The following is a 72,089-nucleotide window of genomic DNA, read 5'->3' as shown; positions in this document are numbered from 1 at the left end:
ACAGTGTATTAAAACTATGTTATCCCAGTTTACCCCATATTTTATTTCAATTAAGTGTACAATACCTATATACTCGTATTACAACACCTCTAAGCAGCAATTTAGATCAAAACATCACTGTGATGTAGAATGAGTTATATATAAACTTTGATAAATAGATAATGTCATAGCTGTGACGTTTATGTACTCGTATTGACACATACCATCATGTCATCATAAAACACCTTATTACTCAAGACGCTTCCTCCAATAATACCATGCTAAGTGCGCCGTTATATATTTATAATTTTTTCCTGAGGTTAAACTAATAATATTTTGTCAATACATTTGTTATAATTATTTGTTGTTTGCAAATATAATTCTGGCTTTTCAGATAGAACTTTCTGGCGAGAGTTCTTTTAACAATAACTAGAAATACATATGTGTATTGTACCTGTGAAACTGTGAGATATATTTAATTACTTTTTACAGTTTCTACTATTTAATACTGAAAACAGTACAAACATATATATGTAATTGTTATCGTTGGCACAGTATACATTTACTTATTTTTATCATTGTACTTTGATTTTATGACAAAGTATTTTTTGGGTATACTACCCAGGTTTTATCACTTGCTGTAGTGGTTCTGAAGTTTCTCAGTATTTTGCTGTAGTTATATATATTCCTGAAGATTAAATACACTTCTTCAATCAGATTTAAAATTACCTTTTTACACAAAATAAGACGTTTCTTAATATGGTCTTGAATTTCCTTGTGTTTATAGATATCGTTTGAAAAGTAATTTAGTGTCTACTGAACGATTATTAGTTTTAAATCTGCATTGCAGCCAGCGTTTTTCTCTTATAGTTAAACTTCATTATAATATTTATATTATATGTATTGTTCAAAACGTACATTAAAACTAATTACCACATAAAATATTATTTCAAATTAGTTAACACACTCAATGTTAATTTATAGATAATTTTTTTTTACTATAAATAAATTTATGTAAGAATAAATACAGCATACGTTTCGGGTTGATGCCAGACGATGGTTGTGGAACATTTTGAACACTTACTTTGATCACAGGTACTTAAAAATTGGCGTTTACTTGTAATACTTAATAATTTACATTGTTCAATTGTTTTAAAATTCAAATAGCTATAACTACTGAATGAATCCACCTTTTGAAATCCGGTTTGCGGCATTATACTCTGCTAAGTAAGACCTTTAATTTGATATCAAACTTGACCTATGCTGCTATTTAAGAATTTTGTCTGACTCCTTGTGGACCGTCCCCCAAAGGGATTATCTGGTCGGTAATTGGGCAGATATGTGCGTTACTATCACCAATAAGCACGTGTGTACTTTGGTATTTTTTTTTTTATATTGTGGTTTAAAAATTAAAAAAGAGGTTCCAGACTTAATTGACACCCTGTATATATATATATATATATATATATATATATATATATATATATATATATATATATATATATATATATATATATATATATATATTAAATAAGGCTATTGCCATTTATACAATTTGATGTAAATAAAAGTCGTATGACAGGTATTTGGTCTTCGGATCATATGTTAGTTGGCTTATAGATATATATATAATGCTGAATAAGAATATCCATCTCTATTGGTCGCATTGATAACGCAATGTAAAAGTTGCGTTAAAAGTTAAACGTTATAAATATCCTGCAAGTTTTATTATTTTTCTGGAACAGACGTTTTGTAAAACTCTCTTAGCTGTGTTACGCCGGCCGTTTCAAGTAATATAACCGGATATATGAATAATGAATAAATATATATTCCTGAAAGTTTCATGCTGCAAGGTTTATTAGTATAGGATGATGGTGGATGTCACAAAAGATAATTTTGATATGTGTTAGAGAAGCCAACAACTCGTAGATTTATCATGTTATTGAATTTATCTTTAGACATCAAATTTTGCAACAGCGTTTATTTCTATATGAGGAATATTGATTTTGATGATTGTGAATATTCGAAAATGGGATTTTTATGAACTTAATGGAAGTCTACCTCTCATATTTTTATATTGGTAACGAATTTAGCTATAAATAAATTTTGTATGAAACATATTTACATAGCAAGGTCGAAGTGAACGTCGCTTCATGTATAATACCTCATGTTATCCTCAGAAAAGCCTGTTGCGAGATACGTGGTCTGGTGCAGTACTTATTTGTAACTGTCTTCTTGGTTAGTCTATAGAACATAAATAGTGCCTTTGAACTAGAAATATGATACTGGACGTAACTAGGATGGATATGCAAATTTAATGTGAATATATGTCCTAAAATCTGTATGTAACTGCAATAGATGGAATCCACAAAGTTTAGATTACACGAAACACTGCATATAACAAACAAACTCACAGCTAATGACAAGTGGCACACATGGAGTGACAAGTTGTCAGTCAAACGTTACATTACTGTCACAGACGGTCTGACAACCTCTGTTGTTGTTATACGATTATAACTGTAACGTTCAATGTATTTTCTTTATGAAGTTTATTATGCGTACTGGGCCTTAAAACGATTAACTACACTTGTTTTTAACTTTTGCAGTTTCCAAAAGACGATTTTAAGGGAGACTTCTGCCAGTCTAGATAAGACAACTTGTTTTATTACAAAAGGCTTAATATTGGTCTAAATGTTGTAAATCGATGTATTACTAGAATAGTTACTTTTATTTGTAAAATTTTCAAGGTCAGCGACCTATCCTGGGTAAATCATAGTGTTCATGCCAACATGTTTTAATTCCAATGTACTCTCAAAAAACTTGTAATGGGGGATAATTCTGTCTCTTTAAGGACTAATAACGGACGTTATGTTTACTTTACAACTTGCCCTCCTTTTTTTCTCCAAAACGCATTCAGTTTAAATATTGGCGTAGATTATTTCACGTATTCGGGACCACTAGCAGTATGTCTAGTAAGACTCATCACTAGTTGTCCTTCTTGAAAGTTGATCTTGTTTTTCCTCTCAAAAGGTAACCTTTCTCAGTCTTGTTTTTTCTTGTAATTATTTCTTATGACGTATTTTTCTATTAGCAAAATTTTGCTTACTATAAAAATATATACATCATCCCGTATCTTGAAAAATTGAGTTCCAACTGATACCAGTTTTCATTCGTTTATAGTTTCAACCATTAAATTATAAATCTATATTAAATATAATATATATTTAATAAATTTAATAGATTATTAATAGATTTAATAGATTTTAAATATCTATTTAATAGATATTTAATAGAAATGCTCTCTAATTAAATTATAAAACTTCAAAACGTTTTCTTTTACATTCAGGTAATATTATATTTAAAGGCCTGATAAAACGTTTGCATTTAAATTTTTTTCAGTGTAAAATAAACTTGTAAATTATCCCCAAATGATCCGTGAAATGTATTACTCCTAAAACAAATAAATCAAAGGAAGTGAGATTTAACCACTTAGTTTTCTTCTAACTTGTATACGCTTGAATTATTTTTAAAGGGGTTAGTAGAGAAGTAGTTAATTGAAAATAGTACTAGATGCGTGGAATTAATTTAATCAAATTAATCGAAGCATTTGTATTTATTTTTATTTACATTGAAAATAAAAAAGATATTTGTACTCATCCTATCATCCTAAATTTGAAAAATAACAAAATTTGGTATTGAAAAAATCATAATTTTTACTGTCAAGGAGAGATTATTCAATTTTTAATGAGCCAATCATTTAAATTCAACTTGTGCTATAGTTCTAGTGTGTACCATCTTAGCATCCTTTATTTATCATGTTAAAATATTGTAAAAAATATAATATATAGTTTATAGGACATATTAGCAAAGAAACATATGGGAGAAAAGCGAACGTGTCTATTTGAGTATTTTTTAAATGATATATTTAACGTAGTATTAACAAATATCCATATCTTTTTGTATATTAACCACTGAATAGAATGTGAGCCTACAACAACACATATCGTGATGTTTCTTGTAGTGAAAGCCCTAAAGACTGCATCCCACAACATACCCATATAATATTAAGTTTTAACATTGTTATTTTATAACAAATTTAAATCGTGGTGATATATTCTGTGGTTCGTGTGTGCCCATTACATTTCTATATAAATCTGATATCATTATTTTGAGATGAATAATTTATCTTCAATTTATCCGAATAAAGGTATGTATACGTTCCAAATACACTTCACATATTGGAATATTTACGCCTCCTTCATTACTTTTAAACTAAACAATCAAATAAAATATTTTAAAATTATTTGTAAGCCTTTTACTTTCAATTTTTTATTAGAAGCAAATACTGAATAAAACGTTTCTAAAAGGGATGAAACGTTTTGTTAGGGATTATGTGGTATAGTAATTATTTTAAAATAAAGTGGTCATGTAACACCTTTTTAGTGGATGGTGAATATTCTTGTTGTTGCTGTTATAGGAGGACCTTGAAGAGAGAGGCCTGGATGGGAGCATAATGTACTGGAATATCTACCAATATTTATAGATGTCTAGAATATCACAACGCTTCAAGAAAGAGTGAAAATCTGTACAAATAAAATGTAATTACTTTATTGCATTCTTTAGTTTGGAATTAAAAACAAAATAAAGGAGAAGATGAGAAAGTTTGAATAGTTCATAAAGAAGAAGATATAAATATTTGCAATTCCTTGAAAAATAAAAGCCAGTCTAACTCACACTCTATCAGTAAAATATCTTGGAACTGCAATCGTGAAGTGGAACGGACGAGTGTAAATAAAACTGTTTGCATCAGTATTGCCAAGAGTGGGAACATGCGATTTGGTTTTATTTCGAAGCATCAATAACTTTAGAGAAGGCCACATAAGTTTTATTTCACAGGATTTCATATTCAGCTAAATTTAAATGTTAATTTTACGATTTTAGCCTTGGTTTATCATATGTAATTTACGGCTTTGTTTAAAGCTTATGCTTTAAACGTTTCACTCTATTCAATGTGATAGACTCTACAATAACCAATGTTAGGGTTCATATAAGATTTAGATAAGAAAATATTCTAGTGAAATTATATAACATAGTGTGACTGTTCTTTTAGGACATTCTCTAGATATTCATGTAAATCATAACGACTATTTTGTTTTAAGTTATTATACTTTTAGATATAAAACCTAAAACAACATTTATACTTAAACCTACTAACGTTTTCAAAAATTTAGTTTGACGATTCTTTGTTCTGAGTAGTTCTACCTGAAAGGTTCTGACCTGCAATCGGATTAAACTCTTTAAATTTCAGCAAAGTAACAGCCCTCTCCTGAGGTGTGAGAATGTCGCCCTCAATCACACAGAGGGAGGGACAAACCTCTTTATGACTGATGGTTAGACTCCTTCCTTATGTCATCTGTTCTCCCACTTCAAATGTAGACTCAGTAGTAAATATCGATTCATCACCTTAAAAATCGTCTTTATTAACTGCGAAATTAAAATAATACAAAACAGAATAATCAAATTTAAAATGCTTAATATTAAGTTAATTTTCTTAATACTTGTACCCATGTAACTGAGTGCACTGCGTGTCATAGAAAGTCCAGAATTTCTAACTTTAAAGTTACAATATTCAATTACGATAGAGTTCTCTATGGTACTTTGACAAATTATTAAACTTAATTATTAATTATTGAAAACATTATATTAATGACAACAAGATTTAAAATTAGTATACGTACATGAATATAAACAAAAGGAGCTTGGGTTTTGTAGACTAATGTCAAGTCAATAAATAACATTTATCTCCAGTCACAGAGATAATTCCAACATAAGAGTAAAAATATTGTCAGAAGAAACTTTGGTTTAGGCACTGTTGTAAAATAACAAACTGAAACAAACAGTCAAAGTAGTCTGTAATGTTTATATAAATTAACTTAAATCCTAGAAAAATCACAATGAAATTTACAATAAATATAGAGTCTTTAAAATTTTCTTTATTTATCTGTTTTAAAGTTTGAAATGGAGGAGGTACCAGTACTGAAAAAATAAAATATTTGTCTTCCATAAAATAATTGAATATATTATTACGAAATATTTATCTATTTGTTTAAGCTATAGCCGATGTGGGGTATAATTTTAAAGTTTTATCCGAAATAACTTAGTTTAAATACATTTTATTTTGAACCAAACAGTCTCGAGTACCTGCTTTCCTTACCTAGTTATATTTTTATCCCAAAAACTGTGTAGTTCTTTTTTATACAAATAAATTGATGTTTTTAAAGAAACAAAATGTGATTTTCCTTAAGCATGTAGCTATAGCATATTTTTATCGAGAACTATGGAACTTGAATTATTATGGTACTATATTCAGTTGTTTTACTATTATGCTAAAATTGTATTGGATTGGATTTAGGTTTAAAACAAACCATAATTTTACTATTAAAATCCTGGTTATAGTTTGAGTATATATACTTGAAAGTATGAATTCTATAAACTCATTTTTGCGTATAAAAGATTGAATTACAAAACCGGTAATTTTAAATCGAATGAAATATTTTTAAACATGTGTAACTTACTCTGATTCTAATCTAAGAGATTTTTATAAAGAGGACATTTAAAATTACATTTCACCTGACTACGATATGGTTCCGAGTATGAAATTTCTAAAGTAGTAAGAATTTTACTAAATGAAACTCGAGGATTATATACTGGCTTAAATACATTTTTGTTACAAATACTATAAGTAACTTGCAGTGTATAGAAAGATAAAATTAACTTCAAAAAGTGTGGTACATTCAAACACTACCACACTGAAGAGTGTTTTTTTGCTGACCTATTTCCCTTATTTGTTAAAAATTTAGGCTTTAATTGTTAATTTATCTCCAGTCACAAAACTGTGTCCAATCTATGTAAAGCTTTTGAATAAACAAATATACTTATTCTAACCAAATAGGTGTTTCACGGGATACTCATTCAAGGAGAAAAGCATTATTATTGGCCATTACACAATTGCAGGACTAACCTTCAGTCTCTTACTATTTCAATTTCCAGTAATTGCATTGATGTATATCATTGGGCTTGCGGAGAATTTAGCTTATAGATTTATTCTATGCGATAGTTTTCTGTGTCAATTCTTAAAAATTATTGTTCTAACTGATTTGTGAATATCTAATTTTAACTCAAATTAAAGTCATTAAATGTCTACCAGAACTTGGTTCAAATACTGACATTTACGGTACTACAGTAACCTACCCGGATGGACGAAATTATAAAATATGAGTATTAGAATAGCCTGCATGCGCTCTACTACGAGAGTTTATATTTCTTTGTTCGAAGAGTCAATGCACATAAGTGTGCTACTTATCGTACAAATCGCTCTTTTTCAACATCAAAGGTGGAAACAGCAGGTTGCTGTAGGTTGGGATTAATTTAGTAATCCGTTGGTGTCCCTCAGGGTAGTTGTCTGGGGCCAATACTGTTTCTTGTATACACCGCAGATTAAAAATATCAGTTGGAGCTCTGTTCTCTTCACTCTTATGCAGATGAATCAGGACTGTTGGTGTCTTATAACCCATTAGAGAGAGCTGAGGCTGTGCGAAACATCAATTCAGACCTGGAGAGGGTGAAGTCATGGTCGGATGACCATGGGCTTCTGCTTAACTCGGACAAATGTTCTGTTTTGCAGGTCAACGGTTCATCTTTGAATTGTCAATCACGTGTTGATTTCATTGATCCGTTCGTCACTTTAGATAGCAAACCCTTAGTTATGGACAGTGTTCTAAAAATCCTTGGAGTCACTTTGTATTCCAATCTTGATTTTACAAGTCATGTAAAATATATATGTAAAAGCGTCGTGATCAAGTTAAAGACGCTATATAGATGTGTAAAGATACTGCCAGTGTCTGCTAAGTTGGAAATTGTCCGCTTAACAAGTTTTCCTACTATATACTATGCTCTTTCATCTTTCGACCGTTGCCTTACTCGGGAAAATGTAATGGTTCTCACTATATTGCAAAACAGAGCCCTGAGATTTATCTATCGCCTCAAACATTTTGATCACATCAGTTATTAGAATCAGAATTTAGGTTAAGATCTAAGGTGTTATCAATTAAAGATTGCTGTGACTTGCAAACTGTTCAACTTATTTAAAAAGTTATTCAGACTGGCAAGCCTGAATATCTCAGGAAAAAACTTATTTTCAGGCATGAAATAAACACAGACAGTACTCGACAGGACGGCCTACTTCATTTGCCAAGGGTCCGTCTAGAAATAGGCAAGAAACTTTTAGATACTTTGGACCAAAAATATACAATACTTTGCCCCCTGCTTTGAAGAGCCTTAGTTACCGTTCATTTAAAAACCATGTCAAAAAGATTTGTATGTAATTTTATTAAGTTTTAGATATTAATGATTATTTATTTGTATGCTATGACAAGAGTTGTCTTGTAAATCAGAGTGTGTAACTTTGAAGAACGCTTGCTGAATAAAGACGTTATTTATTTATTTTATTTATAAGGAAATATTTCTAGTTCCACCTTATCGTTTTGAATTAAAATTTAAAATGATTTAATGAATTACCATACCAAATATTAATAAAACTAATGCAGTTTTTAATGAACTAGTAATTAAATGTGTTACAATATTAAACAATCCTAAATACTGTATAATTTATTGTATTTTAACAGTCAAGAACAAATGTATCAAGATTTAAAATTACAAAAAAGGTGGATCATAAAGTTTTGGAATAAAGATATAAAGGAAGGAGCCCTGGTTAATCTATTAACCTAATTCCCTCTATTTTCTCTCTAAGAGAATACATCATTTGGTTCAATCTGAGTTGTGCAGACGCTCAACAAACATGAATGTTTCCAGTGAACTTAAATCAGAATAATGCGGTGTCTTTTTACACGTTTATGTAAAGAGGCAGTTCTGCGTAGAAAATTTACAAAATAATGGTAAATTCCTTTCTGTGTATGGTCACTGTACTTCTTTTTCTACAATACCTTGGTAGCTCAATGAGTTTAACGTTGACGCGAAACCATGAAATACAACACACGATCAGGAAGACCTGACACCTAGCCTGTCCCAGATCATGTTGCCCGTGCTGAAACCTCACTTATGGAAAATCGGCGGATAGGGGCTTTGAATTTGCTACTAAGCTAAATTTACCCTATGGTAGTGCATTAAAGATAATTCATGATGTTATGGGCATGTTCACAGTCTCAGACTGATATCTCGAAACCTCTCCATTCATCATCGTCATTATCGTGTGACTTCCTCTTGAGAGTTTGACCCAGAAGACTTAATGGTCCGACTAAACAGTCTGGGTGGAAAACTCTATAATTTTTAAAAATGGTTTTACTATTTAAGATTAAATGTATAGAAGTTGAAAAGCTTAGCTATATTTAAAATAATACTGTTGTGTATGTATTGTGTGTATTGTGTAAATGTTAATTATTAAAAATAAAATTTGTTATCAAAAATGATTGAACTAAAACAGTTTTCTTTTTTACTTAGATTTAACCAATATAATACCATATAGCCTTTTTTATTAAACATCACACGAAAAACTGTACTAAGCAATTTTATTTTAAAAAAGAACCATAAAGTATTAAGGAAGAATTAAAAACTAGTTTCAATTAAAGAAAGGGATGGATTCAAAAATTGTTTTAATAGATTTACATAACATATCCTATTTTTAACAATAATTTGTTAAGGGCAGGAAAATTTATTAGAAAACTCAATAACGTGAGGGACGTTATATTGAAATCCATTGAGAAGTGTGAAATCCTTTCATTGTTTAGAAAGGCCTCTAAATAATGGGGAACGAGGCAACCAGAGGCTGGAGATCCTCCCACATTAATTTCCCACAGGTACGATTATGTAAACAACAGATTTAGTGAGATTGTGTATTGGGCAGAAAATACCTATGCAGTGTATAGCGTATTTCCGGATAAGAGGCACCGCAATGGTAAAGGGAGAGAGGGAGTCATGAATTGCTTACAATAATAATTATGTAAATTGTAAATTTAATAGTATGATCGCATAATGCTTAGCAGACCTCTGTCTAGTACATATCGCAGTATGATAATCGGATTAGAAGTACAGGGATGAAAATTCATTAGTTCATGAATATTCACTGTAATAATTACCTAAAGAGCAGATGTAATGACACCGCTTACCAAATCTTTGTACGTTAGAAGATTCATTATCACTTATTTATTAGTGTCACTCAAATACTAAGTAATGCTCCATTATATCGCATAATGTTTTGCGTTAAATCTTTCTTTCAGCGCAACGATTTATCAGTAATATACATTTCTTCTGTATAGTTTATACTTCCTCGCTTAGATTTTCGATGCACACTTAAGCATACATGTTTTTCTATAATCCTTCAAATCAGGCCACTAGGCAGCCTGGCAGGCTTGGATGATGTATACTGATGTTACGCATCTTCTCTGAAGCAAGGCTTGAATATGTTGTTTCAAGTCCTGGTGGGGAATATTGGTACCATGTAATACAACAGTTTAAATTTAGATTTATGTCTTAAAGTTGGTGTGATCGTTACTTTTTGTGTTCCAGGACGGATCAGTGGAAGTCAGAACAATCAAGCTGGTGTGTGTGTGTGTGTGTGTGTGTGTGTGTGTGTGTGTGTGTGTGTGTGTGTGTGTGTGTGTGTGTGTGTGTGTGTGTGTGTGTGTGTGTGTGTGTGTGTGTGTGTGTGTGTGTGTGTGTGTGTGTGTGTGTGTGTGTGTGGTGTGTGTTAGGTGATTACAGGTAGTCGTGCAGTATGACCTCCATGCAAGGAAACTTCCAGGAGGGGATGCTTTCTTTGGTAGCGCAGTCCTGATTGTTTTCGCACTGTACTCTGTTGACGCGGCGTACATAGCCCTAGCCAGGATCCTTATGAATTCTGGCACGGTGGAAATTCCTGCAGATCATAAGGTGACTGAGTTTCTGACATACCAGGAAATTTCCATAGTTGTCAGATTGTCGTTTTTGAAAACCCTCCAGTTTCTTCTTCTCGGGATACCAGGCAGGCATCATACGTTACAATAGAGTGGATATTATCCTTTAGATCAGCAGCTTTGTGTCGGTGAGCATCATGACCACTGCTCTTCTCTGACGGTTGCCATACCAAGCAGGATTCTGTTGTTGACGGACTTTCCTTTGGTGAGGGTCTTATTTACGACCACTCCAAGGTATTTGGTATATTTGATCCAGCAAAGTACGCCACCTTGCAGGCAGATCCTCTTGCATTGGACGAGATATTTGGAGTGCTTGGTGAAGCGGATGGCCTCGTTCTTTAGTGTATTCACCTTCACCTTCCACTTTTTTAGCCACGGGTAGAGAATTCCCGTATGTCGTCCCATATATATACGCAGGACTGGTGGATTTTATCTGACCGGACGTAAAACACCTCATCATCGGCGTAGAGGGCAAGTGACATATTGGATGCTAACGGGATGTTGTTACTGTTACCACAGGTAGAAAACCATAATAGGCCAACATTGTGATTTTTGAATTTATAAATCTGTCAACAAACTAAAAAAAGGAAATCTTTCCTTGTAAAAGACATTTACATATACGGATTTAAAAAGTTTAAACGGGGCCCTTCGCTGCAACCTTACGTTTTATAGAATATTTTGTATTTTATTATTACTTTCTATAACAATAGGAATTTACAGATTTGTTCTTGGAATCTTTTCATATATCCTGTAATGATGGACGTTTGAGAGTTATTTCAGATTCGTTTTGGTTTTTCACATTCAGAAAACAGTTTTTAAATGTGCATCTGAATACTTTAAAATGTGAAACAGCGATCTAATATTTTTCCCTTAGTTTCTAACTTATTTATTAATATGTTAGTGGGAAACAAAATTATGACTGCTACTCAGAGCCATGAAAAACTTTTATCTTGACCATCTTCCAACATAGACCTAAAACTATACATTATAAAATATATTAATTAACTAGTTAACTATTGAGTACTTTTATTCTTTCACAGTTTTCAATCACTCTTAATGTTTAATGACGACGGTCATCATTATTTGGAAAGGAATAATTATATCTCTATTAAAATTGTAATCAAGAGCGAAACAAAACATGCTTATAGAATTCTCAGGTCATTTAAAATAATGTTTGTTCATTTACGAATCTCGTAAGGGTTCCTAATATTAACGGGTGTACAAATTTTTAAGTCGTATACAACTTTACGGGAATCGTTCTGAGCACTAAAACTACCGTAGCTCTTAATTTAATTAGACTAAAATTGGTATAGATACAATATCTTGACCGGTTAAGACCAATGAAGTATTTCAATCAAGATTCATGTATGTAGTAAATTTTACTATAAACGATTTTATTTAAATGTTCCCCTTCTATATACCAGAAGTAATACACAAGCGCTGGAAGCAGATGTATTTTTACCAAAGAAGTCTTTTAAAATTTACGTATTTATATATTATTTATATCATCGGGTAAGTAAGCAATATCAATATTATAGCAACAGAAATAACGTAGATCGAAAGGAGTAGCGTTTAAATCAAAATTGGTTTCTGAGAGAACGCATATCAATATATTTTCTTTGTTCGGGCAAAAATTTAAACTGGAGCTATGGAACAGTAAATAAATTAAACTGGAAGTGAGTATAAACTGTCAAAATGAACACTTTTAGACGGCAGTAAGTTTTTAGTCGCTCGAAAGCATATGCGACTCCTTAATCTGGAAGAATGGTCCTAAATCTTCTAGTAGATTACAAATACCGCAATGAGAGGTTTCTAGACAGAATCAGTACTTAAAAACCATTATATATACATGTTTTCTTGTCTTTAGCCGCTAAGCAAACTTCAATGTGACACCGTAAATACATTAGATCGGAAGGGAGTAGAAGACTTTAGACCGTATATATAAAGGCCCTAGGTGAAGGGTTTTTCAGACCTCAGTATGCACATTTTTTCGTGAGGGCAAGAATTGAAATACGTTAGACCGAAGACGAATTTAAATTGCCAAAATTTCTTTTTACCGAAATGGGTTTCTGAAAATTGTATGTGTACGTATACGTTTTCTTTACGGGGAATCATAAGAGGTAAACCGAACTGTAGCCTCACAATTGTATCTGGTTTAAAACGGAAATACATACTTCTATACATTCAAAATAATGATATGTGTCTACACCTGTTCAAAAATATCATACGATTCCAAATGCTGGTCAGACTTATTTCCACTTACCTTGGATGAATTCATTAGCTATTTTTCATTTGCAACATTATGATTTTTGAGTCATATGTATTTGAGTAAACCATTTCGGGTTTTTTGGACAAAAACCAAAATTTTAATTCATCATAAAATTTTTTAGCAAATCCAAGCAGCGTTAGTCGTTAATTATGTTTTGGTAACTCTTAAAGTTTCAAGCATGTACCCGTTCTAACTTACATATTGTTAAAATTGAACCGTCATAAGTAAATATGCTTAAACATAATTTTGGGATTAACTGTAAATAAATCAAGTTCACATTATTAGTATATAATAAAATGTATATATGTATCATGATTTTTGGCTTATCAAATACATATGACTCAAAAATCATAATGTTGCAAATGAAAAATAGCTAATGATCAATATTATGGAGTTTATAGACTTTTAAAAGTTTAAGATTATACGAACATGTCATCATTCAGAGTTTTTTGTTGCACCAGTGATGTGCATTTTGATATGGCAATGACATGTGAAATATACCATTATTACCATTGGGCCGAAATGGAAATTTCTTGCTCAATGTGTATAAATAGAATATGACACTGTGCTAAAATAATTAACTTTAAATCATTACAGTTACTAAGAAGGCTTGTAAAAACCAATAACATTTTGAATACACATTTACAAAAACTCACGCCGTGATGCATAATATTTAAAATTTGAATATTATATATATATATATATATATATATATATATAATATTCTAATTTATAATGTTATGCATATATATACATAAACGTACTAATAATAATCTTTGATTATGTAGCAGATTTTTGTAAAATGTATCTCATCAAATGTTGAAATCTGTTGCCACTTTGAAACATTCTCGTAGTGTGCTTTACACATGTAATACAAGTAAAAAAATTTCAAAGCATATTAATAAAAGTGTTAATCACATTGTAGTCAGTAATCTCTGATAATAAAAACAATCTCAACATTTCAGATTTAAAATAATCGAAATAGGGTTATTCAAAATTAAAAGATTAAAAAGACGTAGCATTTTGTGCTATCTACAAATTGCGCATAGGACTGCCAAACTTACTTCACAACATTACCTTGTCATATAGACAGAAAGTTTTAATATTGAAGTTGCCAGTATTGTGAGCGATAGCTATGACATTTATTCATAAAAAAGAAACGAACTTTGATAGTGTACAAGGTGGTGCGAACAGGCAGTCTAAGAGCCCCTACAACCAATCTTAATAAAACGTTCATTAAATTGTTAGTGAATTATCACTAACAATTTACTTTATTTCATTATAAAATCTCATTATTACGATTTTATACAAATTACATGTTATATTCATTGTAAATGTACACATACATCTCAATTAAAAAAATAAATACAGACATAGCCTATACCATCAAACAGAAAACATAATTTTTCATTTCTTCCCATTGAAGATAATAAATAATCAATGAAAATTAGAGGAATTTTTTATATACATATTCTGTATTAGTAATTTATACATTGAGCAACAAATATAAATTTCTTAACGTTATGGTATTATTAATGTATTAAGTTTTGTATTATAGTTATGTATTAAGGTATTAAGTTTAAGCAGAGTCAATAGCGAAGGTTTTAATGTATTCAAAAATCTACTAATTAAATGTAAATTAAAATGGAACTAATATTATGTTCATTATAGAAGTTACCTATTTCCTATACTGCGGACCTTTATATCACGTCCACCATTTCTCTTTACAAACGTGTTTAACCTACATTAGTAGCGAACAAAACAGTTCATCTGTACACGGATATAATTACATGGTTATGCATTGGAAACCAAATAGTTTTACTGATTATTATTTTTCATACAAGAATTGAAACTTTAATTAACTAATACAAATAAATATTATTTTTAATATTTTAAATGTTACATTATTTTTGTATTATATACTATTTACTCCACATGAAAGTTATTCTTTTCCACGTGGTAAGGATCAATGTGATTATATAAAATACAAACGTTGCTACAGCAAAACAAAAAGCACTAAACAAAAATATTTAAGCACGTGGATATTGTGTTATACCCAATAGAAACAGTTATATAAAGAAATAAATTGTAATGGATCGCAGCGGCTAGACAGTTTATTACACCAACGTGTAATTAGTTTTATTATTTAATCATGAAATAAACCCAACAAATCAGTTGAAATAATGGATTTTCGCATATACATAAGGTATAAAATAGAGTAGTTACAGTTTATTACGTATAAAATATTGAATTTTATTATTTATTAACGATTGTACCACAATAATGCTCCAAACACATTTTAATTAAACTATTAATAGGTATTTTCTGCAAAAAACTGTACTGAGATCAGTAGTGCGGTTCATTTACCTACGAAGGCAGTTGATGAGATGTTGTTTGTATACAACAGGGTTGTCTGCAACACAGCTGTTTGTATAGAGCATCGTTTATACAGAGCTGCTGTTTATGTATAATAGCTGTTTGTACAGAACCACTTCGTGTACAAGGCTGCTTTTGTATAATAACGCAATTTATAGACCTTTAATAAGTTCCATGTGTTAAGCCTTAGGCCTTTGTCTTTTCAGTGGAGTATCCCTTAATCAAAGGCACTTTTAACACACAATCAGAATACCTGCTTCCAACGCTCGTAATTTAAAAGGCACTGATTGGCTTTCTATAGTGACATAATTATTCACTCTGTCCCTTACCTAACAAGTTGCAATTCATCTTTTTGTCAAGGAACGCTGTAGGCAAAACATTTGAAACGGACTCGAAGTATTCGTGGTATCATCAATATACTAGAAGTTTAACTTGAGATTCATTCTTGTTTTTTAAATAATTCTAAAATTTAATAGCTAAGGAGGGAGACCTGAAGTCAAAGTTTATGATACAGGTAGATAGCTAAAGTCAAAGAGCAAAGAGTTTCACCCTAATAAACTACGTAACATGAGTTACGTAAGTGAGTTTTTTATACTGAACCTTAAAACCGATAAATGTAGTTCTACAGTTTTATATGATTAATACATGTGCAAATTTTCTTGGTTTTTATTTCAGCATTGTTTCGATGTGTGTTATAGAAATGTGTGAAGTTAACGACGTAGCTTAATATTTATATTACCAGGTTTTAAAATTCCTTGTTATCTACTTGTAGTCTAACATGGACCCTTTGCTCCTAATTTCAATCATCAGTGCCCGTTATTTACGGAGGTCTTGCTATAAGTCAATAAGCGAGCTTAATTACGAAGCTTCTGTAATTTTAGTACTCGAGTTTGAAATTAAACTGAGAAATAAATCTGCAGAACTTACGTGAGGCACTAAGGATATTTTTAATCTCTATGACTTGTTATACATGTGTGAAAAATTGTCGTTGATTGTTATTAATGATATTTCTAGTTTTATGTGGCCACACTGTAATATAAAACAGATTAATTATCAGAGATAACTTTTTTACTTAATGGTTGACTATGTTTAATTTGTTTATTTTCTTTACTACATTTTTAGCACGCAATACCCTTGAACTTGTTATAAAAAGTCAATATATCAATGATATTGTGTTTTTTCACGAGCTCCACATCCTATTAAAAATTATTGCATAGAATATTAAAAGTATCGAACTAAATCACCACTTTATTAAACTAAAATATTTATAGGCCTCTCAGATTGCGAAAGAGATAATCTGATCAGTAGACAAAATATCTAACCAAAAAAGATTTTACTACTTCTGGATCGTTCAAAAGTACATACAATAATGAAACTTTATAAATAATAAGTTTCATAACAATATCCAGTAGTAAATTTTATACGTAAAAAGTGAGCAAATGTTATAAAGTCTTTTACTACAACATCAAAAACTAATAATTTAAAAGCGAAACTTTTATTAAACACAATATTATGTATACAAGTAAAGCTAAGACCAACTACTGAACATTTAATATAATTGTCCACCTTGCAGCTTAAGTTGACCTAATAAAATTAAGTTGTTGTATTATTAGTAATTTTAGCTTATAACGGGAATACTAAATTCCAGCTTACAGTTAAGGAGTAACCACTATAATCTGTTCTAACCAACACATTGGTATGTTTTAAATCCACTTTTAAAATATAAACAAGACAATAGATAAGTTAGAATAACAAACGCGAAGAACGAAATGTAGTGAGGACGTGTGAGTATCGAAACAAGCAACTTATTGACTGTTGTTAAGAAGTTTGTTCGGAAAGTTTTAAGTATCCTCTGATAAAGATTTTCTCACTTCTGCAAGTATCAAATAAACAAGGTAGAAGAACGCTACAGGCATGACAGGTTTGGATGGGGCTTAATGAAACATTGTAAGTCTAAAGCGCATTTAAAATTTGACAGACTGTCAGACAATGATACTGAAAAGAAATCTTTACATTCTCCTACAAGCAAAAGAGGAATTGTTTCAGCCTATTGAGTCATTGGCTTCAATGACACTCAGGCAATTTCCATGATTTTAAATGCATCGTAACAGAACTCATTCCTCCTATGTTGAAATGGAGTTTCAGTCAAATTTTCAAGTCTACAGATGAAATATTTCTTGATATATCTTGCTACATGATACATTTAACAAGTTACCATGAAAATTTTTATAAGTTTGGATAGCTATGGTACATGTGTTAATATTTCAATTTTTCTCTTATGAATGTACTAAGTTTGTTTAGACATTTATTTATATTGCTATTTTCCTTTTGCCATCATAGTTGTACATAAGACCAATTAAAACATCGCTGTACTTTGCCAATTCCGTAGATTGACGCTTAATGTCATCCAACTAGGTATTTCTTATATATAAATGAAGCCACATGCAAAATTTAAAGTGTGCGGGTTATTGTGAGAACAGACGAAGAGATAAAACAAACATACAAACTGACGGACATAATTGTTCAAGCCCCCCGAGAGATGCAATTAAATTATAATAATATGTTTGCCAATTTTAGGTGTCAACTATATTTAAATTGTTTGCACGTGTAAATTAAACCAAAGAGCACATTTGTTGGGACATCGCGGAAATACTTACGGACACCTTGCGAGCTACTTAAACTTAACCCCATACAGTCCTGTTTCAAGCAATCACCAATTTTAACTACTTTTATTTCAGTAATAAGACTTTAAATTGCCACGATAAGCAAGCTATAATTTTCCATCTTGCTTCCTTCATCTTAAGATGAATGGCATCGTCCGTTTATTAAATCACGTTAATTAAAATAAAGCACCACTGTATGTCTCATTAGGTCTGAAATACTCAGCAAAGTACAGCTATACAACTTTAGAGGAGCTCCCGGTAACAACTATATTTGGATCACAATAATAATTGAAAATCTTGATCATAACTTAAAATGGCTTCAAATAAGTTCATATATAATACTACTAAGCAGCCAATGATTAATACTCAATTCCATGTATCTGAACTTTTTAACCTCATTTTCTTTCTTTTATAATTGTGAACTGAATATACCTATGTAATCCATTTATTTTTTACTAATCACCGGCTAGCTGTTTCTTATCAAAAGTTTGCTTTTATTTGTACGCAATATGTTGCCATAATTGTGTTTTATATTCTGGTACATCTGATAGACAAGACCAGCAGAGAACGGCTAAACTTCAGTCTCGCTATGTTGTAGCGTGCGTATTTTAATTAACCGTAGTAGTTACTCCTGACGATGTAAGTTCCTGATAAAACCAATAGACAAGATCAGCAGAGAACGGCTCAACTTCAGTCTCGCTATGTTGTGGCGTGCGGGTTTACTATACAATACTATTTATATTGGTGACATCAATCTAGATATTTTAAAAGACTCGGTGAACTCCCTTGCATATAAGAATACAATGGTTAGTAATGGTTTTGTCTCACTTATAAACGTGCCTACAATATTAGTATCCAATAGCCGTATTGATCATATTTTTATTAGGAATCGTAAAATTAAGCATTTCGTAAGCTCTATTTTTGATATTGATCTGACGGATCATTGTGTATTAGGTCTATGTTTTTGAAGCTGACACTAGGTCAGATGTTATTAGTAAGAGAGCTAGTGAAATAGAAGACAAGTACTTTGTAGACGCCGAAATGGTGAAAATGCGTTAAAAATGAACTTTGGATGAATTGTTTTACATGTAATAACGTCAATGAATGCTATGAAAAATTCCATAATATTTTGTTATACATTGTAAGTAGCTGTTAGAAAAAAGTCGATATTACATCAAAATACGAGAAATCCAGGTTAATTAGCCCTTGGATAACAAATATAATTGTAAGGATAATTGACAAAAGAAAAAAGCTCTAAAGGAAGTATAAGAGAAAACCATATGATAACAATGTTAAAGACTACTATAAAAAAATTAAATTGACCAAGCTAAACACCAATATTACGCTAGCAAAATCGGGAACTGTAAAGGTGATCCTACACAGCAATGGAAAGTTATTAATAGTATTACTGGTACCAGTACTAAGAAAGGTGTGGATAAGATTGAGATGGATGACGGTGAGATAATTGAGGAACCGAGTATTGTTGCGCAAGAGATAATAAATAAATATCTTATCGCTGTGCAGTGTAGTGTCCAGGCAGTAGACCAAGGTCAATGCCAGGTGCACGCGCATGACGGTAACAGCTGTCGACCTGCCTCATGGGCATTAGCTAGTGTTCGTTCATTTTTTATATTGCCGGTCACAGAAAGTGAAGTAATTGATACTATCGTACACCTAAAAAACAAAAGATCTTCCGGGTTTGACTCTTTTACTGTTGCACTGATTAAGAAGATTTCTGTTAATATTGCTCCAATTCTTACTTATAAATTTAATTTAAGTTTTAATTCTGGCGTTTTTACAGAAAAATTAAAATTAAGTACGGTTGTTCCAATATATAAAAACAAAGGTTCTATAAAACTAGACAGTCTCAGACCTATAAGTTTATTATCTGTGTTTTCTAAAATTTTTGAAAAACTAATGAAAAAAATGCTTACTAATTATCTAGAAAATATGAACTTTTTTAACGAGAGCCAGTACGGTTTTAGGACAAATAAATCCACTGAAGAAGCCATTACTAATATAACAGATCGTATTTACAGTAGTGTTAATGAAAATCAGAAAACAACAGTATTATTTATTGCTTTTAGAAAAGCATGTGATGTAGTTAACCATACTAAATGAGAAAAGGTAGAGTTAGAGGTGTGGCGTTAAACTGGTTTGAAAGTTTTCTGGTGAACAGAATACAGCTAGTACGTATTAAAGACTGTCTAAGCTCCCCTCTGACCGTGAAGTCGGGAGTACCGCAATGATCGGTTTTGTCAGCAACCCTATTTTTGGTCTTTATAAATGATTTATTAGAAAGTAAATTTTTCGGTAAAGTAAGTGCTTTTGCGGATCATGTTGCTTTGTCATATTCTCAAGCGGAGACTGCAGCATTATACGATCAGATAAGTTGTGACCTAAATCTCTAAAATTGGTGGTTTAAAAATGATATGCAGGTTAACGTTACAAAAACCAAATATATCAATTTTGGATTTAGAGATTTTGATTTCCCATTACAAATTAAAATACCACAGGATAAATTGTATCCCAGATCTGTGTAGCTATCCATATGTAGAGAAAGTAAACATTTTTAAATATCTTGGCGTTACCATGGATAATAAATTATTTTGGGAAAATCGTATCACGGAGTTGCATAGCAAATCAATGATTAGAACTTGTTATCTTCTCAGAAATTTTTGTGATACGAACTTGATGCGAACATTATACTTTGCCCTAATACAATGAAGATTGCAGTATGCTGTACATTGCTGGGGAGGTACATACAAGTATTTAATCAATAAATTAAAAACAACAAAAAACTACTTGATTCGTATGATATTGAACAAAAATAGAAGAGAAAGTGCTTTCCCACTGTATGTTCAGTTAAAAAATCTTACCGGTAGAACATTTGTATGTATATAAAGTAATACGAATTGTTTATTGGCGCAGTGGAAATGTTGGAACAAATTATTTGTTGCACAGGACTAGAAGTATCGATAACAGAAATTTCAGAATACCGAAAGTAAACAAAGAACCTTTTAGGAAATCCATTCAGTATATAGGTCCGAAGCTTTTTAATCAGATTCCAAGCGAAATAAAATCATGTTATATCTTGAACTGTTTTTCTAAAATGCTGAAAGCTTGGCTTTTGACACATCTTAATTTTGGAGATTTAACAAATGATTTGAGTTGAATATTAAATTTTCAATTTTTTCAAATAGTACACTAAATTCTTAATTTATTTTATTTTACCATTATTACAACTTTTTGTTTTTTTTCCTTGTAGTTGGTATTAGCCAAACTTTTAATTAATATATCAGATTTATTGTGAATATAGGTTAGTGAATGGCAACTTTGTCTATTGTATTGTATATTTATGTATACTATATGTATGTGTGTATAAATGTGTACTGTTTCTCATTATATGCCTCTGGACGTTTTAATCAGATGCAGACGTCATGGAGAGCAGCTTGTTGGCTGGAATATTGTTTTTATTAGGAAAGGACTCTTTTATTTTATTTTTATAAATTGTTTTGTTTTTGTTACGCTGACCAGCTACTGGTTTTTGGTCAGTGTATTTCCAAAGAATATATATTGTTTTGTATTTGTTTGTAAATGGTGGAAAATAAAGTATTATTATTATATTATTATTATTAGTTACCCGTGATAAAACCAATAGACAAGATCAGCAGAGAACGGCTCAATTTTAGTCTCGCTATGTTGTAGCGTGCGGGTTTTAATTATCCGAAGTAGTTACCCCTGACAATGTAAGTTCCTGATAAAACCAATAAACACGATCAGCAGAGAACGGCTCAACTTTAGTCTCGCTATGTTGTGGCGTGCGGGTTATAATTACCCGTAGTAGTTACCCCTGACAATGTAAGTTTCCTGATAAAACCAATAAACATGATCAACAGAGAACGGCTCAACTTTAGTCTCACTACGTTGTGGCGTGCGGGTTATAATTACCCGTAGTAGTTACCCCTGACAATGTAAGTTCCTGATAAAACCAAGAGACATGATCAACAGAGAACGGCTCAACTTCAGTCTTGTTATGTTGTTGCGTGCGGGTTTTAATTATCCGAAGTAGTTACCCCTGACAATGTAAGTTCCTGATAGAAACCAATAAACAGGATCAGCAGACAACGGCTCATCTTCAATCTCGCTATGTTGTGGCGTGCGTGTTTTAAATATCCGTATTAGTTACCCATGACGATGTAAGTTCATGATAAAACCAATAGACAAGACCAGCAAAGAACGGCACAACCACAACCTTACTGTGTTGTGGCGAGTTATTTGAAGTTCCTGATAGAGACAATAGAGAGGATTAGCAGATAACAGCCCCCACATCAGCCTAGTTGTGATCTGGCTTGCGGTTGTGTGTTGTAGTTTCACTCATGAGAATGTAAAGATCATTTATTCTTTATGATAAAGGATGTTTGAAAATTTTGCTAATGTTCCGTTTAGAGAAGTTATTTCTATAATGGTAACTGAACTTAACGGGATTGTAAATATTTCATCCCTTCTGAACTATTTTGTGGGAGAAAAATACGAAATTGTAACTGTACTACTCCTTAAAAGTCAGCTTGTAATACGAATAGAGAAATGGTTATCTATACTCATAACAGATGTGCACTAAAGAAGCATAAATACGGAGGTTTAGAACTATCCGGAATCTGGTCTGACGGATTTCGACGGACCCATATGGTTGGGTTAAGGTAAACTTAACGAGTATTTACATATTTCCTGCTAATCGATCATGTAGCTGTGCTATTGAAAACTAAATGTTATATTTCCTAATGTCTATAAATCGTTTATGTACTTAATGAAACCTGTATGCATTCGTGATGTGCCAACAATTGTGTACTTTGTTATCATTTACAAATTTATTCAATTTAAATATAGTTGAAACCTAGAACTGGCCAAAGTTTTATCATAATTTAATTAGCTGAGCGGTAGAAAAGCCAAGTTTTCGAGGAGCTGGAACAAATTGTATGTCCAGCCGTCTGTACTTTTTTTATCTTCTGTCTGCTCACACAATATCCCGCAAACGAACTGACCTAAAAACTTGGAATTTTACATATGGCTTCATTTCTATATAAGTTGTACTAAGTTGGATTATGGCAAATGTCAATGCATGGGATTGGTGAAGTGCAGATATTGTTTAATTGCTCTTATGTACAACCATAAGGTCAGGAATCTAATGGGGCGAAATCTCATGACATATGTGATTGGCCCAGTTTCTCCATAATATCTTTTGAGATGGTTCTGAAGTCACTGATATGTATGTGAGATCTGCCTACTTGTATGCACCTCAAAGAGCATATAACATGACCGAAGTAATCTTTAAACAAATTATATTTACTGGAAACCCTAACATAAAAGATAATTTTTTCCAAGGATCCCAGATGTAAATTATACACTCAGTGCGGAACAGTTTCTATCTCAAGATATACCCGGATACCCCTGTTGTATTTCTCCGATAAAATAAGCACAAATTCACACAAGGTCAACGTAATAATTCATCCAGCTAATTACTCAACTCGAATTATTCCTTATACCAGTAATGGGCATGAGGTTTAATAATATATGTTCACTACTAACTTAAACTAAATTAAATCAGGTTATACAAATATTCATGAAATGAAAACTTATCGTTTATTAAAGGTAGAAGCAAAAGACCTCCATTTTCTAATCGATTGGCTTTATAATTGTCACTTATTTATGAAGTAACAGTTTATTATAGTCAAACATAATATAGTTTTAGTTCTAACTGAATGTACGATATATAACGGTACAATGTAACTGTATGATAGATAAAACTCTTCAATACGTAGATTACACATGACTTTACAAAGAAAATGGATAAAAGGTAATAAACATCTCAGAATTTCATAGTTCAGAATAGACAAAATTAAAATATAAGTCAAATTAATTGCAATTTTATTTTTATTTTAGTATTATTCATATTAAATAGAAAATAATCTTCTCTGACTAGTATATTTTACTTCAAATCAAAGCTTTATAAAACGATTTTTCCAAAAATCGTAGAACAAATACTTTTTGTGGATTTAAATATGTAATTTGGGTTGTAATGTGTAACAGTACGTAACACCTAAATTCACATACACACACACACACACACACACACACACAAAATGTGATACGACCTTCATTTCAATAATTTTAACAAAACAGTAGAGATATGTGTTTCTGAAATTACGTTCGGGGTTATTGGATGATTGATTTTTTTAAGAGTCCATTGTTGTTAGATAAGATTAATATTACTGAACTACAATTCTCAAGCAATATAATCATTTCAATAAGAACATCTTTTCAGAATCTTTCACAATACATTAAGTTGTGTGAGTCAAATAAAATTTATTCCACACTAACTAAGATCCCATAATAAATTATCACATTGGCTATAAAAAATATGCACCACCTTGGATAGCATCCGACTTGTTGTGTATTTGGTTGCCGTAACAACAAATAGACTAGTTATTAAATAATGCTGCCTATAAATAGAAACTTATTGCTATTTTACATTATAATCATTATTGATGAATACTGTTCTCGCATAGTTAATATTAAAACCTACTTTGAATTCCTATTTTGTTTATTTAGATTCAAGTTACAATTCTTTGATTGGAACCTAACTTTAGGCCATATAATGATGATATAACTTCTCTACGTATATTTAAAGTTAAACGAACGTATATTTGAGCTGAAAATTGAAAGCTAAGGTTAAAGTTATTTCAGGTCTAGATATGAGTTTATTGAAGGATTCTAGTGTAATTGAAACTATCTATTAATATTTATTTTATTATAATATTGTGTGAATAAGATGATATTTATACTAATCTGAAATATTTACTAACATATTAACCATATTGTGCTAATAACCTCTTTAGTTAACGATGAGTCATCTCATTTCAAACACACTTTGGATATTGCACCATATACACAAGCATGAATTATAGCACTTTCTTGAATAGTATAGCTATTCCACGGTTCACAGGAATAGTAGACAGAGATACAGCTTGATTGGCAAATTAGAGATTTTAATAATTATACATAAATTAGTTTTATTTATTGTCCTTTATTTCAATTAAAATGTGATATTACTGACATTATAACAAAATTGTTACTATTTTTATCGCTTGCCAAATGTCGTAAAAAGTATTGCTATGTTCTTTGAGTATTATTTTTCTTTTATACTATATTTTAAAGTAAAATTTTAAAAGTACGAATAATTCATTATTATTTCATATTTAACAATTTGTACAAATATAGGTACAATACATTTAGGGTTGTTTTTATTTATTAAACGAGAGATGAGTGGTTTCTATACATTCCTTTTAATTGTAATTACCTGTAAGGAGCAGTTAGGTGAGCTAAGATAAAGTAATATGTTCTACAAATAAGCTGATTTGTTAAAATGTATCCCTCCTTCTACTAATTGTCAATCAGAGCCTAGGAACATCAACTGTCACTAATACACATTATTAGTGTATAATGTTCCAAAATAATACATTATTCATCTGTTCCTTTTGACTTTCTGAAGTTAGATACATGTACAAACCACATACCGATCATATAAAGTTTCATATCTAAGCACACTAAATTAATATTTATCCTCTAAAGTTCGCATTCTTGTATCATATAAAATATCTAAAAACATCTTGCCTTTTATTTTGTTTATTATTTTAGAAAAATATTAAATACTAAAACGTAAATTAATTTACAGCATGTGTCCACCGCTATCCTAAAAGCTTCAATGACTTATTTTAAATTTTAAATAATACTCAAATACTAGTCACCGTTTAGAAGTCTAGTTTTGACGTCATTATACTACTCCGTTTAGTAAGCTGTTAGAGATAGGTACATATATTGTGATGTAGAATTACTGTACATAAATGCACATAAACCATTGCAATACCACATGAGACAATGTTGTATATTGTGGAGTGAGTTATGGCGCTTATTGTTAGGTAAGCAGTACATTGTATCGCTTGTCATAATTTATGGTAATTGTACAGAGTCTGATATTCTTGTAACGTATGTGACGAAAAGCGTGATAGCAAAAGTTACATAGTAATTTCTGTTCAAGACATTTTTTTATTTGTTTTGAATAATCGTTGTTCATAAACATAAATGTTGTCAGACAGCTGAATGGAATTTAATTGAACTTATTTATTACCTTTTTTCTAATGCATTTGATTTGTTTTGTTTTAGGATTCCTTCCAATATTAATTTAAAACTGAATGTCAAATAATATTATGAGATAATGTTAAATTATTCCCCAGCTTTATGTTTGTGGGGAGTGGTAACATGTCTGGACTTTAAGTTAGGGCCGAAAAATTCGGGTTAATACATGTACTATAAGAAGTAAAGATGTATTATTTTACAAGGTGAAATTTGGACTTGGGAGCCTTCTCTAATACAACCTGGGAACCAACGGTTTAAAGGTGACTTCTGAACCACCACCAACGGCCGGGTAGGTGGGCTGCTTGTAAGGACAGAGGATCGCTCAGCGGTCATACACCCAAGCAGCCACGCTCGATATTGTTTGATCGAGTGATCTTGTGATAACCGTTGAACGTGTAGGATCTTGTTGTAGTAGGAAGTCTTGTATCTCAACTTTTGTACTGCGCCATTGGCAGCATTATAGTGACTGGATAACGAATGCTCCTTTAAAATAAAATAATCTTGAGAAGTTTGCACATTTTCAAATTTATTTTGGGACAGTGCCTTATTTATTGTATTTGCTGGATTAACAGTTAATATTGATCAATTTCCGATCGGCTATATATGGAGACGTATAAGGATGCACCTTCGTGTTATATATTCGCTAACGTGTACGAGCGCGACGTTTAATATATTTTTTTTTTTCAAATAAAAAGGTACTTTTATTACTTGGTGTACTTTAATTAACATTAAAACGTTAATCTTATACCACGTAATCTTATAATATGCCGTCTTATTTATTCAACATCGTTAATGAACCTGGAGGATTTGAAATATGTCGTATTTTTCTTCAGTTTCTGAAATGTATTATTTTGTCAACAAAAAGCCTATTGTAGTAAAACATTAGAGTAATGTATCTAATACAATTTGTTTTTAAAATGGATAGGGTATTAAATAGCAACGAGATTAAATGAAAATACAATTATATCATAATAAAATTATGTTACTATTTATATCCTTGTGGTTTTGTAGTCTTTGTAGACATAAGGATTAATTAAAGATTTTGCAAAAATACACAACATCCCAATTCACTTTGGATATATTTCTTTATTTATGTATTTCTTTATAGATAACAGCAGTGTCAATATATAAATAATATACAATTATACGACCATTAAATAATATTAACTCCTACTACATTCAGTAAAGAGTAACAAATAACATTAAATAGTGATATATATAATATAATATATAACAATACATTAACGACAGCTATATAGTTAGTACAAATATACCATACCCTACCACAGGGATAATAACAGAACAATACATTTTTATATCAATACAACAACGAAATAGAACAAAAATTTAAACATAACATAACTCATAACATAAAAATTTAATTTTACTGTTGAGAAAATCAAAACATATGTATATGGATAATACTAAGTGGAATTATATATGTGGGTTTGTTTGAGGGTGGGGAGACGGGGGTGGTGCGTGTGAAATTGAATAAACAAAGATATATAATTTAGTTCGAACCGGTAAGTGATTAATAAATGAGAAGCCAGAGCATTGTGTTATGTAATTGGGGTTATGTAATTATCTAAAACTAACATTCAATCAAGAACTTGTTAAGGTTTAAATTAATTTGTGCTCATTTAATTTGCATACCATCAACAAGGAATGGATTGAGGGGCAAAGTGAAGTTGGAATTGGAAAAGGTGACTAGCACAGATAAAGTATTATTAAAAGTTATAAATTGCATCCCTTACAACATTACAAATTACAACAAAATTTTCATACTTATATTCTTTGTAAAGAAAATTGGATCAAAAAACAATTTAAATAGAGTAGGATTTAATTTGCCTATAAATATTATTTGGCATTATAGGAATAAGCTCCGTAATTCTCAAGACAGGAACTGAAAGACTCGCCAGACAGTAGTCGCCATACCTTAGAAGACGTGCATCTAATCCATTGACAGCTCGGGTCTGTAGTTGCCAACCTCTGTGGGATATCAACCTCAACTATGGTGGTCGCTAGTCAGACAGGTAAACGAATCGTAGGTCCACGTCTGAAAACTGTCGGAACCATTTCTTATCTAACAGTAGATAATTCTTTCGGTTTATTGTACTTGATCAAGTTCATATTTTAAACCACCAAAGAAAAGTTAGACAACAAACTATAAGGTCAAAATATTAAAATTATAAGAAAAACAATAAAAAACTATCCTTGTATTAAATTTTACTTAGTAAAATAAACTTATATTCCAGTTAACCTTATACGACAACCATTGTAAAATTAAGTTTAAACACTAACATCAGCGTGGTGTAAATGAGAGATTTAATAAAATAATCTAAATGTGATTAACCAATATACCTGCTTTATAGTAATAATATTTTACCATAACATGTTTAACTCATAATGTTCATAAATGTTTTAGATTATTGGTGCTGTGTATTCAACTTAAGAGTGTATTTTGTGCTACCGAGATTTCAGTTACTTTTGTCCATAATGATAAGATACGTTGAATTAATTAATAAAAGTATTTTAATAAATAAGAAATAGCGAAATTTGTACTTATACTTAGCGAAATATCATTTAAACTTATATCCTGTATAAGTTTACATTAAGTTTAAGTTTAACTTAATTAATTTTAAGTTTAAATTAAGGTTAATTAAGTTTAACTGAGCTGAGTCAACTTATATAATCTCTTCTTAATGCAAATTATTAAACATTTTCTCTTCGGATTTTCATATATTTTATAAATGTTTGCATTAGTTTAAAATAAAAAGACAAACTAAAAATGAAACCATTTAAAGTACCTATATAATAGAATACTGCAATATAACAACTACACTTAACGCCATTACCGGTATAATCTAAGTGTGTTGATATCTATCACATCCACAGTGACAAATTCCTACAAGCTAGGCCCATAAGTATTTATATATTATTAAATGAATAATAGAACTTAAATAAAGCTCATATTCAATTGTTACTTTAAATAACTTGTTTTATCACACCGTTTTCTATATTTATTTTATTCACTCGTTACATAATCTTTCATGGCTTAAGATTCTTCTCTCTTCATATTGCCGTAGTGTTTGAGTCTCCATCTTTTAAGTAACACACTTTTACCCATAGCTGTTCTAATCATTTTCAATACGTAAATAAAGGTAGAGTCATGACATTATATGAATGCGTCGACTTTTAATTTTAATATCTTAACACATTACTAGTCTACCATTGGCATATTCTTCCACAGTCTCTAACAATTCCAATAATGCACACTTTACAAGATCTTCAGGTAGCAATTCATCACTAGATTACTGAATAAATAATTGAACAATTGCGTTCTCGTTCTAGGCATTGATGTGCAGTACTGGGGTATTGGTAACCCTGGAATGGATTTTACACCGACAATTGCGTTCTCGTTCTAGGCATTGATGTGCAGTACTGGGGTATTGGTAACCCTGGAATGGATTTTACACCGAGCGGAGGTTTCAAATTACACTGTAAAAAATGTATTAGAAAGATATTTTTTATATTCATTGCATAAAACCTGTTTAAGTGCTGTATTTAAACCATAACAGGATTTTGAAAGGGTATTTTGAGACCTTTCTGATTTATTATTTGCTTTCGAATATGCTGAAATCTTTGGATCAACCTGACCAGTGAAGTATTACATAACAAATATAAGTATGGTAACATACTAAAAGGAACGATTATAAGCTGTAAAAAACTACAACAGTTTCAAGTTTTGTAGTTAGTATTATCCAGTAGAAAATGTGAAACTATAAAAGCGAGGAGATATTTTTAATTGCATTCGGGGTCAACCGACCGCGATAGGTGGCCGAATAAAAAAACCTTTGTTTGCGTTGTTTGTTACATCAAATTTTTAGTTAGTAGTGAGTTCAGTACATGTTTTATCACATAAACCAAATGTTGCATCGAATATCTTATTTTGAAGTTAACGATATTAACTATAAAGTTAATAATTTGAAAGTATTTAACCGGACTTTGTTATATGTATACAGCTGTACAGAATACCACAAGAAATTTGCAAAATATAAATATTTAGGTTTTAATGAGATTTCGTATTCCTAGTTATATATTTCTAATGGTAAAAGATCACAAATATAAAGTATACGGGCGTAGTTATTTAAATTAGAACATTTTTATGGACAAGTCATTGCGTTAGAATAGGATTAGTAATCTAAATCAAGTTGAAATACAATATTTGAAATATATTAGTTTTTTATAAATAATAACAGTAACTCAACTCGGGTATATTTTAATTAGTACCATTTGATAACTTTTACATATAAAATATTGTTTATGAAATTCTTTTAGTTTATTAATTTTAGAACCTGATATTATGTTTTTTAAGTATAAATTAGCCTCCAGATCTACAATTTCAACATGCATATTTTATTAGATTTTAACTAGGATAAGGTTAGATTCGTTTCATTTTATGATAACAATACCACCGTTCTTAATTATTTGATAATTTAGGTAGACTTTGATGTTAATATTTAATTTATCTGAAAGAATAACAAATATCAGAGCTGTCAAGCTACATTTGGATATATTGTATTACGTATTAGTTACGAATATCACATAAATGTCTGATGATACCTTGAACATTTATATTCGAACATGTCAAAAGTTTTAGTAACGATGAGTGCATGAAAAAGAGTTAAATAGAAGACTAATTTAGAACCAGACTTGAGAACAAACTCGAGCCAGAATCGTTCCAAATGTGTGTTTGTAACTTTAACTTTCACAAGCTGCAAAACTTTGCATCTCTTTTTGTGCTCTTTGACAATGTCTGACAAATACATTATTTACCACAATATTCGAATGTAAAATTTTAGTCCCAATTATTATTGCCTTACATTTGTATATAGATTCAAACACAGCAATTTAATGAATATCTTCTTATTTAATTTATCACTATCACTATCAACATCATTATCATTATTATTATATTATTGATATATTTATATATACAGTATATCGTAAATTAACAATTATATATTTTATCACAGCATGCAATAGAAAAAAACTATGATTTTTTTAAAGAACGTATTTTTACGATAGTAAGGATGTAAACAGACTCATGGATTTATATTTACTGCAAAAATTTTGTTGTATTTACTAGTGCATGAAACCCTCAATTATGTGACAAAATTAATGGTACTCATTTTATTAAAATATAATGTATGAAATTAAGCTTTATATTACTATTTGTACATTAAAATGTCATATTTAACACATAGTTATTTCGTTATATGTTTAATATTAAAATTGATGTACTTTAGGTCTATCAATACATAATCTCAATTGGATCTCATTATTATTGTACTAAAATTATTACTATAATACCAATTTAATATTGTGTGTAATGGCAGCAGAAAGATAGATGGTAAAATCACAAACTAAAAAAAATGAGATAACAAAGCAAAATCAAAGACAGCAATAAAGTATATTTTGTTAGATATATTTAATGGTACGGTGCTTTGAGCATGAACTTCAAGAGTAAACTGTATCAAGTAAGGTTTTACAAGATAAGACAGTAAAACAAGAACATAATTGGGTATTTTAAATTTGCAAAGACATTATTAATAATCTGTTGCACTAGTACCCCAGTAAATGAAAGGAAAAAGTTATCGATTGTCGGTAGAAATTTACCGTTATGAGATAAAACAAATTACTATCGGTTTGAAAACCCCAATTAGGAGAGAGGTTCAAAAAATTCATCAATTCTATCAACATTCACCTTTCATGCTCACTGACAATAAACACCAAACCGCTGTATTGCTATCATTTAATAATATATGTTCCACCAAAAGATCCGGTTGCATGTAGGTTACTCTAGTTCAGTAGTCATTTGATAAAACATTACTTATTTGTTATCTTATTCATAACATTTGTATAATAATCCTACGATTAAAAAAGAAATTGTAAGAATGTTTGAGGTTTAAAATTGTACTTATAATGCTAAAATCAAAATGATTAACACTTCAGCATGCTATAAAATATTGTTTATCAATGATAAATAAAGAATTTATATGGGATGGCGTAAAAATTTTGTTTCTAAGAGCTAACATTTAGATAAATATATTTACGTACTAACGAAATGCTCAATATCAATATTAGATTAATATCTTCAATTTTGTAATATAATATAATCCTCATTGTTAAAACTTCTCATAAATGCATAGCAAAAATTATTTCGAGAGGAAGTCCTTGTGGTTGACTGTATAACACGTAAACAGGATAGACTTTACTCGAGTAGTATATCACACTAATTGTTATCTAAGAAATAACTTGGCTGTAAAGTTTGGAAGAAAGCCAACTATAACTAACGACTATGTCTGAGGTTAACTGACAGGCAATGGAAATGGCTTCCTTGTTAATTTCCCTGCGTTTAATTCTCGTTTATCACTAGATTATTTTGTTTCGCTATACAGTTTTGAACACAGGCAACGTAAACTAAACACTGTCTCAGGTGGACTTTTAGGCAATATAACTACTATTTGCTGCCTTCAACTGGGATTATAAAAACAAATCTTGCTGTTCAGTTTGGTACTCAGCCAACGTAAATTGTCTGTGTCTCAGGTGGGGTAGCAGCTAAAGTAATTGGCTGTTTTTTATCCTCACTCTACTTTAAATAGGATTTTGCACTAGGGTATTTACTGCGATTGCCTGACTTTCTTCGTAAAACAAGTAAATAACATGACAATCTAAACATATATTTGTATTTAATAGCTTAAATATTATGGTATTGTATGCAATAATGTTTACATATAGGATGACCTGTGTACTTGTGATTTAAAAATAATATAAAGACTGTTTTCATGTTATAACACTTTCTGCTGTCTTAACCCGGGATGGTGTAAAAATTATCGCATTACCGGCTAAAACTAGTTGCTGTTTTGTGTCCGGTTGTTCACCGCCCATTTTCCTCTATCACATCTTCTCCACCATGCTACCACGCAAGCTACCAAACGGTATTCATGTCGGGATATAAGTTCCCCTTGTGAGTCGTGTTATATAATCTGTGAGTTCATTTTTATGCCACGTGCCCTAGTACGTCACGCTTTTTGTGTTTGATAAACAGCTCAATTTAAGATCTGCGTTTTGTATTTTAAATTATAATACAAACAATGGATGATAGAGAACGTTTGAGGTTATAAAATATACTAAAAGTTGTAGAGAGAGAGAGAAATATTAATTAATGAGATGTTAAATATTTCCTATATTTACATAAAATAAGTTTATTTTATCTATTTATAAAGGTATTTGTAGGTACACTTTCAAAATACAAAATATGCCTTTATTTAATTTATTTATTTAAGTAATTCTACGAGCAGCACCCGCGGCTTCGCGAGCAATTCTGTACGCTTTGCACGTGCATAAACTATTCTGGTTCAAGTGAATTTAATTTCCGACGCCAATTTTGAATAAAAACTAATAAATAAATCTGCCTACGCACTGAAACAAATATGTAAATCAAAATCTTTTTCGCCACTTTCAGCTGGCCTATCAAATACATGTTGAACAGCCAAATTCCATTTGGTCTAAACATTATGTGACACGTATTGAAATATGAAAATAATTCTTAACAGCCGAAAATGAAGTTATTGTTATACATTATGTCTACAAAATGTATGTATTTTTTATTTGTTTTTAAACTTTGTTATACACTTTAGGGCCTCAGGACTTTTAAATTCCAATTATTTTGATTTAAACCAGAGTATTTGAGTGTGGACCATTACTTAAATTTAGAATGTATGGTATGCTATTTCTAATAGAAGAAATTGCGTGCACCATGGATGGGTGCTAGTTGATAATAGGCAACATAATGTGATCATGATACACATGTATAGGGAAAGGTTAGTGCATTTAAAAATGGCACTAACCTTACCCTATACATGTAATCCCTATGTAATCCCATGTATATACATGTAAATTTTTATCAATAAATGCATATTTTTAACCCTGTAATGTATACTGTGCAGATAATGTAAATAAAAGTGCAGCTAAAATGAAATTATAACTTAAATATTTCCTATTTAACAACTATTGAAATTCCAGTTACAATCTTATAAAGACAAGAAAGTGTATTTTTTAGTTGAAAGTGTGATTTGGTACAACTTTATGCAATTGTGGTCTTGTTTATTCCCCAGCTCACAGAGTTCAACAACTACCTAACGTGGGAGTTCGTGTAACAAATGTAGGAATGAAGGCGTATTGTACATGTTGACAATAGTCCTGATGGCTGCTATCAGACTAGTTGAATGTTACTCGCCGTTTGTTACGTGATAAATCTACTGTCTCCTGTGTCAAAACTCGTTGATCAACAACATCGTTCACTCAATTTTGTCATAGTTTTTATTAGTTAAAACTTTTTTGGAGACTGTTTTAAAGGCAGTGTTGAATCGGCAGTCTGGTTTGGGCGTTTAAATTAACAGGTGCCCGCAGCGTTACACTAAAAAACTTGTACAAATTTTTTCATTAAACGTTTTAAATAGTGGATTACAAAAATTTACACCCAGCATGAGTTCAAGAGGTCTATATCTTATTTTGGTCTTAATTGGATCACATGTTTCTGATTAATGAATGTTTTTCAAAATTTCAGTTTGATTGAAAAGCATTTTTTTGCTTCTAGAGACATAGGATATTGTTTTAAAACTATTCCCTTTATATTTATAAACACAGAGCTAAACAAGTTAAATTATATTTTAAATCCTGTAACTGTATCTAAATTTAACCGAGCTCACTTACTACAGAGGAGGACTGTTGGATTGAGCGGAGCTTCCTTAGTGTTAAAGGCTGTTTGCTAGCCTATAGAAGATGCATTATATATCCCGCTTTGTCTGGAAGTGGCTAAACTCCTCTTCTTTCAAGTTACATGAGTGAAACAGAGGCCGCTATTCCTCCTTAATGAATCTCGATAGGGCATGGCCAATTACCTCCAACATTATCCATCCTGAAAATCCTGTTACTCCCGGTCGTGCAGTTTAAATGTCTTTTAAGGGCCAAGTTCAATGAAGGTTTTCCTTACATTTTTATCCAACATATACATAATATAAATTGTGCTCAAAGGTAGTGATTAGAGGTATGGCTCCTCGAGGAACACAACAAATTAACAGCTTCCAATCAGATAAACTATCCCCTAAAAAAAATTAAAATAAAAGAAAGAAAAACACTACTCAAGCACTTTGATAAGATATCATTAACAATATAGATGACACTGACTATCCTATATCCTTTCGTTTGTTAACTATAAAACGTGGTCTTCGGAGGAAAGAGACAAACATTTATAAGAAGAAAAATATTGTTTGATCTACGAGATACAAAATATATATTACTGGAAGGTATATTTTGAATTCAATTGTATTCCTGACAGGTGCCCTTCTTGCAATGAGACCTTCTTATTTGTAATGCAGTAAAAAATTATTTTTTGGTCAAAACTATTTTTACTATAATTATTTTAAAACTGCCATGTAGTATATTTTGAAATATTGGATGGTACATCAAAATTACTAATGTGATACAACTAAGTCAAAGACGTCTTTATGTGATAAAATATTGCAAGGCTGTGTATTGATGGAGGATAGTGATGTCAAGTTTAACGTCTTTGCTGACAACCATCATTCGTTAAATGGAACGTTACTTATTGTTTCTATCGTTATAAAATATTACTTTACTTGGTTGAAACACTATTTTCATCAAATATCAACAGGACTTATAAACTCAATCAGATAAAGGGATCACATGTTGAAAATAGTAAAGAAAGATTCTTAATGACTATTTGCGAGGAATATATATATATATATATATATATATATATAATTTCACAATGCTCTACATACTTCTACAAAAGTTACAAAATTTATTTTGTACAAAAATAAAATTAGGGATGCAGCCGCGAGGAGGGACCAGTTGCCAGAGGAATATTATAATGGTCACAGTGAATCTACTTGTCCTTCTGTAACCAAAATAATTTCAGTTGCCTTTAACGTACATTAATCGTTTGTGGAATCGCGCCTAACGGTTACTCTTAGCCCAGGAGACCCCCCGACGTGGACCTTAGCGGACGTTCTGCCCCTGTTTGGGATTGGATACAGTCAAATTGAATAAAGATGTTTCCAAATATTGTTCAATAATCCATAATCATCCTTCATTATGGATACGTTTGGACTAAATACATCCATAGGCAGTTTTAGACCTATATCCCTATGTAAAACTAGAGCAAATATAATAGAGAAATGTGTTAAAAACCATTTAAAATTAAAATGGTATTAACAAAAACATTCATATTGGATTTCACAAAGACATAAGTACTTCTAAAAGATTTTCTTTCAGAAATTACGATAACCATCAATAATTAAATTAGTCTTAAAAATAAAGAAACTGAAACTAATACAATAAATCATATCTGGAAACATCGTTGATACCGTAGATCATTAAAAATAATGCTTTGAAATTTGTTTTTACTATTTATGTTGATCACCGTATCCAGAAAGTAGTAATAAATGAAATAGAAAGTGGCATAACGAACAACTAAATATGGCGTTATATTGAGTAATACCCTTGTCCTACTTCATTTATAATATTATATAAATAACATAATCAGTATTTAAGCTTAGAAGCAAATGTTTCATTCTTGCTGATACAACAATCCTAGATTTTACCGATTGCACATAGTAAGGGGGGGTACATAACATAAGGCGACTGGATACAGTAAAAATTAAGGAATAGTTTAACCACAACATCTTTCTTTTAATATAAAAAATCAAAATGTTCCAGTTCCAATACTCGCCAGGTTGCATTACTGCGGCGATGCATAGTTGAACTCGTGGATATACGCTAGGTTCTACATTTTAATACATTAAAAAGCGTCTGAATACTATGATTCATACAGCTTTCTCAGATTCTGTCCGTGTATTGTGTGTATCGCTGTGTACCTCGCTTACTTACAGTGGTCGGTTTTACAGTACGGTATTATGGCAACGTTAGAACTGTGTGATTATTAATAGAAGGTGAAGATATCCAACGGATTAACGGCTTTAAGATTTTTCTATTCTGACCGTTAGGTAAATTTTTATAAGATCTCTTCATCTATACAATAAGCAACAGAATTAGTTATTTCAAGAAAGGTATCAACAACATTTATCAAAGGATTTGGTTAAGTTTGCATACATGAACCTCAGGCCAACGTCTAATATATAATGAACAAACGTCCTATACTAAATTAACAAATTCCTCAGACCATCTATTTAGCAAACTCCCACGCGAGGTTTATTGAAGCAAGGGATGGCAGTCTCGCCGTGTTCTAACGAAGGGTGGAAGAGACGCTGTTCTATCTGCGTTGGGCGGATGTAGAAAATTTAGTTTCTTATAAGCACATATGATATAAGTATCACTAATTACGTGTAACTTTTTATAATTCTTTCATAAACGCGATAAATGTACTCGATACTTTCCACGCTAAAGCATCTGGCCTTCTTTTTAAATATTTCTTTGTAACCCGTAGATAGTACCATATGAATACAAGTCTGGCTATATTTAACCATGTTTAACATTTCCTACTTTCTGCTGAACTACATTAAAAAAAAACAATTTAATGTACCTTGTTTCAAATTTAAATTATTCATTTTTGCACTTGCAGATATAAACATAACATTGTTAAATGTTCGATTTTACGATAAAGGATATGATGGACTCGCTCTCCACGTACAAAATAATATAGTTTTTGCAGGAAATAGATATATTCCTATTTATCCGCATATATACATAAGTATATAAACTCTTTGTATCTTTTTGGAATAAAAGGTTACATAAAACATACTGGAAATACATTTTTTAATGTACCCCACTGTGTATTATTCTTGCATTATAATGTATATACATTTGTGATACATATTGGATTTAATAAAATTAAATGAACAAAATTAAATGAAATGAAATATGGCTTTATTTAAGAGGCGGAGCTAGGGCTATTTAGCCCTCTCTATCACTCAACCTCACATAAATTTTAATGGAATTAAAAACATAAAAATAAATGTTCTCATTCAATTTATTGAAGAATACCCTGTACAGGGGTCAATATATATGTAAAAATATATGTAAATGTTGAACTTAACTAATAACTAATTGAATTAAAATTAAAATAAATGCTTAAAAATTAACCACAATATATACATACTATGTATATATATATATATATATATATATATATATATATTAATACATAGATAAATTAAAATGAAACTACCACTTAACTATAGGAGAATATATATTCAAATATACGAGTATTAGTAGAATTTTCGAAACATATGTAAAACTACAAATTTTATTTATCAAGAGGAGGTGCGCGATGGTACAGAATGACAGCGGTTGATCTGAAAATTGATTATGGATACAGTTTATAATAGGGGTTGAACAGCAGAAACTTTTCCTTTTGACACATGTCATCATTGCAGTAACGTATTATTCTCAGTGTGTTCCAGTTGTTCTCCTGTCAACTGTCAACTTAGACATAACTACTGGCGGCCGTCACCCATTTAATGAGACCTTTCTTTCTATATGACGTATCAAAAAATATTATTTTACTGAGATAGAATCTTTGTTTAAGGGGAGTTGTACATCTATTATTCTGTACAGTGTTTGTACTATATTAACACTCTTGTGCTAATACAGCTCGATTAAGGCCTGTACAATCACAAAGCCCGGGGATTTGTATAATGAATGGAGGATAGCAGGTGTGTGGTCAACACCGCTCATGACTGCTGCCATCGGTCCAAATGGATGTTTCTCACTGTTAACCTCTGTCATATAGAGGGTCATTTCCTAGTTTGAACTAAAAATATTCCTGATAAATAGCAATACTGTAACCATCTTAGTAACTTAGCCTACATTTTTGATTAAGTAAAGTGCTCATTTGAAAAAAGTTCTTGGGATAATTATTTTTAAATATTTGGAAATAGTGGTACAATGCATACAAGTAATTGCTAAAATCATTAAAAAGGCCTAATTTGCCTAATATATGTATGACGTAAAGCATTTGAAACCTAAAATAAAAATCCGCGTAAAAATTATGCCGAAAATTCTTGTATGAATTCTTGCATTAATGCGAGAACACAATTATGCTCGAATCATCTTTAGTTTTTCCTCCAGGATAGTATAACATTCTAGGTGCAAGTTGAATTGTTTTTTTATATAATAAATACTAATAAAAACTAGAAAATTTACCAAATTTTAAAATATCGTAATTTTATTTTTAAAACGAGGCATATTTCTTTTTGCATACAATAGGTATTACAATAATATTGTTAGCTGTTTTCCTATCTTAGTGGATATTTAAAATAACCTTATAAATTAGATTATGCCTATTTACCCTTGTTAAAATGTAAAACTATAATGATTCAATATGAAAAAATGGTAATGTATATCTGTCACATTTAAATGTCGAAATGCACAACTTTCGACTTTAGGAAATTTTTATTGTTCAGTTAAGGTGTAGAGCGGGAAGTTAGTGCGGAGTGTGAACTATATATTGTCGATAGTTACAATAATACATGTTTATAGCGTGAAAATTTCACAAATAATGATTATATCTAACAAGCTTAGTTTGGTAAAAAATAAAAGTTGAATAATATTGGTATAATGAGGAAAAAACTATTTCCCAATTAGCTTGAATGGAACAAGTTCAATTCTGTACAATTAAAACAATGGTATTCGATTGTAAAAAATTAGCTTTTTGATTGGAACATAAGCCTAAAAGTTGACTAACAGGGAACCTGGGTGGTTACATGGGATGAAATTTTTTAAACAAAACTACAGGAGAGCCCTGCTTACTTTTTATTGTAGTTTAGCTCTGTAGACAGAGTGTTTGTTCCGAAATGGAAGAAGACAACAGTTTATAGTAATCTACGTTTTATTATAACTGAATCAAAAAATAATTGTGTTTGCCTAAATAAAAATTAATTAATATCCTTACTGTGTTAAACTTTAAATATCAATAAAATTGCAATAAAAAGTTTAAGTAACTGACAAGTAAATTGTTTTAAATATAGTAATACAATTTAAAACTAGGTTGACAATCTTATAAGATTTCTTAATTTGTTATATGGTTTTCGGTAAATCGGACGAAAAAAAAAACAAATAAAATATGTCCAATAAAAATAAAAAGAAGTTATATTAAGTAGATTTTGGTCAATATAATAAGATTTTTTGGGATATACAAAATCAAGCTAAATTTAGGAATTATAAAATGTTTTAATTAGTCAGGAACTATTCTGTAATGTGATCGATCAAAATTATATTAAGAAAACTAAATGTTTTATAATTTAGGTCACTTTGTAAAAAACTAATCTTGTATTGAAGATTACAACATGATAAATGAAAACAAAGGTTAAAATGACAAGGCTATGATTGATTTCATTTGACAGAAAACCAAGTCCGTTGAAATATTTTTATTTGTGAATTAAAAATAATCAGATTCTAATTACTTGTAATTGAGCATTTCCAACAGATTAAAGGGTACATAACAAATTAATATATTTATATTAGTCCGACCATGTTGCAAATCTGCTATCTTTACCATTTATAACAATGCCCTGTTACCACTGAAGAAACTCAATATTAACCAACCCACACAAAGAACTCCTTCAATTAGTTTCCAGCATTTTTGCACAGAGAAATAAGTAAATAATAATTTGGTAAATACAAATTTCCTTTATTGTTTACTTCATAAAAGTTTATTTACTTTTCACAATTATCTCTCACCCTGTTTCATCCATCAGTTTCTCTGTCAGATCTATGTTGTATTTATTCTGTTATAGTATATTAGTACAATAACAACAATGTACATTTTTATTTTAACCACAACCCTGAATAATTAAGCCTGAAGTATTAGTATATCATATACGGAATTAAAGGGGTTTTGTAAACTTTGACCGATGGTATCCATTCATAAATGTGTAAAGTTATCGTTATCTCGAAATAAAAATTTATCTTTTATGAAACAAACATAAGCAATGGCAAGGGATGGTTTATTCAATGTGTATGTTGATTTAGGTTCCATTTCACATTATTATTAGTGCAGCGTCTGAAATGAGAGTCTAAGTTGTACACCTGATCCGTCTCTGATGTCGAAACTATGTTGAGAGTTAATTTTTACTTCTTTGTCTTGGATCTCCTTAGACGAAAATGAAACCATATTCCAGGAATTAAGTCTGTGACCTGAGCGTCAGTTTCAAGATGCCGCACTAACAGTAAGACGAACTGAAGCTAAGCTCAACATTCACATATCATACTTATTACATTGTGTGTTCTACTTGCGAAATTGTTTATTCAATGGCGCTAATTCAGCTTAACTACAACCCTTAATGTATATTCACCGTTGACATCGCCCCTGAATGTTGTTATTATGTAATGTATTGTTATTAATATTGGGTGTTACTGATATTTACTGTCACACTCTAAAGATAGCAATATACATGTTAGAACACTTATATGGCTGTCATAATGTAAACGATGGTAAGGAATGTATCTTAAAGTTACTTTGTGGGCTTTTGTTCATTGGCTAAGTTTTATCCCCTGTCAGGAAGCTTTCCTGTTCTTAGGTTGGCTCTAAAGCATTAGTCATTGTGTTATTTCTTGGGTCTTGTCATCTTGGACTTGCTGACTATATCACTGACGTTATCTTTCTACTATATCACTCTTCCTGCTATTTTCTACTATATTATTTATTTAAACATTTTCTATGGAAGTGTAATACGATAATACTCTAAATTATGTAAGCATTGATTTTTTATACAGTTTTCATAAAAAACCTGCTCAACTAAATTTTGAACTTGACCCCTGTATTCTCCTCGGATGAATAAACAGTTGAAGTGTGCGTTGAAATTACGATGTTTCAATGCTATTCTAAACCATCTAATATTTTCAAAATGTCTGTTTTGGGACACGCAGAGAACCTTTTTCAATGTTTTATGTTAACTCAACCAAAGAGACGCTCGGTATTAAGGATATACCACTACAAGGTACCATATAAGGTATAAGGTTTCGTTTAATTTGATATAATTGCTCATTTTGGAAACTATCAATAACAAAACTAAAATTATGCAGCTTTTATAGTTTAGATAAAAATTTTAATATTATACAGTACTTCGGTAACCAGTAGGCTTTACTATTTTTGTTTATGATCAGTCCAAAAAATGTTACCAGCATTTTTACATGATAAAGAACTAAGTATCCCTTAATATTTTATTTTCAATCTGATATTGAATATAGTGTAAAACATTTTTTTGGTTCATGTAGGCTATAAACGAACGAAGGCTGATATTGTGTAATACTGCGATATTAAAAGCACTTTACAAGCAGAACTTTGGTTCCATGTCGTATAATCTTCCTTTCCTCTTACTCAGTTTATTGGTAATTAAATTAACGGGAGTAGAATTTGTTACAAGCACTCGTGTAAAAAACATAGCCGTGTAACATTTAGCTTGCTCAAGTTCTTGACATAACCATCTGTCAAAGCAGTTCGTACTTGTTGTCAATTGAATAAAGCTTGAAATTAGTATACTTATGTATTGAAGTGGTTTATTGATACCACCCTATTTATAGTGTTTTGCGAATTTTAAGAATATGATGTAACTTGCGTACGATGCAAATGCTATCTAAAGATTAGTAGTTTATAATTCCTAATCAATGGTGCTATATAATCTAAATATCCATTTAATGTATTAATTTTTACATGACAGTTAAATCCAACGAACTTAATTATTTTTGAATAGGTCTAAATATTGTAAAGATGAAACGTTTATATATTTAGATAATTTTACAATTTGTCTTGAATATCAAATTGAGCATAGTTTTTTGTGGCTAGTAATAACAGTGGTAAAATACAACATATAAATTTCAAATTGTATAAGAGCCTTTGGATGTGTTTCTAATTTACCTATTACAATGCACAAATATGAAGATATTTCTACATCTAGGTGTATTATAAACTGGTATCATGGCCATTAACCCTTTGTCAATAATTTGCAGGAATTCGTGAATTGTAACATTTCAGAGTTGTTACTTCAGATAAATAAAATAGAGTAGAAATGTATATGTAGGAATGTTGTAGGAGCCAGAGTGAAGAATCGTTCTCATACAGTATTTCATCAGTTTTTGAATGTTTTAAAAAGACCAGGGACTTTCCAAAGTCTGGAGTCATTCTTAGGCCACGAGCTGTCAGGTGCCGTACCTGACAGATTCTTGGAGCTGCCTAAAGTCGGAAACTGGCTGAGAACGGGAGCTACCAAACATCGGAAGCTTCCAGAAATTGATAACATTAAGATACCTGTATTTCATAGGTTCAATACACCGAAGCTGCTAGAGTCCGACACTTGTCAGACGTAGGGCGCATCCAGAAGCCGGAAGCTGCCATAGAACGGTACATGCCATAGGCCGCGAGCTGCCAGGCTGGAAGCTATCGAAATCGGGAACTGCTAGAGGTCCGGAGCTCCAAAATTCGGTTAGTTCCCAGAAGCCTACTACTAGAGGCTGAGGGCCGCCTGGGCCAAGACATGTTAAAGGTCGAGACCTGCCCACCACTATGTCCAGTATATATGGATATTTTCTGGTAAAGTAACCCAATAGCTCTTGTAGAGTTCTGCTTTCCCATGAGGGATTTAAAGAATCCTATTAAATAAAGAATGAATCAAAGAGTTTCTCTAGAAGATTTTGACCTTCACATCGTCACTGTTTATTAAAAATATGCTATAATCAACGGGCTCCATTATGTTGTCGAAAATCTCAGATTTATACAGAAAGATTCTTATCTTAACGATTTTCGTGTCTAATTATTAAGGATAAAGAGTGTGGAATGTTGTCATATGTTAATCATGCAACATATTCTAAAATTTCTTATTTTAATATTAATGGTCTGGCTATATGTGTATCCTCGATTGTATTTTTTTGTGTATAAAGGCTATATAATACTATATGATATTCCTTTATTTCCTACATATTAAATATACACACTTTGTTCTTCCTTATAAATCATATACACATTATTGTAACGTGATATAAATAATAATTTACATTGAAAAATAATAAGATTAAGTTTTATTAACTTTAGATTTTAAAAAATTTCCAAATTCCACTTTTAAATAATAGTAAATGGTCCTCACAATTTAGGACTATGTCACTAGCCGTTAAATAGAGCTTGACATGCGAAACTTGCGAAAAGTAATTGGCGTTGGATTTATAATAAAATAAAACCATTTCGTAAAGGTTGGTTCAGTAAGATATTAGGTTTGCTAAGTTAAATTTATGCTCCCTGCAACTCCGGCTGTGGTTGGTTTACGAGGCACAAAATATCTTTAGTTACGGCTTCAGCACTGGGAGCGCTGATAGACAAAATCTAGTATCACTTTGTCATGTTACAGGTTCCTTGACGAGATTTTTAGTGATATACAATATTTAAAAGTATACAGATGTTTAAAATGTTTCCTTCTCTTATCAATTTTTTGTGTATAATAATTTAAATAGTAAAAGTTTATCTGCTTTCAATATTGTATTAAAAATTTACATTGTTGTTTTCTGTATAACTTATTTTAGTAGATAAAACTATTTTAATGTTTAGCCTAAGGCATGGGTACTTATGGTAAATAAATTATAGATCATGTCATACATGATTACTTTTAAAGGGAATTGAGCATTACTGCCAAACTACTTTAATATTTTTTAACTAAATTCTCTTATTTCCTAGCACTGTAGTTAACCTGATGGACAGCGACACTCGGTAAACCAATACCTGACATTAATTCCGTGCTCCACGCCTGTAAAGATAGCACTGTCACGTCCCCAGTTTCCTTCTTCCTACATGGGTTAACGGTTAAAATATTTAGCAATTTCGGTTTCTTTTAAACGGATATATCTATAATTCATAATAATATTCTTTTATACTTATTATAAAATTTTTCATAGTCTTATGTAACTACCTATAAAATTACTTATCCTCTAAAAGCTTGCTGGTGTCACAAATGGTTTTGTAATTTTATACATTTTCCTTTTTGTACAGTTGTTAGTTTAATAATCATAAAGTTGAAAAATATTCAGCTAATATAACACACACACACGCACACACACACACACACACACACACACACACACACACGCGCACATACATGTGTGTCTATAATAAGCATATATGATATATAATAAGCAGTGTATGTATATAAATTACTACGTAAATAAAGAGGCTTGTTAAAAATATCACCGCGATTCTTATAACAAGTTTATACGTCGAATTATTAAGAATAAGTCTAAATAAACTTATCAGATAACACACAAAAGTCAAACTTGAACACGTTCTGATGCCAATTATTGCGAAAATTAACCTTTTAAATCACTAAACTTCACTATCATACCGAGGTAGAACTGTCAATAACAGCAGTAACATGTCGAGCAGGCTGAGTTCTCATAACATGTGTTCCTTGAAATTTTCTTGCCTATAAGAGTAGTGTCTCTTGCGATCACTAATTACCGCTCCTTAACAAGTTAAAAATTACTTTTTACATAACGCCAGCGATTTTTGGTGCTCCGTATACCTCAAACCATCCATCAGTCACTTATATTACAGTTATACTGTAATCACGCAGCTAAATACAGGAATTGAAAGTCACCTCTTGAAATATCTACACACAGTAATTTGAAACTGATATAATATTTATTTCCTTTTATAAAGTTTGATTTTAAACGTGAAAAGCTACCTAAATATGATATGACAGTAGACTACAATTTGATAATTTGAATCCTTATGGTATTCCAAAATCGACCTCTTCCAAAATTACAGCCTCATATTGTCATGTTCGTAGCTACGCTTTTTATTTGTTAAATTTTTTAACATTTCGAAATTTTAAGGTTCCTCAATATTCATTCCTGAAGCGATACCAACGTAGCAATGGAAAGTATCCGTATTTTCTCTTTTTCATATTTTCTCTTGTTATACTGTTGGGATTTTTTTTACAAAATAATGATTTGCTTTACAAATTACAGTAGATTATTTACACAGTATTAAAAAATATTAATTTAAGATAGGAACCTCCATGAGTATAATCAGCTACTCACACTGAAGTTGTCACACTGCAGATCTATCCTGAGTGATCCTAAGTAGCGCACTAGGGCGTCTGTCGTAGTCAACGAGTTAATGGTAGAGTCAAGTCTAAAGACCCGTTAATGGAACGAACCGAGAGTCGGTCTGAGTACCATCCCGTTGCTTGTTTGAGGCTTTAACAATCTCAAGCTCTCCTTTACCAGTTCGTATGGAATTAGTTTTGATTTCGGTCTGGGTTTAAGTAAGACTTCAGTAAAAACATGTGATTGGCCTGATGTGCGTTGCTACTTCTTGTAGCATATAACAATGGTATCAGTAGTTTATTTGAACGGAAAATGGCATTACCTACTTATTCTTCAACTTAGTTTCTGAGTAAATGTCAATAGTAGAGTATTATTCTTTTAGGTAACTATTAAATATGTAACAATATGTAAAAGTAACCAACTAATACGCATAAAAGGATGTTCGTTTTGAAATAATGCAATATGATATTAATAAATAATGGTAATTATAATCAGTATTATTTTTTCAGCATGCGCAGCATTCATTTCACAATATTTAAAGAAAGACACCAATGTTCTTAGTATTTTCAGTAAAATGAAGAATTCATTCAACACAAAATATAGATTTATTTGTCAATGTACCCTTGCCAAAGAAATACTGTAAACATATTTTACCAATTGCAAACGTTGCTCCACGTCACATTTAAAAAGCAGATTTTTCTTTGTCAATAATTCTACAAACACAGCTTTATAAGTGAACTAGGTACAATTATCTATTAAACAAGGTAGCAAAGATACCCGTAACCACTAAAGGTCTATTCTTTGAAAATACGAGCTGTCGTTGCTTCTGGAATTAGCGAAAGCTTTTACTAAACCTATACACAAATAAATTATTATCAGAATATTTGTTTCTCTCGTGAACTCTTTGATTATGGTCCCATAAGTTCTAGTGCGACTACTTCCTACTTGCTCGAAGGGTTTGTTGGCTTTCTGGTTACTGGGTTTAATGTAGTTATATATTGGAAATGCTTAGATGTAGTTATCTATGTCTTAACACATATGGAACCAGAATAAACGTCGTCGTATAGCCTGATATGCCTCCGTAGTTCCTGGATAACCAGCTTCTACGTCACTATGGTATTTCAGAATGTCTTCTTTATGGCAACACTTTGCAATTACTGGAATATAAGTTATGTTAGTCACACGGGCCGAATATTTTAAAATTTCATTCTCTACTCAAATGTGTTTGTAACAAAATTGAAATCTTTTGGAACTCTTTCAAAATTTGTAGTTTTTTAGCCACCCACGCATTCATTTGTATACAGTCCTGATCATTATCTTGATATTTTATTATTCCATTGATATTTGATGCATCATGGTAAATTAATACTGCATATTTTGGCCTCTTTCAGAAACGAGGAGGAAATTCTCTTTCGGGTAATTCTTTATATTCACACTTCGGCTGAAAGGTTGGATTCCTTGATAGACTGTCTGCTGCTTGAATTCATTGATGGGCGGACTTTTTATGTAGAAGATCTAAAAAGTTATACAACTACTCTGAAGGTCTTCTGAAACCAAACAGTTACGTTGGCATTTGGGCAATATTAGGCAAGAAACTTCTTACTTTAACGTCTACAAGTTTCCAGACTGTCCAATTAACAGTAAAACATATTTTAATTTACAATGCAACTAATTAAGTGACTTACAATTGATGGCAACTGTAGTAGCAGTCCAAACAAAATGCGCAGTTTTTAATAGATATACCGATACTTCACAGATCAGTCGTACACTGATCCAGTTCATCAGTTTGTGCCAGGAGCGAGGATTGGTCTTGGGTAGGAGCCTGAGATGGTATAGCCCCACTGACTAACATGAAAAAGAGAAACAAGCATGTCCGTCCGCCAGGTTTGGCCGCAGTTCTGGCAGATCCAATGGCCTCTAGACAAACACAACATACACAGGTAGTTGTATGATTCCAACAAAGGAGCCTAGTCATGGGCGAATCGTCGATTACTCTACAGTACACCATGACACTGTCAAGACATAATCGATGCAAACCTTTGCTTATTAAAGTACAAAAATAATAACGTGTTTGAATCTAAAATTCTTTGAATCCTATTTATAACAAATATATCGTTTTCAACCTGACTTGTGTATGCTGTTAACCAACTAACGTAGTGTCCGAGTGCCAAAGATCTAAAACGGATTTTGAGTTTGATGAGAAAAGCTATATGCAGTGTATGTGCATATTTTATTTATTATTTTACTTAGAATATAAATAAATCAACTGCATGTCCTCATAATTCTGTAAATGAATTGATAGAGGAGAAATTTGTATTTATATTTAAGTACCAAAAACATAAATTTACTCCTGATATTTCGATTTTAAAATTCTATATCAACAGATACAAGTTCATTGAGTGTTGGTTACTTCATGCGGAGATACTAATGACGGGTCCGTTGATATCACTGAATATACCTTTAAGAATCAGGCCCTCCATAATCTCTGTGTACTACATGTAAAATACTGGATCGATGAGAATACCCCATGACCTGTTAAAGGATATAATTTAGTAGTTCAAACCCGCGTTAACATTGGTTCCTTTTCCATGAATCTGTTCAAGTAATGCGTGTATGCAAATTACGTAGTTTTTGTTACAGAACTTGTTTAGGTACCCAGACCTTCGCTTTGGATGTATTCTTAATATATAACGAACGAATTCGAGCTTTATTCAATAAGTATTATGTCTGTCCTAGTGTCTAATCGATTGCTCAGGTCTATAATTGCCTTAGGATCAAATAGCTGACCACTCAGAATAATTACTAAACCATTTGGATGTAAGACTAAAAGATTTGTCGCCTATAAATTAAATTCGAAAATTTAGAACTGAAAAACTGATTAGGCATTTTCTACGACCTACGGATCTGTAAGTAACAGCAATGAACAAGGGAGGACTGCTTGACAGTTGTACAATTTATAACTTCTAAGCAATATATCAATATTGTGCGTTGCTATTTTAAATCAATGATTTTCTACTTTAAACTTACTAGTTTACACAACGTTATTCGGTAATTATTGACGTGTGTTCATGATTTTTTTAGAATAATGAAATATGACACAAATGGTTTTTCCATCATTGTTCCAGTTTATGATCAGATTTATATATGTTAATTTTTATTTAGTAATCACACATAATTACAAAAATCTCACATTTTCGATATACTACTACTAACAATAAATTGAAAATTACACAGTTAGGAATGTTGAAAATTGTATAAGTTTAACAATAAGGGATTTTTAGTGGCTTTAAAATTATTTATGAAGTATAATAATACAGGAATCTTGCTAACGGAAGCGTTGCTCGGCTTGATTTAACGTTTTGTAAACATTAATTACCACAAACCCCTTCACTTTTGTCAGTTTCTAATGAAATTGTCCCTAACTTACAAACTTTCTTATGACTCTCTTCCTGTTTTATAAAATCCATTACACTTTTATTTCGCTCTTGGATGAATGAATTGTAGATTTCCTCAGTGCACGTAATTATAATACAGTATCGTATTTTGAGCAATGTTATACATGCAGAAATGTAAACCAATGTTTGCAAATTTTAGGATCAAGATGATTTTAATTATTTCCATACAAAACTTTTTTTATATTATATTATAGTCCCTATAATATTTATTTTTGTACAAGGCCACGTGGAAAATCTTCATAAATAACCTTCTTATATCGAGCATAATAACTATGTTCGAAAAAAAGATTCTCTTAAATCGTAGTGTAGCCACTCAACCTTACCAGAATGTTTTCAAATATTACTTGTTATGGGTAAACTTCATCGTATTCACATAAAAGAATCTCATTCTAACAGTATACTTTCATTTTATTTTATAAAATTATAATTCATGTTTATAACAGATTGAATGATACTGTATTTCCAATGTATTAGTTGGTTAACATTTTTTTTTTTTATCAGAAAATATTCTAGAACAAACCAAACAAGTTTAATGTGAATAATTTATACGAAATGATCAGTAGTATAATACAGATGGCAAAGACGAAGATGCCATATAATTGTAACTCCAAAGTTTAACAACAGAGCCTTGAATAAAAGTAAACTGTACAAAAACTAACCAATAAGATTACCAAAAATATAACTACATAGACATGACAGTAAAAATACAATGTTTATGCTGCAATTTAGACTTAACAAAGTCAAAGTATCAAGTTAAGTTAAGTCAACTAGGAGCAACTTGCTGGCTGGATAGGGCGCATAGTTCCGTACTTAATCTTCATAGTTGTGTAGAAGAGAACTTTGTTACCAGATTTGAACTTTAGCGTGATAATTTCATAGTAGACTAGATTGCTCTCTTCTATAACATCAGAACTGCAAATACGTATTCAAATTACTATTTAAAGCGCTTTAAAAGTATATGTAGAAGGTCATATTTCATCTGTAAATTAAAGAGGTTATTATTATTTAAAATAATTGTATAATACAGAGATTTTTCGTCAATAGGTAAAACTTATTTAATTTGATTAGTTGACTAGACTATCTGTCATGTGATTATCACACTCGGATGTTATATGATTTATCAGTCGATCAAATCTTGCCAAGGGTGTTAAAGGTCTTTACTCTTGGAGTTAAAGGTGATAGAATAATGCCTGTGACAGATTGTGGATTTTTATTAATGTTACTAGCATATTCAAGCACCTTCACACGCAATTATCAAAATCTAAGTCTATAGCCTTCTTGGTAAAAGCAGTTACAATGTATAATGATAGATCCGCATGGCGTTTTTCAAAGTATCAGGCATAAATCAGCTACATATATTGTACGATATTTGTTAGAATAAAAGATAACGCAAGTTTTAATTAGCTTTTATATAATTTTCTGAGTGTAGGTCTTTTTAAGATTAAATGTCATATATCTGATGCGAAATTAACGTATAGAAATATGTAGGTCTGAGGAGCCTATTAAGGTAAGCATGTGTCTTTTCCTGCAAAAAAACTCATTTTCGGTCTAATGTGTTTAGTAGATTAGATTAGTTTGCCTTTTTTTCCCCGATCTAGCCCGTACTCAGACCGGCTTTTTCTGAAAATTATACCTGGGCCCATGAACTCAGGGGGCTTGCCTCGGGCCACGCAACACGTATTTGATGGGCCAGTTTCGGCGGATAAAATAGCTCAATCTAATAACTGTAACACTACTATAGGCTATGTTTGTTATATCGTCATTGACAATTTCTAAGAAACAGTGACTATCACTTTTAAAATAATGTCAGAAAATTGGTTTCACAATCCCGATCGTGTTTATTTACATACAGCATTCAAGGGGAAAAGTCAATAACAGTTCCTGCGATCAAACATCAAATACCTCAACACTTGCATCCGGTGTGAACCGATGACTCATACTGTAATAGCTGGCCAGTTAAAAAAGCTTTGACTGGATATTACGGATTTTGCACAGCTTAGGAGTGAAACTAGGAGAGATTTTAACTAAAAGTTATACAGTGAATTGTTAATCGGAAAGTGATTTATAAGGATTTCACTTTCTTATAAGTGTCAACAATTATGCCACATTATTGTTTAAATTACACAAAAGTATAAAATCTGTAAAAGTTTATTAGTACTAGAACCCAATTTAATTAGTATCCTTGATTGTACCACCTTCTTACATATATTTAATATATTAAATGATAAAACCTAGTATTTGCAACTATAACTAAAATTGAAAACAACCCGATAATTAATAAACCGGTAAGAAACACGTTAGACTTCGAGTCAGGTACTAGATTGCTCTTTCGTTCCATAAGTGACAACATCCTTACCCGGAAAGTGACTCCCAATTTGCCGTTGTTTACTGTCGTGTAAAGGTAATAGACGTGAAACTTCAAATACAATTTCTATATTAAAATCAATAGAATGTTTTTACTTTAGGAAAATTAAAGTGATGTATAACAGTTTTTTTTACGCTACAAGTAATTCATGCTCCGAAAACCTCAATTTTCATCAGTAATCTCAATGAAAATGATACATAAAAATGACATTTACCGTTTTGTTTATTAATAAATGCCATTGCAGGTTAATTATAACCTAATAAATTCATCACATATGTTGACAAGTTAATGAAAATGTTACCTGATTAACCTTTACAATGTACTACTTAACTAAGTTTGTTTATTATGCGTTTTTATAAGAGCCAAAATTGTTATCAATAAAACACCAATGGAACAGTGTCACTTTTGTACTGAAAAAAATACGATTGAAAACGTTCAATATACGATTCAATATCGATATGTAAGTGGCTAGAGGTGAAGACTTTTACCAAACTTCAATCCTCTAGATCGACTTATACGTCCCTTACCGTGCTCAAAGACCGTTAGAAATTGAATTTCGTTTATCACAAACTGGCAAAGCTTTGCTAAAAGCTTAGCCAACAACACTCCTTCTACAATTACGTGGTCTTAGTCGTAATAATGTTAATTAAAGTACACAGAAATCTAAATATCCCATGTATTTACAAAAGTATCTTATATTTCATTGTTCTGTAAACATCAGTGGCGTCTGGCCACGTTCCACGCGTTCTTCTCATCTCTGCGATTACTGTTCATACTTGGTTGAATGCCGAGTTAAATTGAATTTCAGGGATAAGTAGTTTTTTTTACAACCATTGATTATTTTAAACTTTTACGTCATTACTTTATACATTTAATAATTACAGTAAGTGTTCAGCTTCTAAAAGTCCAAAACATTTAGTTTTAGAACTATTGAATCAAAATAATGATTACTAGAAGTAATATGTTGTTAACAAATTACGATAGAGGAAAAGATTTTTTTCGATGACAAGTTTTTTATACTAAAAGGCCCTCAGCGCTGGTTCCCTTGATGATACTTAGGGTAATGTAACCAGTACGCTGGTTCTTACATGATATTTAGGATAGGTAGTGTTGGGGTGAAAGTTCACCTAGTGTAGAGATTTCTTGTTGTGTCAACCGAAAGGATGGTAGTCAGAAATATACTAAGGAGAAATGTGGGATTATCGTTGTCCCAACCGCTTACGTTAAGAGCAGCGTGTTTAAGTTCGCAACAACCGTTAACAATAAGGGAGGATCATTTTACTACACTAGGTTGACATTTTCAACTCTTGATGCGCAAATATTAGAAATTATATGAGATGTCCAGATGTAAAAGACGCGTAATCTTATTGCATTTATTGTAGATTCAACTGGAAAGCATATAACAGCCATAAGTAAACCCTTATGAGAAGGAAGAGAAAGAATATTTGGTATTTAATTTATTACTATTCCTAGTAAAAATTAACATTAAAAAATAATTATTTATAAACAAAATGTAACCTGTTTATATACTACTTATTAACTTATGTATTTCAAATTACTCTGCATTCCGAAAGCAGAGTAAGTCAACTAAAGCATTATAACAAATACAAAAGTAATTTTAAAAAATTTATAATTTCCCCTATAAATGAAGAGAAATGTCAGGTGCAATAACAGACATGGAGTTTAGAGGGTCTATATAAATATTGTAAAACAAACAGTGTTCAAGCACCGCTGGTTTTACACGACTCATAAATATTCATGGGTTTGTATTAGCCTCCTCCTTTGTCAATATATTTAGTACTGTTCATTCAACAATCGTAGAGGCATCATAGCTGATGACTTTGCGAAACATTCCTAACAAAACCAATTTAAACATTTCCTTTTAAAATATATTTAAATCTAGTGAGCAATGAAATAATAAACCATCTTATATAGTTCAAGACTACTAGGTAAGGCTATTTATGCTTGGGATAAACCCATATTCAAAGAGCTTCATTGTGCTTCACACCCACTGATCCATGCATCCCTTATTCAAAGGGCGCTTCGCTACGTGAGGCCTGAGGGTCCAGTCAAGGGAGTGCGCCCGAATTACTACCTCGTGGATATAACAACTCCTCGATCGTCACGTCACGAGAGGGGGTGCCAATCAGCTCAGTGCCCTTGTCCACCACCTGATATAGCACGCCATTTAAATAAATTGGATTTTTATTCAGCTACATGAAAGTGTCTTTATTATGTGTAATCAGGTGCTGGTTAGACAGCACCTGGAAGCTTTCAGGTGATTTAAATAGTACATAGACCTTGTCCATGCAATGAATCAGCACCCATATTAAATATAACAATGAACATATACATCGATCGTAATGTGTTAATGGTAATGCTCATCGTATTGTTACGGTTTTTTATATTTTAAAATAATGGATAGTTTAATCCAACGTTAAAAGCTAGGCACTGTGGATTCCATTACAACTTTGTTGGAGAGTTGCAGTATAAATGAAAAAACTTTTTCCTGCAGTTTTTTTCAACTAGCCTATGATGAGAAATGGTATCCAACTGGCTTAAAAACACACTAATGCATTAGTATATGTTTCTGCATAAAACAGGCACAAAATTAACATTAAAAGTTATTGTCTTTATTTTCAATATTGAATAGCTAATTATCAGCTCCTACTGAATCGGGTTAAGAGATTGTAACGGCTTTTACTAATACTCGGTAATAACATTAAAATTAGGATTATATTTAATGTATATTGTAAATGCGCTTTGTCTATTGTAAAAAGCTTTTATTATTGAAACACGTTTAAAATATTTTATAATATATGTTGTAATATATATGTGTTTTGGCCATTTGAGGCCTTATTCACTTTTGTTAAATATACATTTTAGGGGTAGGGATATACCGTTCAGTTTGTTCTTGTGGCATATGGTAAAATAAAACAATGTATTGTGGATTAAGAATGTGCACTTTTATTTTGTTACATGTAAAACATACTTCTAGATCCTTTGAAAATGTTTATATCAAGGAACACCTCAAAATATTCTCTTATCTGCCTGCGTGCTACACATATCTTCTCTTTCTATTATGTTTTCTACGGTGATAGGTACAGGTCTGTATTAATTTACCGAGACTCAATCCAACAGATTCATTGTTCGTTAATACCTATAAACTAAACTATGGGGAACCACACTGATCCGCAGCTCATCGGAGTTCTTCCGCAAACAACCGGAGTGAATGACAAGCACATTTTAGCATCAACTAAGGTACTATGGAAGTACCTTATGTGCATACACTCACAATTCAGTCCTTTAAACAGAATTTCATATTACTTTTTAAGTAACGCCAAGAATATACGAAATGTTTAGAATACGTCAATGCATTAAATACAAGAATAATTATATAGGCTAATACTTCTGTCATTGCTGTTTGGACGACACGACTACGTCTCGAAATATTTACAATTTTCTAATTTCCTGGTAAGTAGGTAATTTATATACATATATATTTTATTTATATATATTAATCTCGAATAAGAAATCCTCGATTCTTTAAATTAAACAGTTTCTATATTTCCATATTATGTATATATTCCTGAAGACGGCTTAAGCCGTAATATAGAAACTGCTTAATTTAAACAATTGAAGATTTCATATTAGAGATTAATATATACGAGATATATATATATATATATTATATATATATATATATATATATACATATATTTTATATATATATATAATTTCAATAAACATTGAATCACAAAAAGTACTTGCTCCACCGGGAATATATATATTCCAACTTTTTCCATACAAAACAAATTAGTGTTATTAAAGAAATTGAGATTAAAACATTTTATCAGTACAGGCGTTCTTACCAAAGAGCAAAACTATAATTAATATAGGCTAAATACATATCGTTACTGACTTTCTTAAGTCAGCTGTATTGGTAGAATGTATATGTTTTTCTTCTTTACTTCATATTGATCATGTATTACAGCATCTTTCAGATCGAAAAAAATCTTAAATAAAGTAAATAGTTATCAAATCCTGTTAAAATATAGGCAATGGATGATTAAAATATGACTCTACTGATGACATGGAAATTTTCTCTAGTCTATTGTACTATAATTTGCGGATATATTTTAATGCAAGTAAATATTCCTGGTAATACCGTAGGTTAAGTATCAGATTTGGAGAGAGATAGATAGAGTGAGAGTGAGAGAGAGAGGGAGGAGGAGAGAGAGAGAGAGAGAGAGAGAGAGAGAGAGAAAGAGAGAGAGAGAGAGAGAGAGAGAGAGAGAGAGAGAGAGAGAGAGAGAGAGAGAGAGAGAGAGAGAGAGAGAGAGTACATTAAACTTGATAAGTTAATGATTTATTTTGAGCTGTGTCGTGTGAATCATTTAGAAAATCTTGTTTTCGAAATTTATAATTAAATAATTTTTATTTTATACCCTTTACAAGAAAAAATCCACCATTCATCGCAAAAATTCCATCATTTCATGCCACACTTAGATTTGTTAACCAAAGCACGATTAAGGAATAAACGGAACCATCAGTTGAGTGGTAGCGGTGAACTTTCTCATAAATAATTTTTTCTTATACTTAATATCAAGTCATATTGCGGGTACACAGGTATACATTCGTAAGTTTTGTTTTAATCACTACTTATAAATCGTGGATGTGTTTTTATATGTCTAAAAATAATGCCTTGTCAATATATCACCGGTATCCATAGGATACATTAATTAGTGATTGCTGATGTTAAATAAATGAATAAACATTTAAATTTCTATAAAATGTCAAGTGTTTAGTTTTAAACCCTAACAATTTAGTAAGTAATTTTTTGCGATTTTGAACTGAATTTTATATACCGGTAGGTATATTTAGACCAGTACAGTTTATTTAAAGATAAATGTATTATTTTAATCATATAAGACAGGTATAGTGTATTTTCAAATAGAACATAGTCTGTGGAGATGAGGACTATATCTTTTAATGTACGTACCTGTGACTGTATTTTAGTTTGAACAACGTGAAATTACTGCTGTATTATTATTGAATCATAATTATATCGCTTCTAGAACAATAGAACTTTCAGTACTTGTCATACTTCAATAATCCAATTTACACACAACTTACGTATAAACGGCAAAATAATATTTTTAAATACACTTTTTGTTAAATTAAAAATAATTTGATGTAATAACGGATACAACTGTACTACCTATACATAGATATCAGAGCTTTAGGTAACAATTTGAAACTAAATTAAATCACAAGGAAAACTTTCCCATAATTACCTTTAGTATTATTTATTTTAATACAATTTGGAAAGCTTTATGTATTGCTAGTTATAAAGTAATAATTGGTTTATTTATTAATAAGATTAATCATGTAGTAAAATAATCTGAGACCTATAAACTTCAATGTAATTCATAATAACAAGTTTGTTTTATGAAATTATTAATAACACCGATTAGTGATTAGACGAAATTATTCAATGTAATAAAACAATATACACGTAATATTACAAATAAAATGTAATCGGTTTTCTTGTTCAGAACAGTACTGTAAGTAAATGTAGGTTTGATCTAGCCAATATAGTGATTGGATCATCAATGAATATTCATGAGGTTTACAAAAACAGTTGCCGTCGGAATCGAGCGTGTTTTGAATTATTTGTTAGACTCGTATCTCAGTCACAGTTACAACTAGATCAACATTTGTATTTCGTCATACCATTCTCGGAAATAGCTTTATTTATGTTTTACCTCTTCCATTTTCTATTCCATATAAAGGTGTGAAGCTCTTTTAATCTATTGCATTCTATTTTGAAAATTGGCCACATCGACGAACTTATAAAAAAATGCTTTCTTTAATTTTGGTAATTAAAGTAAAATTACTGTGAGAGGTGAATGTGTGCTATTTATTACTTGGATTACTAGTGTTTGGTCACAACCAACAAGCTACTAGTCCTGGAACGCTAGATCACGAATTTATTGTTAACCACAAATTTTGTAACGCTATGGCTTTAATTTTGTAACTAGTGGAATTCAACGCTTTTTCGGTGACAGGTGAGTCTCTGTTGTATTATCAGACCTGAACACATTTCTAGGCAAAATAGCGACTTTGCACAGTAAACAAAGTAAAGTGCATGGAACTCCACTTTTAAAGTGACTATAGCTGCCCGCACGAAAATAGTCCAGTTGTAGCCAGTGAGTTTGAATCCCTAGTCTATACTAGAGTTACATGTGTAGAAAAATTACTGATTCGACTCAACATATATTGGAGTAAACAAACACCGTCAACTTTTATCGTAAAGAAATATGCTAGTATATATTTTATTTTACTAGTTTGTTATGCAGATAACTAGAAAATGAAGCAGACAGTATGTGCCAATACCTACGTCATTGCGGGAACGGCTAGTGGTCCGCTACGATATGGCAACACTGCCGCAGATGTCATTGAACATTTTTCGTTCGGACCGACATATATCGACTATCACTAAGGTATCACACACTCGCTACCCAACTTGCCCTTATCGTTCTGGCTGGCAGCATACATTTCTTGACTGGTGTCCTCGTTGAACTTGCAATTATTGCTACTGCGTGTTTAATGTCTTACAAATATAAAAATCTCTAAATTCTAATTTATTCTTAATTGAATGTATTATTAAGGCAGTGTTACCTAATTATAATTATAATCACACCTCCAGCACTATAAGTGTTGATTTGAATTTCCCTGGTCTATTATTATTTATTATGTACACTACTTTGATATCAAAATAAAACATAGGTATATTTTTATTCTCAAATACCAACCACATATATATTCCTAAAATTAATTTACATAAAAACCAACCCTCCTCCACACCTCAGTCTTGTGTTACTTACAAAACTAAGACGACTCCTTGATATAAAATTTTGAAACATCCAGCTTCATATATGTAAAAAATATTGCAAAATCCAGTTTTTCAGTGAAGATGTCAGGCACCTTGGGGCAGCACTGCGTAAGTGAAGTTTATTTTTTGTCACTGTTGTTTTCCATAGAACCTAGAATCAGCAGAGCGCTACGTTGAAGAATGATATCCACACAAGGAATTTCTTCGCTGCTGTTAAGTCATGGACCCTAGGACCAGCAGAGCGCTACGTTTAATAATGATATCTATACAAGGAATTCCTTATTTGCTGTTAAGTCATGGACCCTAGGACCAGCAGAGCGCTACGTTGAAGAATGATATCCATACAAGGAAGTTTTTCACTGCTGTTGTTTTCTATAGAAACTAGAACCAGCAGAGCGCTACGTTAAAGAATTATATCCACAAAAGGAATTTCTTCGCTGCTGTTAAGTCATGGACCCTAGGACCAGCAGAGCGCTACGTTAAAGAATGATATCCACAAAAGGAATTTCTTCGCTGCTGTTAAGTCATGGACCCTAGGACCAGCAGAGCGCTACGTTAAAGAATGATATACGTACAAGGAATTTCTTCACTGCTGTTAAGTCATGGACCCTGGGACCAGCAGAGCGCTAAGTTGAAGAAAGATTCACTATCCTCCATCCTTTTCTATACTGCACTCTCTAGCGTGGAACCATACAATCACCTTTGGCCATCTTAAACCAGAGGTGTCACATTCTGTTTGGCCCATTAAAATTGAGTAAAACACCTTGACGTTCTAATATCAACTCTTTAAATGACTATCAATCATTATGGGTGGCAATTTAAAACAATTTGGACACAGATGGAGTTCTGAAACTGTGTAATAAAATCGGACCTGAACGTTTTAGCATGTTTACGCTTCAATTTAGAATTTAGAATATATTTTTAACTTAGATTACTATAGAAACAATAAACAATGTTTCATAATTAATTGTTAAAATTTGTTGTGTCAGCCAGTTGCTCATAAATATTACTGCGTTTGCTATATAGTATATACGTTCATCGTTTAGTTCTACCCACTTCGTATTTATTTTTCGTATAAGTGTTTTCGTGACTGTTTTCATCAAGAACCGTACAATAATAACAAATTATATGTATGCTTGATATAAAATATTTTAATAACTTTCCCTATAAATACATGTGCTGTCGTCTTGTGTAGGGAGGATTTTGCAAATTGCCACCAGTCATTCAACATAAAAAGTTAAGGTTATAAAAGAAGGTAACAACAATTGTTACCCTAGATTTAAAAAAAATTTAATGTGACCATCAAAAATAATAATTATTTTCCAACATTTCGTTGCATTAAGTACCCCATTGTGGTCTCGTAGGTTTGGCTTTATGATATTCAAAAGTGTCTACCACTTGTTTTTAAAACTCTTTCCGTATACTGGAATTGTGAATTCCTATCAAATTTAAACGTTGATTGCGGTTATCTATTAGTGGCCTGGCATGGATTGTTTGATAACAAACCAAGTAGCAAGGCCTACTATGTTTTAACCTGTTTTAGTTAATCTGAAAACGTAGTTGTACTCCTGTAACATTCTACCGGTATGGCCAAGCTTTTTGATCAAGTTTGGGAGAAATTCTGGAAATATTTTTTGGTAATCCTTCTTTAAAACGCAAAATGCCGAAATATGAAAGGATATTTGTATCAAGAAGTCTACTTAATGTTTATAATTGAACATTTATGTATATATATATACATAATATATATATATATAATATATATATATATATTATATATGTATATATTAATATATATTATATATGTATATATACATATATAATATATATATGTATATATATATTATATATATACATATATATATATATATATTGTATTTATTATTTACAAAAGTTCAATATAGTAGATTTATGTAATCAAATAATAATTTCCGGGGAACAAAGCAGCAATTACGGTATGAAGAAGAATGTTTAACACATATTTATAACAATAAGGGTAAGATTGGTATTTTCTCTCCTGATTGATTTATTTAAATTGTTTAACCTATTTAAAACATATTTAATACAGCTTTAATAAGAGTCGAACATTTCCACGGTACCTAATTACATGTAAAGTACAAACGAACTTAATTTGTGTTAACAAAAAAATGTTTATGGTAATTGCCTGGCCAGTATAACAAACGATAGAAACATAGAAATTAGATCCAAAAGACGTATAGTAAATTGCAATGTCCCAGAACATTGTAAATTTATTATTGTAGCTACATTTCGTAATTTCTAGTTACCTTAGCTGTCTGAAGACCTGTAATGACGACTACAATCACCGTTTTGACCGCGTTTCATAAAACATATTTATTATTTGTTTAAAGTGATAAAAGAAAATATTCATTTCAATGATATAAAATTATGTACTATACTATAAAACAGGTTCTTGAATATACATTTCATTTATATATATAATATATTTAATAAAGAAGTTTCCATGTAAAATAGATTGTAATATTTCACCTTCTGAAAGTAGGTCATTCAATACTGAGATTCTTTGACATGAAATGGTTTTGTTTTGTAATCTATGGTTATTATATAATTTTCATTATTTTTGGATACCATTTCAAAGAGGATTATCATGTATTATTATAAAACCGTTAGAAATGAAAGAGTTATGTAAAGCTGAAAATACCGTTTTACAGGATTTGCTATCAACCTAGCACTAAACAATCGGGTATAATGGGCATTATTTTATACAAGCTTGACACTATTGAATGTAGAATACGGCACTTAGAGTGTAATGGACAGGGATTTACTATGCATTACACGGTCTGATTACATCAGCTGTTTTTATCATCAGACCTGCAGGTAATTAATGTAACGTGCTCTTTACTATTATCGTTGTATCTCGCATCTAGTAATAGAGCATTATTTTATATAAGCTAGACACTATTGAATGTACGATATGGAATTTAGCGTGTAATGGACAGGGGTTTACTATGCATTACACAGTCTGATTGTATCTGTTGTTTACCTCATTAAACCTGCGGGTAATTAATTAATGTGACGTGCACTATAGTATTTATGCCGTAGCTCGCACTTATTAATAGGATATTTTTTTGTACACGCATGACACTATTGAATGTACAATATAGCACTTAGCGTGTAATCGACCGGGATATACTATGCATTACACAGTCTCATTGCATCTGTTGTTTACCTCATCAAACCTGCGGGTAATTAATGTGACGTGCACTATAGTATTTCTGCTGTACCTCGCACTTATTAATAGGGTATTTTTTATACAAGCATGACACTATTGAATGTAGAATATGGCACTTAGCGTGTAATGGAGCGGGATTTACTGTGCATTACACAGTCTCATTACATCTACTTTTTACCTCATCAGACATGCGGTTAATGTTTAACGTGCACTTTAGTATTTAAATTGTAACTCATGCCTAGTAATAGGGCATTACACAAGCGTGCAACTAATAAAATATCATTTAGTTTGACTGGCTATAACTTACTGATTGTATCCAATTTGTTTAAGACCTGATACAATATATTTGCATTTAATCTATCTTTCTCTAACTGCATGTTAAAACTACGTGATAGTTATCGGATCCTTCAGAGTCATATATTTACACTTACTCTACAGTCTGTCCTGTTTTAAGTTTAAAAGTGTCTTTGTCCGCCTTTAAAAGTTAAATTTCGTGATGATTATCAGGTACTTTACATTCGTATGTTTATATTAAATCTTCCGTCTAAACTCGCACAGGCCAGTGGCCCATGAGGACGGGCAGAATAAGGTACAAAAGGAAATCGTCTTCTCCTTCTTTTTTTAAAAAAAAAGTATTCTAGTCCTCTATTAAAAGTTAAACTGCGTGATGATTATCGGGTCCTTCACAATCGTATATTTAAACTAATCCTGCCGTCTAAACTGTTTTAGCCAAGTTTAAAAGTGTTGGTGTCAGCCATTAAAAGTTAAACTGCGTGATGATTATCAGGTACTTCACAGTCGTATGTTTATAGTAAATCTACCGTCTAAACTGTTTTATCCAACTTTAGAGGTTTTCTAGTCCTCCATTAAAATTTGATGATTATAAGTTGTTTTACAATCATATATTTAGTCTCAATCTACCGTATAAACTTATTTGTGTTAATGTTAAAAATAATTTTCACTACCATTAAAAGTAAAACTGCAAAATTACGTATTAATTTTACTGGTTCAGGTGAACGTAAATGAAAACAATATCTATATATATAAACAAAAAACTGTTCACACAATATACTAAAGCATGTAAATATAGAATAATTGTTTACCTATATTTACATACAGATATGAAAACAAAATTTAGGTAAATACATACAACAGAACAGTTGTTTTAAAGTATAATCATGAAATTTGAGACAAATTCGTAAATTTTATAAAATTACTATACTTTTGATCTGAATTAAATAAAGGAAAACAAAATTATTATATAATTATTTTAGTGCAGGTTAGCGCATTTAAAAACTGTTGCCTCATAAACATTATTAAAATCTGACCTCAAAGTATTTGAAATAACAGACATAGCTTATTTAAAAAGGTTGTTGGTAATTACATGTATTAAATTATGGAATGGCGATTAGCACATAAACATTCCCAGGTTAAAACTATCACGTCAGTATTTATAAAAACGGTTTACGTTGGTAGAGAATAAATTTTCGGAAAGTTATTAGCGTTTCTTTCACTGAAGTTAAACCACGTGAGCTGCTGAGTAGAATATACATTTCCTCATTGAAGTGAAACTAGGATGAGGTGCCGCTATCTCTAACAATTAATTTTACTATATGTACAAATGTGTGTCTATTGAAATAACTTAAGGAACGTAAGTTATCTAGTTTACATAATTATATAATACTAAAATATTATAAAATATGTACTGTAATATATTACAGAATTCTTTAAATAACAAAATATAAGGACTGCGATTAGTAATCGTGCTTTTGAGAATTTACATCCTTAGCTTCACCTCAAAATGAGACCTTCATCATTTTGTTAATGGCATTTTGTAAAATGCTTAAGCACTCTACATCAATTAGTTATAATACCTTTGTTAATATTGAAATTCACGTACCACGTGAGTTCTGGTCTCTATGACTGATATTTAGGTCAGGAAAGTAATGTAAAACCCTCCGCTTGATCCCGTCTCGTTGACATTAATTCCCTTCAAGTATACTATCCAATCAAATATTATCCAATGCCCTATTATTAATGGTTGGTTATTGTCAGTAGACGTATTGTGATCCGAATTACTTAGTTTAGTTTATAATAATTTAAACTAGTTTTATTAAGTGCATGTATTACAAATAATGTGTTTAGTCCTGATACACATGTTTGTTATGAGTCATAACTAATACGTGTCACAGCGCTGGTAAATATAAGATTACAGATCTAACAACGTACTGTTACTGATTTTTCAATACTGAACGCTCTCAAATGTAAGAAAAACCATTTATTTCAGGTTACCGTCATCATATAAAAACTTTTTTTAAACGTTTTGATATAGACGGTGTAGTTTATGAATATTGATTGCTTCAGTTTTACGAATTAAATCCTTTTATATTAAAGATTTAAACTGGAATACCTACACAATTATAAACTAATTGAACGGTCGTATTTTATATAAGAGCATTCTGTTAATTATGTATATTAGGCTATGTCTTATTACGGTAAGTAATCAATTCCTCGTATTAAAAAGTTATTAGCTATAATATAAGATTACAATTTAATGATATAATTTACAACAAGTCAAACTTAAAACTTATTAAATGCGTAAACTCGTTGATTACTAGTACTAAATATGTAAGAATCCTGATTCTGAACAAAGTTTTTATTATTTAAGTTGTTAGCAAAATCTCTTGCATTTTAATGATTCAGTATCATAAATAAACAAACATATTAAAATTGTAAACTTTCAATTGAAACAGTTTCACAAAATCAACGTATAAAATGAAATCACAACAAAGCATTGTCGACGAACTTGTGATGCGTTGTTTGTAGGGCAAATTTGATTAGTTAATCTGACATATAACAGTTTGCTACTGTGGAATCCAATTTTAAATTTGTTGTTATGAGAATATTTTGCTCTGGGATAAATTCATTAATTTTTATGAATAGATAATTCCTGATAAAGTTTAGTGGACTATAAAACCTTTCAATTTATTTTCCAAAACTGTTCAGGACAATTTTATGATAAAGGTAATTGGTATAGCAAAAGTATGTTACTAATTGAAATATGTCAATAAACTCTCAACTCCATGATTGACATCTGAATGCAAAATATAATAATGGCACGTACCTCAGGAAGATTAATTTCTGGCTAGTTTATACCTCACATTAAAACCAGGATTGGCTCAGGCTAGTTTATATCTCACTTTTCCCAGCAAGGAGGCACATATAAGATAATCCCTACTATCTCCTTCATGCTGGCTTTATCATTTAAAATATTTTAGTTATTACTCTCGACTCTCACAGGCGAAAAGAATACAATTATATCTGTTGATTAAGCCAAATCCAAAAATGTAATGGGTAATGGAGTGTTAAGGGGGTTTTCAAAAAATCAGTGGAGCGTAGCCCAGAGGAATTTAATATAGGAAAAAATCTATAATATATTAACCAGGAAATATAAAAAGGTATGTATTTAACAATCGGTCCAGTATATATAGGTGATTGAGGAACACGATCACACAGACAGACACCATGAGATTAGGTATAGTATAGGTGATAAAACCAATGATGATCAACCAAGTCTTTGAATTGGCTCGATTCGTGAAATACATTTGTAATTCTTTTATTTCACAAGTTGCTAAGAGCAAAGTAACAAAATAAAACTTTTCATGAGGGTTGATCTTGTCCCTAAGTTTATCGGTTGTCAAAAGTGGCGTAGCGAAGGCGAACTTCACGGCCCAGGTAACTTCGTCGTCATTAACGTTTGCTGTCTCGCAGTCAGAATTGCTCTCTACTATTGATCTCTTTTATAATTGTCGAGAGAAAGTGTTTTACTTACCACGCTTATTGAAGAGAGATATGTAAAACCCTCTAAACAGACTTTACACATTTCTTTTTATAAGTTGGTCCGCAACTCTATTCTCGGTTTTAAAATTGTATGTACTGATAGACAGTATAATAATATCTCAAATTACTTTCAAATTTTGTATTATTAAACTTGTAAATTAAAATCGGTATTTGATAAACCATCATTTTATAAATTAAATATTTAAATTTAATCGCCAAATACTTACACGACTACTTCTCTTGAAAAGTGTTCTCAAGAAAAGGTTTTCTTCTTTAAATAAGATAAAGTAAATTAATGTGATCTTTTTTGGCTCAAGTCTAAAATTTATCTAGAAATTTAATATTCTTATAACATTCAAATTAATTCAAAATCTGTAATTTAATTCAGAACAAAATATATTTTTATCTAATATAACAGAAGGGAAATAAAACTGGAATATAAACTCTCCGAAAATCTTTTTTGTACCTTTTTCCCTGTTAATGTTGTTACAGATTCGATGTTGAAAGTGTACTTAATTCCAAACAAAAATATTTTTATGTATTAAATTTATTTATGACTGTTGTACCTTATATTTCTATTGCAAGTTTTCTTTAACTAATATTGAAATGTAAAACCTTACTCCAAATATTTTTAACAACGTGTACTCTATTGAAAACTTGCATTAACTAGTGTTCTCCTAATCTTCTTAACCCATTGAATCAAAATAATGCAGTAATCCCTGTTAAATAGAGCTAACATTAGTTGAAAATAAATTTATCATACGAAAATCTTAATTTGACTATAAAATAATGTCTGCAAAGTGAACAATCGAAAACACCACATAGAAAAACTGCAGAACACTAAAAAAAGAAGCCGATATGCGCGTGTCGTAGATATGCCAAACCATCCCGTGGCCAAAACGCTACTGCCCTCATCACCGACGCCCTTGATTGGCCTCTGTATATACAATCACAAGGCTAGATAAATTATCAACTGTTCATCCCCTATTGTAACTAATTATCAAAGTAGACTTCCGCATAAAGTACTGTCCTACTGTACCATTCCTACATTCCCAGACCCTTTCTTGAAAATTACATTTTTAATTTAACATAAGTCTTAAGAAGTCACTTATATTTTAAAATATTTTTATACATATTTTCTCCGATAGTTATTTATTAATGAGGTTTTTATTTACTTATGTAGCAAATGCTACACTCACTACATATCAGTTACAAATTGGACCTAGGCTAGTCTTAACTCTATTTATATGTTATGGCGAAATTTAAAACATTTCAAACCAGTAACCAATTTTATTAAAGCCAGATTTTAATAAAATGACGTAAAAAATGCAGATTAATTTCAAAAGGTTAAGGTTATATGACTATTTAATAGTGTTTGAAATATAGTAATATGGCAAAATTTGGAATCATCGTACAATTGATGTTGTAGAAAAGACTCGTAAAAACCATTAATACATCTTTAATCTGACATTTATAGATGCCATTCATATGTAAATTTAATGTTTCTTCTAACTATGCTGGAAGGGATATTTTAAATTCTAATTGAATGAGATTTATTATATTTTGAAGGCAGTTCGTTAAATCTACCGTCATCAAAAGTATTTCTAATCGATATAAATGTTTCATATGAAAGTAAACTTAATTGCTGTAATTAAAGATATAGCTAATTCCTATATATGCATCTTTCTGTAAAATGATTAAATGTAACTCTAATTGTAAATGAGAATGAAGTAAGGATTTTACAACATAATACAATATTTGACATAACATTGTGGTATCGCATAATTTATTTTAACAATTGTTTGTAAATATCGGTAAAATAATACTTATATGTTTCGTTTACTTTTAACCGAATTATAGGTACTTTTGTTCTATATTACACTATTTAATATAGAATAAAATATAATTTAACATAAACGCTCATTAGCCAAGAATGGTAAACAGCTGTATAACAGGAGATGTAATATAATTTACTTTATGCATTCTGGGTTTTATATATTTTTATATACAATGTAGCTGACTAATTACATGAAAACAAAAACATTTCTAATCAAAAAGTGTTAATAGAACTATCCTTATATATCTCAATCAACCAAATTATAGAATTAGTAAGGAGTTTCTTTAGGCCATGTGTATAATTCATCACTGTTTATAACATAATAATATTCTAAATGTTGGTTGTAAAACTATTAAAAAAGTAACTAGAGGAAAAAATAATTTGTTAATATAAAAAAAACAAGCTATATTAAAAGTGCAGTTTCAAGGTTATGATTACGGCCACCTTCGTTGGGAGTGCATCTTAAACTGGGTTGAAAATATATTAATAAAAACACTTAACTAATATAATCAATTTAACTGTATTAACTGTTATTAAGTCTCTTACACAGTTAAATAAAATAGTGAATAACGAAGGGACAGAGACAGTTTTTACAAGAGACGGCGTGTAAACCGGTGTGAAAAACATATGCTGCGGATAACCCAACGTAAGATGCTTTCTGTCAGCCTCTTACCTCAGAATGATCGTCTTTCCTTGGCACCCAGGTTACACTCAGTGCATTTGCTTTACAACCTTGAAAATCGAAGATTCAAATTTTTTTCGAGTGACTGAAAGTTACAAAATATCTAAAAGTAGTCCTTTAAACTTTTCTTTTATTATTATCTGTAAAGCATAAATTCCAATGTCCATCTGATAAAATGTATGCACTAAATAAAACACGTACCACCATTAAACTTATTCTAGATGTGTCAAAATATATGAGGTTAAAATCAATTTTCGGCACTGAACTTGATATCCAAACCAGATTATTTTGAAAATTTAATACACAAGAAAACTAATAGAATAGTTGAATATTCGTGGCGATGTTAGTTTTATGCAAATATGTATACTACTTTTTATATTGTTCCAAAATTCGCTTACTTCTCATAGAATCCAACAGATGATAAGAGTGCAGTATAATTACGTATATAATTATGATATATCATTCATTTTCATGTATTGGAAATATTTTTACCAGTTTTCAAGAAAAAGCTTGACTGTTCACTTTGAAAAAACATTATTATCAAAAATCATTGCACTACATTTGAAGTTGTTATAAAATATTGGATTGAAAAACGTATTCAAAACAAATTTGAAAGTATCTACTGAAACCAGGTTATTTGATAGTTATTCCTATTAAACAAGGGTTGGTTCCATCTATTGTTATAGTTGATGAGAGTCTAATTAAAAATAATAGTATTTTTATTGCCTACCTGCTTTTATTAAAATCTATTTGATTTAGATACCATATCACTATCTATCTCATAATAGAACCATAGTTCATTAGGTATTATATTTGTTTAATAGAACACTAATTTGACCTATATAGTAGAAAAAAATATATTATATTCTTAAGAAGTATGAAGTAGCCTATACAACATTGATTGTCATTAAATCAAATATTGGTTGTTGATTTACATTTATTTCGATATCAATAATTCATACAAAGCCGTAAACAAACACTGAGAGAAATATATTTGTAAATATATCTCCTTTTGTGGAGCCAGCATTGTTTATTTAAATGGAATATGAATTTCGATTTGAGTAAAATATAAAAAAACTTCCGTAGGAACATAGCTATAGAGCTGCTCTACCTTTTTTATATTACACTACAAACAATTCCAATAATTCTTTTTTCAGTCATCTCTTCCATTACTTAAGTATTAACATTGATAATTACCTGGGTTTTTAATTAATTATTACGCCAAATAATATGTGCTATTTCAATGTAAGGGAAACGGGTGACCTTGTGGCAGAGCAGGAGGGGAGAGTCGCATTCACCTGAGACATTTCAACATCTGTATACCTCGTTTTTGCGCTTGTCCGAGTCGCTGCACTTTTCTCCCTATATAAGCGGCCATGAGTGCGACATGCAGTTATTTATATACACTATATTTCTTATGCTATACGAACCTTGATTCGAATAATGTGTTTTCCAAAACCACATGTTGAGTCGTCAATATATAAGACTATATATCAGTTTAAAATTCTCAAATAATAATCGGCGTTTATTCATGAATGTTTGGTAATTATTATAATTTATATTTGAGGTAACCATTATACTATGACATTACAAGTAGCATAGTATACAAAAGTGCTATGTAACTAGAGTACCAAATTTTAATAAGAGAATCTTTGTAAATAATCGCGAAAGAAAATTAATATAACCTAGAACGAATAACAAATGTATTCAAACCTTGCAGCTCCTGTTAAAAATTACTGCTGGTATCTGAATAATCACATTGGTTTAAATATATTTATACAATAATACATATTAGCTGCTTACACACACACACACACTTTTGAATGAAGCATTTACAATCAATTAATATTTGTATCTTATAAATATATCTTCTTTTTTAATTCCACCAAGGAGATATGAATTGACAATCCTGATTCTAGTAGCGAGTTCTCGTGTTTGACTGAAATCTCGTAAACATTTTTTTTAAGAAACATTTATTTTTCTGTATACTGCCTTATTATTAACATTAATATTAATTATAACCTGTTCTACAGTATTCTAACAAATATTACTGCTAAGTATAAACAATATTAAGTTGATTTTGACATACATGCATACAAGATTTATTTTATAAGTAGTAATTATGCCTTCATAAAAAGAAGATTCAGTGTAAAGAACCAAAAAATATATTACTTCGTTTTTGGTATTACTGTCGAAAATAACAGATTTTCTTAGAGCAAAAGCACATTGCATTGTATATGTTTATACTATGTGTAATACACTATTAAAATCTAAAACGTGTTTACTAGCAAATTGAACTATCATTATCACTACCAAAAATTATTAATATGTGGCTAGAATTGTATATCTTACTATCATTATTTAAATAGAATACTCGGATGACAATTGGATAGTAGAATAGTTCTGTATATGCTTCCTACTGTATACGCTCACATTGTACCTTAACTATTAAGAATCACAGCTTCAATAATAAAAATACAAGGAAGAAGGGCTTCTCTATTTGAACCTATACCAGTAAAATTAGAGATATAAAGATTCTACGTTTATGGCTTTTAAAAATCTTTAAAATTAAGGGAACCCGATCCATTCTAAGTAAATAGACCTATCACCCACATTTGCATTTATAAAATATCTAAAGATTTGTGTAAATAATTTTGACAAACCCATACTATGTTGATCTTGGTTTATAGGGTTGCCCAAATAAAGTGACAACATATGTTTTTGTTGTGTCTAAGGCAGATCGTACTGACACTTGATGGGTATAAACCAAACAGAAGTGAGCTCTTTCAGAGAATTTAAAATGTCCCAAATATTGGAGTGGATTAATACAATGAACATAAGTAATGAAGTGATAGCATAACTATCAACAACAAATTACAATATCGACTTGTTATGATTTATTGTATCTAAGCAACAAAATTGATGACAATGATGGACCATCCCTATCTTTTACATGCCACGAAATTTAGTTTTTTTTTTTACTTGCAAAAGTAATAAGAGAGCTTCGGCTTAAAAGTAAATAATTATTTTTAGAAACAAGTTTACATTGTTTTAAAGCTACCTTAATGCCCTAACATTTCTAACACGCTCCATGTACTATATCTGGTGTGTTATTTAGTATCAATACAATAAATATAATGTGATAATAATACATTTATTATTACAGCCACCAAAGTGTTTAAAGTGGAGAATATGTTTAACGATCCGTATAATGAACA

Source organism: Homalodisca vitripennis, chromosome 2, assembly GCF_021130785.1.
Source record: "Homalodisca vitripennis isolate AUS2020 chromosome 2, UT_GWSS_2.1, whole genome shotgun sequence".
Taxonomy (NCBI): domain Eukaryota; kingdom Metazoa; phylum Arthropoda; class Insecta; order Hemiptera; family Cicadellidae; genus Homalodisca; species Homalodisca vitripennis.
Note: the sequence above shows the minus strand (reverse complement) of the source record.